Consider the following 72089-nt stretch of genomic DNA (forward strand, 5'->3'; position numbering starts at 1 on the left):
TAGATCATTTATGCTTTGAAAATGAACATTAATGCAAGGTTATGCCTAAAAGTTAAATTGTACATCTCTATTTAAATACAGGCCCACTCCATTAAATTCAAAAAGGCAATAAATCAGAGAAGCAGTGATACATAATAAGCGGAGACTTGGAAACATATATGAAGTTCACTATTCATTTTCTGTGCCTGTCCATGTTGTCAGCATTGCTGAGTAACTTGCGCCATTTCATCTCTTCTTATCTTGAATTCCCAACAGCTTCTTTTCTGCCATTTTGATACACGGAATTCCGGTGCCATGGGCAGAGAAGAAAACTGAAAATCATAGGAGACCAGAAGACATGATGTGAACTTCCCACAATGATGATAATCAGGTCCAATTATATTACTGTAACTAGTGCACTCCAATGTTGGGAGGATAATTGCAAATCCCTCACTCGATTCAGGGAGTAATGTATTATTTAAGTACAAGGGGAGTAAAAGTGAATCACACAAAACGAAGCAGTCACTAGATCCTGAGTCCTTTTATTCTCCTTATATTATTTTCCATTTCCTGCAATATTTACTCAATTTATTTCACCATTTTGAACACAGTAAAAGTGTCTTTTTAGATCTGAATGGCTGTCCATTAAGCATCCTCTGACAGACACTCCATGACAAATTCAGAAGGCTGTGCTCTGTTGAAACCTGCCCCATTCACCACATCAGACTCCGGCTGTATGTGTCTCAAGTGTCTTATGCTTCAACACCCACAGTCTGCTGAATTCATGAAATGCAATAAAACAAAGCCATCAGACAAGGCCTGCTGATGTTCACCCCAGCATTCCTCAGATTTTAGTGATATAGTTTGCCTTTATTGGATGGGAGAGAGTGGATATTATCAAAGCTCAGGCAGATGTAAAGTAGAGGAAAAAAACAAAAACAAATCAAAGGCAAGAATCAAAAGTTCTCCTGTAATTTGGATGCAATTTTGAGTGCATTTCACAACACCAAACATTGTACTAAACATACAAAACACTATCTATACAAGACCTAAAAGCCTCCTCAATTGAATGTGTACCGTGCTTTTGTATGTGCACAATTTCTCTTTAGGAAAGATCTTATTGGTGCTCCAAAGGCTCAGAATATCAAACAGACCTTCCTCTGGTGGTAAAGAGACTATGCAGTGATACCTTTCTTGAAGAAAAGGAGATGAAAGGCTCTGCCGCTGGTGGATTGCGCTCCTGTATTTACCTCTGAACCAAGAAGAGATCCTCTGAGTTCAAAACATCATAATTATTGATGATTGTGTATAATCAGCCATTTCTTGTTGCCTGACATCTTTTCCTAGTGGACTCACTTACAGCTTGCTTTCTCATGTGTAATGGAAGTAATCTGAAACTCAATATACATTTGAATGAAAACCTCAAACCAAAAAGCACTGTTTTAAGCATAAGTAAATTATATTGTGGTAATGCTACATACAAAACAACAATTTTTGAGAGGACTGATGAACCATGGATAAACATGGGGATCTCTTTTAAACATTATATATATATAGTGAGAACATCATGAATCCATCTTCCAAACCATGTTTTGTCTTGACTTTCTCAAGCAATGACGCATCACCATGGAAACGCTGCCCACCCCTCTCACAATATAGTTCCCACGTCCCTGCCTCATACCCATATCTGTACTTTGTTGTTTCTGATGAGATAAATTCTTCAATGAGCAAGTGAACAAAACGATATGGTCATTGCATTCATAATATGAACAGAATCTTGTGTAGTTGGTTATAATTTGCAGCGCTGAAAAAACGCGTCTGTCTCTGGCTTCCTTACCAAAATTTAGTATACTTGTTTTTATTGCACAATGCACATTTCTTAATATTATGCCTGAAACGTGTTTTAATATCAATATTAAAAGGGATTGTATGATCTCTGTGTATAATATCATTCGTTAAATGCAAGACATTTAATGTGTACCTGAAGAATGCTCGCAATAGTTCCACTTTAACACAATCCAATATACTTCAGTATCTCTAGTTTCAAATACATTTGAGTACTTTTGTTTTCACTAGGGTTAACATGTGTATACATAGAAATAAATAAGACGAATTTGCATTTCATGCTGACTTTATTAATAAGTTTGAAATAATTACACTCCTTTTTCAAAACACCTGACTCAAAAGCACATGAATTCCCACCAAATGCCTTGACTTGAGACCACACTGAAAGTTGGGTAATTTCAACTAAGAATGTATCTGTATTATTTTCAGTAACCTTTACTTTAACCTTTGGTTTGGTAATTTGGTCATGGGTAAATTGGTCATTGAATGCATTAGACATTTCTTATCAATGGTTTCTGTAAGAATGAGAGTTTAAACGGCTGATAAAAAACATCACATTAATCCACAAGTAACTCGCATGACTCCAGTTAATTCAAAAGAAGTATACTAATAAGACACTTGAATAAACTTCTTTTCTGTAAGGGTTAATGCGAACTGCATGTTCTAATCACACCGGCATGATTGTATGAAATATAAAAGATATTATTCTGCTTTTTTTTTTTTTTTGGTCTTTTGGAAGCTGCATTCAAAATTCACTTGGTTCAAAAATCTGAGGGGACACATGCCCAATTGATTTTAACCGAAATCGCTGTGGTTAGCAATAAATGTTTCTATAGGACAGCCATAGAGTATAGAAAAGATCTTACATAAAAACTTAAGCAAAAGAATGTGCTAAAAATGGCAAAGAAAATATTCCTGCCAAAAAAAACAAACAAACAAAAAATACAGCTCAATTCATTCAGTTTCTTTGGAGAGTTGTTTAAAAAGGGACAGAGGGTTGACCCGAGAATAGACTAAACTTTTGATTCATCCGGTGTCTTTTTTCTCATTAATAAAATGTCATGGAAAATAGAGCTTTCCATTTGACATGCAATTTTGTTCATCTTTCAAAGACCCTGTCAGTTCTTAGATTGGGAGTAAAGAAATGGCATCGGCTAGCCTCAGAGCGATAATTGCAGTGAGCACAGTGGGTAGACAGATGTTATTTTCTTCCAGAAAACAACAGCACAGTGACGTAAAAAATACCTACCATTTAGTGAGCTTAGGTTGAATTCTTTTCAAAACAGCCAGGACTGCAACTCCCCTCAATTTAGCATTATGAGCACGCTGTTTCAGATCTCTTGGAGCAAAGATGGGAACTGGTGACATTGATCTGAAACTAACTTTTACTGTGGGTTCCCTATGATTAAGACTCCAGTTCCAAAGCAGAGCATCAGATAAGATACTAATTATTCTAGCTGAGCTTTCATTAACAGTTTCAATTATAAAAGACATGGAAATAATGTTTTGAAAACTTACCAGCCAAATTGATTTTTTTTTTTTTTTTTTTTTTTTATGTATACTATGTGAAATATGTATTACTTCAATTCTTAAATGAAAAGATCGATTTTGATGTTGAACATTGACAGAAATGAACTACATGTGTTGACTGCCTTAACATCGACCCAGATTGTGTCGATGCTGTAGGGGACGGAGTGTTGGAGTGAAATGAAAACATGTCTTTACCTCCATCTGCAGCTATGACAGAGAACTCGAGTAGAACTAAGCAATTGATGCAACCTCACACTCTGATGTAAATGATAAATGTTGAGACTCTACAGTCACGCTTGCCAAGCAACTCACAAGCAGGAAAATGCTACAGCCACCTATGGAGATACAGTTCCCAAATGATAAATGCTTAGGGAACAATACAAGCTCAGCATTGCACCTTGACTTTTTTCTTTTCCTTTTTTTTTTGGTTTTGTTTTTGTTTATGAAGGCCAGTAGCCAGTTGTTTTTCCTGATGCTTCCTTTTTGAGGTAGAAAAATCACAAAACTAAATAAAAAGTTATACTGCTGTAAAGTTATACACCAAACTTATTTAAAATCCAACAAATGGAGGCAGATAATAGTGCAAGCTGGAGGAAATAAAGAAATAAAATAATTTTTGATAACATGGTGTAGCCACTGGATGCCAGTATGACCATACAGCCTAAATACTGTATCCCCTATTGCTGAGAACAGTGTTTTCAGATTTTTTTTATTTTTATTTTAGTTGGATATGTTGTGGCTGATTTGTAAATCTTGTATGTCCTTTTGTTATTTTATTTTTATTTTTAATTTATTTATATTATGACGGCAAATTCTGACTGTGAACAGAACAAGTGTGAAAATTTTTATAACAATTTTGTAATTTCGTACAAGTTTTTTTTGTTTCCACATGGCAATTGCCACAAGTCAATACGTTCCATTACATTCTAATGAAGTAAATATAAATATTATTATTATTAATAATAATAATAATAATAATAATAATCAGTCATATTTCCTTTTTGTCACATGAATCTCTGGGTTCCCTTTCAGTCGGTCACTCTCGACATCACAAATTAGAATATCGCTTCGAGACTAATTTACTTCGAGTGTAATCTAAATAAGCCAATGCAAATTGGCATGCAATCATTGCATCCAGCTGTTGCTGATCACAGCATGAGTATAAAAGGCAGCAGGTGCAATGAATGCCAGTTTTTAGCTTTGGAGCTTTGGTTACCATATTTAACCAAGACGTTCTTCCAGATGCTGGCTTTACAAGTGCGATAATCCAGGAACCACTTAAATGTAAGCATACCATAACCCCTTTTTTCTTTAGTTCTTCCAGGAACCTCCAGAGCACTGAGGTTTCAGTGTACTGAAAGGGTAAATCCAGAACCTCAGAACTGGAAACAAAGTGCTTCAAGGATCCCATGAGTTAATGCACAAACTGCAAAGACTATAATGGTTCCAAACCCTATTATGAGAAAGAAAAGCTTTGGGGCACTTAAAAAAAATTAAGTTCCTAAGGTATTCAAAAGGATATCTGCAGCATCTTTAGTTTATACGATCACAGAAAATAGTAAATAAGACATGCAAAGCATCCTCAACTCTGACTTTTAACCTTGCGCTGAACCATAAGAAGGTTTTGATTACCAGATCTTAAGATTCTGATTGAGCTTGTAAGGATTCAGAAATTCAGATAGGTAATGTGAACTGGGAGCCAATGAAGAGCTTGCAAAAATGGCAGGATCATATTTGAGAACTTCCATAAAGCTGGCTGCAGCATTTTGAACCAGTTGTAACTGGTCAACCTGGAACTTGGAGATGCCATAATACAGAGAATTACAGTTAATCAAGAGGTTATGAAAGCATGTTTGTTTACCCATCTCGAGAGATTTTACAGCAAGGAATTAATTTTTAGGATGTAAAAAAAAGTAATCACAATAATAACTTTTATTATAAAATAAAAAAAACTAGAAGCAATCATCTGCATAAAAGTTGAAAAATACCATTCCTTCTCAGAATCAATCCTTAAGGAAACATGTAGGAAAAAAAAAAAAGTTTTTTGTGGAATCTGCTTTCGGTCTTTAATTCCTGTCTGTGCTGCAGTGCTGTCTCGCAAATTAAACAGAGCCCAGTGTATTCAATTTATTATAACATTATAGTGAAAAAGTGTTGGGAAACCTGTTAGCGTTAAGAATCTATTTCTACCTGAAATGCCTTAATGCTTTCTTGATATAATCTAACATAGTGTAGAATGGTTGATTCAGTCGATGAATAGACTGATATTAATTTATAATTTTTGTCTTTTATATTCTGACAACATGAGCATTTCCCAGCTTAATGAACAAAACATTTGAGCAAGCACTCTAGTGTAACCTCTCATACTTGTTTTACATCATTGTTAAGAATACTGTATATAAGGATTAAGCCAAGCCATGTGGAAATGAAATCTTAAATTGATTTTCAGCATGTCAGACATATTAACACTGGTTAATTACTACCAGATTAAAGTGGGTAAACAACGGATCAATATGTCTGAGATGAAATGTTCCCATACTTTCCCCATTTAAATTATGTAGTAATTTACAAAAATGTATATTGATCACTAATTTGTTTCATGTTCACATTCTTATTTTTTGTAGTGAAGAAATTTAAGCTCATTTCTGCATCATTCTCATCAAGTCTTCTTCTAAACCATAAAAGCCCTGCAAAGATCGTTTTCCATCTTGGATGTTCTTTATGATAGGAGCACGGAGTAAAATACAAAGAGGAAAAGGAAAAAACATATATATATATATATATATTTTTTTTTATGTCACTATATACATGTAAATAACTGGTTAGATTTTGAGATTCACTCTGTGCTGCAATTAAAGCATCAGGCCACATTGATCAGTCTTATGTTGAAATGGAAATTTCCTCACAAACACACTGAGGCTTAAAGGGTGCCATTTACCATCCATATACTGTGGACCAGACAGCTTGTTTTTGCTTGCCAAAATGCATGACTTCTATTTGCAGTGAAAAAAAATAATAATAAAAATGGTAAATTACCTGTCTGTGGTGGAGTGCTGTCTCACAAATTAAACCGAGCCAAATGTACTCAAGTATTTATAACATTATAGTGAAAAACTGTTGTGAAACCTTTTAGCATTAATGATCTATTAAATAGGCAGATAGATCTAGGAATCATCTGCATAAAAGTTTAAAGATACCATGCCTTCTCAGGATCAATCCTAATGGAAGCATGTAGAGGGAGAAAAAGCAAAGGTGCTAGAATAGAGCCCTGGGGAAGTCCAGATTCAAGCAGCAGTATCCCTCTGTTAAATAAGATTTAAATCAATTAAGCAGTTTATGTTCTAAAATCGATGCTCAAAAATCTTATTAAATGTACATTAAAAAACAATTGTTCTCCTCCTGACATTTTTATGTCATGCCAATTTCGTTTTACATACGGTCAATAAGCAAATTGTTGTGCTTGCTTCGGAAAAGTTAGTTTTTTGTGGTCAGGTAAGGCCAGTCAAGACCCCATGAGTAAGGTCTAAGTAGCAGTTTCTGTTGCTTTATTGATACCATCCTAATTGGAACCGAATTCCTCTGTGTGTTGTGAATTACACAAAGTCCTTTTTGACTTTTCTGAGCCTAAAATGTTTAAGACACCAATGGATTGGTTTATTATTTATAAGAAGAATGGATGAGAATAATGCAGAAATTATAATGATGCTTAAATTTCTTCACTACAAAATATATGAATGTGAACATGAAACAATTATTGGTGATCAATACATTTTTGTAAATTACCACACAAGTAAAATGGAGAAAGTATGGGAACATTTTTCATCTCAGACATATTGATCCGTTGTCTGCCTACTTTAATCTGGTAGCAATTAACCAGTGTTAATATGTCTGACATGCTGAAAATCAATTTAAGATTTCATTTCCACATGGCTTGGCTTAATCCTTATATATAGTATTTTTAACAATGATGTAAAACAAGTATGAGAGGTTACACTAGAGTGCTTGCTCAAATGTTTTGTTCATTAAGCTGGGAAATGTTCATGTTGTGAGAATATTCAAGACAAAAATATAAATTAATACGACTGAATCAACCATTCTACACTATGTTAGATTTATATCAAGAAAGCATTAAGGCATTTCAGGTAGAAATAGATTCTTAACGCTAACAGGTTTCCCAACACTTTTTCACTATAATGTTATAATTGATTGAATACATTGGGCTCCGTTTAATTTGTGAGACAGCACTGCAGCACAGACAGGAATTAAAGACCGAAAGCAGATTCCACAAAAATCAACTGGCTTAATCAAATCATATCACAAGGGACCTGTAAGATGCAAAACAGATCTTTTGTAGGGCTTTCTGGTGCAAAATAGTTTGCTGTATGTCTTGTAAATGTAGCATTTTAGTGGATGCCATGAGTAAGAGAGGACTGATTTGCCAAAGGTTTCTTATTCTCTTCCTTAAACTATTGCGCATGAGGTTTATAGTTTGCTATAAATTCACCCTGTGGTCATGTCTGGATGGTATTTGTTGTCATGGTTACCAGTAAAAAGCATGTTACTGACCTACAGCCATTTAAAACTGAATTGAGACACCGATATCGCCCATGGTTTTCCTGTATTTTTTCTATACATTGGGATTTTTATTGATTTTTGGGAGCCTAATTGTATTGCAATGTCATGACCATTGTGAACCAGATTAGTATAGGATACAATTTTTTTTCTTTTTTTGTCCCTGTAACCATGACAACAGTTGTGAGATTCCTTCTTTCCAAGCATATTACATGCAATGACCGCATACTTCTGATTCTTCTTAATGATGATGCAATTCAATGGAAATGACAGAGGTCCAGAATAATGGCAACCGTGAACCTGAGTGAGAATAATAGAACTTTGAAGGTTCTGAAACAATTTCTGAATTGTAAAACATGGTTCCTGATTTCTGAAAATAAAATTCTGAGAGGAATTGTTGTTACAATTGTCACAAGATTTTAAATTTGTACAGTATGTCTTGCTTTGGTTTTTCAATTCACTAGTGATTTTTTTTTTTTTTTACTGTGTTCACTAGTGAATTTTTTTATTTATTATTATTTTAGCTGAGATGATGCTACTATACACTACAGCCATTAGTTCTGAGAACTAATATACAGTATTGTTCAAAATAATAGCAGTACAATGTGACTAACCAGAATAATCAAGGTTTTTAGTATATTTTTTATTGCTACGTGGCAAACAAGTTACCAGTAGGTTCAGTAGATTGTCAGAAAACAAACAAGACCCAGCATTCATGATATGCACGCTCTTAAGGCTGTGCAATTGGGCAATTAGTTGAAAGGGGTGTGTTCAAAAAAATAGCAGTGTCTACCTTTGACTGTACAAACTCAAAACTATTTTGTACAAAAAAATCACTAAACTAATATTTAGTTGTATGACCACAGTTTTTTAAAACTGCTTGACATCTGGGTGGCATGGAGTCAACCAACTTGTGGCACCTCTCAGCTGTTATTCCACTCCATGATTCTTTAACAACATTCCACAATTCATTCACATTTCTTGGTTTTGCTTCAGAAACAGCATTTTTGATATCACCCCACAAGTTCTCAATTGGATTAAGGTCTGGAGATTGGGCTGGCCACTCCATAACATTAATTTTGTTGGTTTGGAACCAAGACTTTGCCCGTTTACTAGTGTGTTTTGGGTCATTGTCTTGTTGAAACAACCATTTCAAGGGCATGTCCTCTTCAGCATAGGGCAACATGACCTCTTCAAGTATTTTAACATATGCAAACTGATCCATGATCCCTGGTATGCGATAAATAGGCCCAACACCATAGTAGGAGAAACATGCCCATATCATGATGCTTGCACCTCCATGCTTCACTGTCTTCACTGTGTACTGTGGCTTGAATTCAGAGTTTGGGGGTCGTCTCACAAACTGCCTGTGGCCCTTGGACCCAAAAAGAACAATTTTACTCTCATCAGTCCACAAAATGTTCCTCCATTTCTCTTTAGGCCAGTTGATGTGTTCTTTGGCAAATTGTAACCTCTTCTGCACATGCCTTTTTTTTAACAGAGGGACTTTGCGGGGGATTCTTGAAAATAGATTAGCTTCACACAGACGTCTTCTAACTGTCACAGTACTTACAGGTAACTCCAGACTGTCTTTGATCATCCTGGAGGTGATCATTGGCTGAGCCTTTGCCATTCTGGTTATTCTTCTATCCATTTTGATGGTTGTATTCCGTTTTCTTCCACGTCTCTCTGGTTTTGCTCTCCATTTTAAGGCATTGGAGATCATTTTAGCTGAACAGCCTATCATTTTTTGCACCTCTTTATAGGTTTTCCCCTCTCTAATCAACTTTTTAATCAAAGTACGCTGTTCTTCTGAACAATGTCTTGAACGACCCATTATCCTCAGCTTTGAAATGCATGTTCAACAAGTGTTGGCTTCATCCTTAAATAGGGGCCACCTGATTCACACCTGTTTCTTCACAAAATTGATGACCTCAGTGATTGAATGCCACACTGCTATTTTTTTTGAACACACCCCTTTCAACTAATTCAACTAATTGCCCAATTGCACAGCCTTAAGAGCGTGCATATCATGAATGCTGGGTCTCATTTGTTTTCTGAGAATCTACTGAACCTACTGGTAACTTGTTTGCCACGTAGCAATAAAAAAATATACGAAAAACCTTGATTATTCTGGTTAGTCACATTGTACTGCTATTATTTTGAACAATACTGTACATTTTCACAAAGTCTTCTGCCTTAGTTTTTATGGCAGCCCATATGGAAAGAACCTATATGTGGATGTGCGCATATATGAAACCTAAATGCAGTGTATATGCACATATATGCACATTTATGATAATAGACATACAACAATTTAGTAAAACAGTATAAACCTATACACAACTAACCTTCTGACAGATTTTGACTATAAATATACTATATACAAATGTTGACCTATACATAAGCTAAAAAATAAAAAATATACGAATGTTTCACATGATACTGTACTTATACACAACTAACCTACTCACAGATTTTGACTTTAAATATATTATATATAAATGTTTACCTATACATAAGCTAAAAAATACAAACTATACAAATGTTACACATAAACACTGTACCTCTACACACAACTAACCTGATGACATAATTTGAATATGATTCTAGATAGGGTCTTCCTTATAGTAATTGGAAGGTATGGGCAGTTTTTTTATGCAGATATGTCATTCTGCACTTCAAACTGTGAATAAAAGTGGTTGAGTGCATCTGTGAAGGATATGTTGTCATCACAGGTCTGTGGCGGGGGCTTGAGTCAGTGATGGTCTGAATGGCTTGCCACAGGCTCTGTGTTTCTCTGCTGTCTGTGTCTGTGAAGTGAATTTAGATTTTTTGAGCATATGACCATTTTTCATTTTGATGCCACAGGACAGACTGGCTTTTGCTGTTTTGAGGGCTGCTTTATCTCCTGATCTGAATGCTTAATCTCTGGTCTTTAGCAGCCCACAAAACTTCTGCTGTCATCCACAGCTTTTGGTTTACATGTGTGGTGATGGTCTTGGTGACTGTCACATCATCAATGCACTTTTTGAAATAAGCACTCACAGTTTCAGTGTACTCCTGCAGGTCTGCCCCAACAAAAGTAGTCAAAACCTCAGCAGACTTATTTCCAAAAAAAAAAAAAGTTTTTTGATGGTGTGAGTGGTGCTTGCTATTGCATTCTAGGTCATTGCTATGTGGTAGACCACCTTCGGTTTGTTGCACAAATAATGTGAGACTCCTTCCACAGCATTATTTAGTATTGTGGATAAAAGTTTAGTGTAAAAATGAATAAGCAGTGTATATATATATATATATATATATATATATATATATATATATATATATATCTCTATCCTATGCACTTTGTTTGCAGCAAATTGTGTTCATTATGACATTTTCTGTAACACTATACTGAGAATTCCCTATAAGATTAGTGAGCTGCATGCCAGTTTGCCTGAGCTACTATTATGGTTTGTTTGCATTCTTCAAGCATATGGTTCTTTAGGCTTCAAACAGACATGGCCTCTGGGACAGAATCTAGGTTGCTCAAGACCCGTATCATTGACATGTTAATCTGACAGCATGCATTCTCCTTGAAATCACCAGTTGAGTTCTTAATAATTCAGTTATACCCATTCATATTGTTATCTTCTTGAGTCCGTTTCAGTCAAATATAACCTTTGCAACAAAAAAAAAATATATTTGTACATGTCCCATCATTCATTCCTTCAGTTCATTATGTTCAGCTAATTCATGAAAAGAATCTCTTTTATGAAAAGGAAACAACTTCATTAAGTCTCAGTTTGGTGTGTAAAGGAAGTACATTAAACATTTGACAGAACTGCTCTAAATTTAACAGAATGATTATAATGAGCCCTCTTTTTTAGGTAATGAGTGTGAGGTTAATATAAATCAAAACGAAGCATTATTTGTAGTAAATGTAATTTATTTTTGGTGAGAATTTTTTAAAGAGAAAATAGAGCATGTGAAATAGTCTTTCAATTTGGCAAAATAAAACAAGCAAAAAACATTATGAATAAAGGGAAATTAATGGCTGTTTTTAAAGCAAGCATTGACCTCAAATACAGACTCTGTTTTGCTAAATCTGTAAGAAATACAATAAATATTATAATTAGCTATTAATGAGCTTGTGTACTAAAGCGCTTGCAACATGAAGCTTACATACAGATATTACAGTTCTGTCATTACAGTTCAGCCTTTGTGGAATATAAATATATATATATATAAATTTTTTTTTTTTTTTTTTTTTTTTTTTACTGTTTAAGCTGTATAGAAAACAGGATTACGTGCAACAAAATACCAGCATCCTCAGAGTGTGGACGGCCTAATTCTCTTTGCACTTATTAAATTGTCCACTTCAGTAACAGCCTCCTTATGACTAAATTCCCAACTAGATTTGTCTTGTTTATAGACAAACTCCCCAAACCATTTAAATGTCATATCATGAAAATAGAATATATATATTTTTCCCTGTATATATTAAGTGCTATAATTGGGTCCCTGGTACTCATGTTTTCTACCAACATGAAAAAAAACAACCCAGTAATTTTTTTTCTGCAAATAATTTTTTTTTTTTATGCAAGAAATGTTAATTCACACATTCATGTCCTCAAGGTTAGATTATTATAATGCATTATCGGTTTGTTACTCTGCAAACTTGATAAATTCCAGCTGGTTCAAAATGCAGCAGCAAGAGTTCTTACAAGAACCAGGAATTATGACCATTTTAGCCTGGTTCTGTCTACACTGCACTGGCTCTCTGTTAAACATTGTTTACATTGTTAAATCTTGCTAATAAGCCCTGAATGGTTTAACAGCTCAGTATTTGCTCTTATTGCATTATAGTCCTCCACATCAATTTTGTTCTCAAATCTCTGGCCATTCATTATACCAACTCCGGGTGGCAGATCCTTTCCCTATTTAGCTCCCAAACTCTGGAACAATCTGCCTAAGGCTGGCCGCACACTAGATGATTTTAAGCCCAATTTGGACCCCCAGATGATCAGGGGGTGTGGCCCGATTCATGACTTGTCGCTAACAATTTTTTTGTTCAAAAGATCCTATTGTGTGGTGCCATTACAATTATTTAACTGCTCCCAACTGAGACGGAGCGTCACCGAACTCAAATAATAAATCGTAAAAGACTCTTGATCGGGCTGCCTCTGATGTGATACATTTGATATCCAATGAGAGGGAGCAAGCCTCACCTGGATGTTGCGTGCTTCTATAGCTGAAACCTGGCAGCCACAAACATACCATGAAAGCACAGAACATCACCCATATTCTTTTCTATACTTAGTTTTTCACTGTGAAACAGAATGCATGCGAGGATGTTAGCTGACAACATTGATTGCCCTCTATTTGTTTTTCTTGTCTAGTCATGTTTGATCTCTTGAGTGTCCGTGAGATCACGTGTCACTGTGAAACCGTTCCAACAATCATCAAGTATGTGGTCCGGTCGAATTGCCTAGTGTGTGCGTTCAGAGGATTATAAAGCTAAAAATTGGATGAACTGTCTTCATGGCTGTGGTCTCCCATGGCTTATTTGGTTAAACTGGTAAAGATTTACAAATTTCTAGTGGGCAGTCATCATTGTTCGGGAGGCAGACATTAAAAACCCATCTCTTTAACCTGGCATACACATAATACACTAACATATTTCTATTCAAATCCGTTAAAGGATTTTTCGGCAGTATTAATTATGTCGGCTGGAACCGGGAACATGCATCATTAGATGAATGGCATCTATGCTAATATTAGTCTTTTTTTTTTTTTTATTCCGAGGTCACCGTAGCCACCAGATCCAGTCTGTATCCAGATCAGATGGTCACTGCAGCCACCCAGACTAAGCCATATCCAATCCCAAATAGCCTTTGGGACAAGACCAAAGGAACCAGATGAGTCCTCTGCACAATCTGACTTTGTTGCAACCTAGAATGAAATGGCTCGTCTCGTCTGGGCAGAGGAGAACGGCACAATATTTTGACACGCTATTTCCCTTTTTAATACTGTAAAGCTGCTTTAACACAATCTGCATTGTAAAAAGCGCTATATAAATAACAGTGACTTGACTGTTTTTTTAAGTTGTGTATTTTTAACACAAACTTGTGTATTTGACAGTTTAAGCACAATAATACAAGATAACTAAGAGAACTTAGTTTAGGACTCACATGCTGTGTGACAGCCGCTTTTTGTGTGCGTGCTTCGATTGTGTATGCTCAGAAAGCATACTCTGTTACCAACGTAACCTTGATTCCCTAAGATAGGGACCGAGTACTGGTATGTGGAAAATTCCTTTTCTCTGAGGACTGAAGCCTTTTCAATCATGCAGTGTAGTCTATGGCGACAAAGCCTACCACAGCCCACTAGAATGGGTGGAGCCATTTGGCTATATAAGTGGGCATTACATCATATGATCTTAGGTAAATTTGACCGAATCAATGACACTGAGTCGTGCAACATCATGGCAAGGCAAGCAATGCAGTACTTGTTTCCATATCTCAGGTATGCAAAGCAATGTAATTAACCAAGTACTGTGTTGCTAGATGCTATGGGGAACCAACACAACCCTACCATGCCATGAAAGAAGAAAGACTGACATAAACTGGCTTTAGACACATGGAAGAAACCTTGGTTCTTGAATTAGGGCCCAGTGTTGGGAGCTCCTTGTCACTGTATAATGCTAGCGACACTTGTGTCCCTCATGGCATATCTACTGCCTGAAGATGCTGGCCTTGCTTCAAGCACTACATTACTTTCTCCCACACCTAAGAGATCACCATGTGTTGGTGCGCACCGACAACACAGCATTGGTGTCTTACATCAACCACCAAGGGGGTCTGCCCTCACACCATTCATGCAAACTAGCATACCATATCCTTGTGTGGTCCCAGGCTGAACTCCTCTCGCTGAGAGCAGTCCACATTCCTGGGCATCTCAATATGTGAGCAGACATCCTGTCGAGGCAGGGACCGAGACCCAGGGAATGGCATCTTCACACCGAGGTGGTGAAGCAGTGTTGGAGAGTTTTGGCCAGGCTCTGGTGGATCTGTTTGCGACTTGAGAGACATCGCACTGTCCTCTCAGGTTCTCTCTCTGACTCGTCCAGCTCTACTGGGCAGGAAGCCATGGTACAGACGATGATTATTTTGTAGACATCTGTTGAAGATGAAAGAACATGAAACAACTGGGTGAGTGTGAGGGAATTAAAATAAATTGGTAAGTAAGTCAGGGCTGTTTTAAGGAAAATTTAAAATATAATGAGAAGTGCCCTTTTTTCACTTGAGCCTCTGCCCCTCTGTACAGATTTACATCAGCAAACAAAACATTAAAATATAAATTATGTACATACAGTACACATACATTTACATTTAGTCATTTGTAGATGCTTTTATCCAAAGTACACTTTTGATCAAAATGAAGTCACAATCATAAGGACATCCTAACAATTAAGTCTCGCAGCCAGTCAACAAAGGGAAGAAGGTATATTTTGTTTCCATAACATAAGAATAGGCCGTCTAGCTAATAATTGTAAAAATGGGCATAACAGGTCTCTCAAGTGTTTAATATAATTTATCGTTAAAATGGAAAGGTTTTGTCAGTTACAGTCAATGTGAAGTATTGTTCTCAAAGTTTCCAAGACTCTGGAACACTGGCCTTGTACTTGATCTTTTCACAGATTGTAAACAACCTGTCAGAATACAGAAAAACAGATCATTCAATACAAGTTTGTCCTTGTAGTGTATACTGAATAATTCAGTGTGAGGCCACATCTTACACCGGTAACTAGTTTACTGGCAATCCTCTATAGATCACCCAAGTTCGGTGTTTTTATTTTTTTTCGTGTAACCTACACCACTGAATCAGAGGACTAAAGTTGCTTGTTTGCTTTTAAACATGGAGCAGCAGCTTCCTGTGAAATAATTGCTTTTCAGAAAAGAAAAACTCTGGCGGACTGTAATTTATCATTGATGGAAGAAGGAGTGGCTCATACACAGTTTCCCATGCTTGAATTCATGATTAGCTTTATATAATTTGTCTTCAGAGACATATTTCTACTTTTGGTCATTTATTTTGAGTTTATAAGAATTGTTACTTTTAGGAAGAAATATTTCCCTGGGGGAAGACTGTCTTCTGCAGAAAATGAATAGTAATATAACAAAATATATATATATATATGTATGTATATGTTTGAACTGTTATGAAACTGCCCATTCAGTGGAAGTCAAAGGTCTAAAACAACACACTGGCCTTAAATGTATACATATAAAAAAAATCTTCTTTTAAAATACGACAGACAAACAGAATATCTAAAACTATCCCTTTAAGTCTAAGATATTTTTGCAATATTAGTTTGATTATATATTATTGTGTTATATAATAAAAAAACATAATAAAAAACATGTATATGGGTGAAACCTTACATTTTTAATGTTATTTGTGATTAGCTTTTAACCTTGTTCTTCAATTAAGAGACAATCCATAAATGTATTTTAAATTTAAATGTAGAGCAATGTTATAATCTAGTATCTAGTGTAATAACTTTATCAGATGTGTGGGATGATAGAAGAGAACTTGACCTCCTCCTCTGCTGCTCTTTACAATATGCAAGCTCCTTTGATAAACCGCGATCATTAATTTACTTTGAATCATATAATGAACATTTATTCAAACAGTTGCTTGTATTTATAGTATGTTTGATGCATAAGCCTTTATGTTACTGAGATACATGTAAAATAAAAGCAAATGCTTGCAATGTTGCCAAGAGATAATGGTTTTATTTAAAGGAATAGTTCACTCAGAAATGAATCATCAGGTTCCCACCTTGTTGTTCTAAAACTGTATCTGAACACACACACTTATTCATAAAATGTGTCTTGTTGAATTACATCTGCATGAATAAATGTTTCTGCATGCTTGTAAATATGTTTAATTCTGCTACTTTCTATTTATATCTTTCTTTTTGTTTGAAAAAGTTTAAGGTCTGGTTTAGGGTTACTTTGTAAAAACATTTTGTAAATTAAGATTATTACAGTTCATTTTACAAGAAAATTCTATTTTAAATGTCATGTTTCATACAGTGTTGCCTGCAGGTTTTTCTTCAATTCTAATCCTTTATTAATAGATTTTCTGTTGTTGTTCAGTGTTGCCAGACGTACAATAATTATCATATTTGTACGATAATTTTTACCTCTGTACGATGTACGATCAATAATGAAAAAAATCATGTAATGTACGATAATTTCAGAATTTTATGAAAATTTAAACGATGGCAGTTGTAGTCGTATGGATTCTATACCTTCTTTAAAGGTGTGCACCTGAGGGTGTGTTAAGAATGCAGGAGAGTGCCCTGCTTTAAAGCCAATGAGCACTAGTTGCAGTCCATGACAGCAAGAACCCCAACATCTGGCAACACGCAGGATTCCAATGACAGCGCCTCAGATGTGGAGTTTACTGCACCACACAGAAAAAGCTAAATTCCTTCTTAACTTAACACGACAAAGCAAGTGTTAAAAATCATTATAATATGTTTTAATATGCTCTGCGACGCAGACAGTCACTGAAAATAATTGGATAGTATTTTGTCTCACTGCTTCCATCCAACAATACGCCTTGTTATCTATTGTGGTAATTTGCAGGTGGTGTCAAGATGTTGTTGGTTTAGAATAGATAAATAACTCTTTTGACTCGTGTACGATAATTTTCTTCCAAATACAATAATTTTGAACTTCTGGTACGATACTTGCACATTTCCAATCTGGCAACACTGTTGTTGTGTAAGGAAAAAACATCAATGAGACTTTTTTGAGTATTGTTAGCACTACACATAAATTGAAATGAAAATAGGGACTAGGGTCTATCAAGCTCCAAAAACAGAAGGAAAAGAAACACAAAAGTGTCAGAAAGGCAGTTTATCTCAAACCATATGATTCAGTAGCTTTGGGTGGAAAACTGACCAAAAAGTGACTTATTTGAGAATCTTGCCTGACAGCCGTGGTCAAATTCACTTTCACTGTATGGAAAAGACTGTGTATACTGCTATAAATAACCCTTTTATGAGATAAAGAGGATAATTAAGGTTTAAGAAGACACCAAAGAGAGTAAATTACGACAGAATTTTCATTTTTGGGGGAACTGTTTTTTTGACTTGTGCCTTTTTTCTTCTGTGTTGATTGCCAACAAGAACTTGTGCTAAATCGACTGATTTAGTCCCCTAAGTGAAGCTATAGGCTTTAGATGAGATGGTAGAAAAGAGGAATCAGATGTCTCTAAAACTGAACTTTAACTATGCTCATGGTCAGCCAACATAATATTCCTCATCCTCCAATTTAAAGCCTTCAGAGAAAGACAATGTTTTGCTACTCCTGTTTTTTTACTATTTTGTGCATAAAAGTTGAATTTGATTTGTTATGCACTAAATTATTGTGTCTTTTAATTCCACAACCAATTACCCTGACCAGGTTTTAATGTTCACATGAGAGATGAGTGGAGCAGCCTGCAGAGGAAATGTTTGATTGATTTCTCGGCCACTCTCTCCTGCAGCTATTCAGCAGAACAAACAGACCAAGGCCAAGGCCAAGATTTCAGAGCGCTGGTTTCTTTGTTGTCTAAATGACCACATCCAGAAGCTTAACAGGCTTTGAGACTCTGAAACCAAGTGGGACAAAAGTAAGAGATAAGCCCCAAACATGCTGCATTTGGGAAAGCAAATTTCAAAGATAAAATATAGAGCATGCTTCAGGCTTCATGTGCTCAAAACAAATTCAGAAGAAAAACTACAACCAGTTCTAAATGAATGAAATATGAGTGTTGTTTGATTTCAGTCATTCTGGTTTGCATATATATATATATATTTTTTTTTTTACAAGGGTCTATAACAAAAATAAGTATTTAAGGTTTATAACAAAAATAAGTGTTTTACCATATTTCAAGTAAACTGACTTACTGTAATGTCATGTGGTCAAAGAAAACGTCAAAGGAAAAGTAATAACATGTTTTATTACGAAATATTTTTTTTTAAATCACACCACATGACATGCCACCATCCCCGTGGCATTTTGGAGAATGGAAGGATGGATGTCTCACTAGACGTGACAGCTAACCTTGATACGTTTTAAAAGGGTCAAATTTTGTTGATCCTCTCTTTCATTCCTTTCTTGCATGTTTCTGCATGTTGTTTTCACCAAATGATTGATTTGGATGAGAAAAAGCAGAGGAATGAAAGAAGCTGCTTTTTGTACGCAGTGGAATCAAAGATTGTGTCAAAAAAAAAACAAAAAAAAAACATTTTTGTCCACATCTTATTAAAAATACCATGCTTTAATAAGACTTTTGTCTCATTTCTGATTTTAGAACAGTTGTATCACCTTGACATTTTTTACATTAAGAATTTGAATTCAGAATAAAAAATATGCTCATAACAGAAGAGGTGCATTTTTCATATATTAACAGAAGAAATGAATACATCCGGACAAAAAAAGAGCATCACATCAATGATGCTCAACACACAGAGTCAAATGAAGAATAGACTTATATTCAAGCCCTTTCATATTGATTTATTACCCTGAGCACATGATATTTTTATTACATCATTCTGAAACTCACAAGCCTTGGACTCTGACAAATGACAATGATCACCAGAAACAAACATAACAATATAAGTACACTCATTTTGATCTATTCACTTTCCTCAGCTTTAAAACTTAAAGTCTGTACGACTGATGTCTGTTTCAACAGCACCGACATGTTTTACTATCATCTAGCACAGTGGTTCTCAAACCTGTCCTTGAGCACCACTTGCCCTGTACATTTTGTGGCACTCGATGAGAGTTGCGAGCACATCTACATCACTAACACATCACATTAAAATAGTTAATATGATGAGTCATTTTGCAAGTTCCCCAGCGCTGACCTGAATAAATCAACCCGCTCTTCAACTGTCACAACTCTTTGTGAGTTTTCATCTCGCCACTTGGAACATCATACTCATGCACGTCACCAGATTTTCACCAGTACTATGCATTCATCAAGGACTAAAAGCCCAGCAGGTTGAATCGCTGCCAGAATTGTCCTATTTCCAGCAACGTCAGAGGCACTGCTGGAGCCAGGCCTGGGGCCAGGCAATGCTTGATTACATTACCAAAAGCAGATCTCTGCTTCCTCATTGGATACACGAGAAGAAAAGACAGACGAAAGTTCAGTGTGAATAGATCCGTGATGAATCACATGGCAGTTTGAGCAAACAAATTTAGCTTTTCATTGTAACACTCTATACTTTCAAGACATACAAAATCTGGAGGCTTGTGGCAGGTATCTTGCACCTATAAAGAATGAATAGCATCATATTTTTCCATTTAAGAAAAGGAAACGGTCACAGAATCAGTGAGTTTGAGGAGGTGAGCCATTGACTCCAACCCAAAAAGCATAAAAGACATTCCAGTATTTTTACATTTTGCACCAATAAGGGACCTTTAAAGCTGTGTCTGGTGCAGTGGTGTAAAACTGAAAAAAATATTTGCATTTGAGTTACACTGATTTATTAACATACACCCAAGCATGATGGTACAATATAAACAGCACTCTGAAGGACAGACCATTTTTAATCCATATCCAGTCAGATTAACGAGAAAAGGTTAACCCTGAACACTGATTGCTTTATTCTTTGTTGCAAAGTGTTTCTGAAATCGAAATAAGTCAGTCACAATCACATATGAAACAACTGTACTCACTATTAGCATGTAGCCGACACTAATATAACAAGATTAACAATGTTTACAGCATTGCTTTTGTCAATACATCATTTGAAATACAGAAATGAACAATTCCACAGGAAGTACTCTGCTTTATGTTCGGTAGACAGACAGATTTAAAATGAAATGTTTCTTCAAGAAATGTGTCCTTGGCGAACCCTGCATTAACAAGTGACACATCTGGAGATTCCATAAAGTCAGAGTCACCTTGTAATCACAGGCTTTTTTTCAACACATTCTCTTAGCTAATTTTCAATCTCACTTTACAGCGGTGTCACTGGTGCTGCTGCCTTAATCATGTTGAGAATGCATTGTTTTATGTAGTGTATGCTGTCAAGAAGAGGGTAGGATGAATATACTCATCTCCCATCTGCTATGATAATCACTCTGCCTGCTGATAGATTTAATCTACAGTCAACAACAGACGCTAGAATTACTTCGAGGACAAATCCTCTGCATGTTGGTATTTTTGAACATCTTCAAAGGTTCAAATAAGAAATCCAGCAAACTCCTGTCACACAATTTGAATCAAAATAGTCTGGTAAATGGAAATAGTTTGCTCTATTTGAGGAAAAGAAAAGACTTTGTTGACATTCACAGTGAAAGTAGGACATTCATTCATTCAAGGTGAGTCTAAAAAAAACATTAACTGAAGTAAACACTGGCACATGTTGGTTTTTATGGTTTATGGGGACTCTCCATACTGTAGGTGTAATGTTTTTTTGTTCTGTACAAACCATATTTTCTATCGTTATACCCATACCCAAACCCTACACCTAAAACTTAACCCTCAAAGGAAACGTACAAATTTGTGTCCTCATAAACCACATAAACATGCACACGTGTGCACGCAGACACACACACACACACACACATATATATATATATACAGCATACACTACCAGTAAAAAAATGCTCTTCTGCTTACCAAGCCTGCAATATTTTTACTATATAAAAGTTTTCTTTTTTAACAAATTTTTGAAATCTCATTAATTCCTGTGATTTCAAAGCTGAATTTTTTCCATCATAACTCCAGTCACATGATCCTTCAGAAAACATTCTAATATTCTGATTTGCTGATCAAAAACATTTATTATTATTGTCATTACCAGGCTCGGTGAGCAGAAGAGAATTCTCATAAGTAAAGCAACAAGAGAGGGTAAAAAAAGGCAATGGATGGTTTTGGCTTAAACAAACAGGAAAAGCATGCTTCTAGAACACATAAGCTTTAGGCATGTGAATCACAGTGCTACATCCAGACTTATGTGCTTCAAATATTCTTGTTGCCCATAAAACTGTCAGTCAGGGGCAGAAAGGCAAGTGTGACTTACTATGATTATTATTTTCTTATTCCAGCGTTTTGAGGGATCATATCACAGAAGAGGTATGAAGGTTTCATTTTAGTATTAATTTGCAAGTATGTGCCTAAAATCCCGCATTGTAATCCAGAAACAATGAATCATTCTTGCAGTTCTGATACTTTCATAAACACATAAAAATAAATAAAAAAATAAAATGATTTACTGCAAAACCCCAGATGTTTACATCACTATAAAGCATTTTACAACAGTGTAACAGGTTTTTGTTTCTTTGTTTGTTTTTATGAATTTGATTGTAAAGTTAACAAGACTACAGTTGATAAACTGCCAGATGTGCCCAATCTTACTGACAACACCAGTAAGTACATTCATGTTAGCAGCAAATAACTATTCAAAATAAATAAAATCTGCTGTATAACGTTACATAACTGTATAATGTTCACAATGTCATTTTAAGACTGTAAATAAACAATAAGTCTGTCATCAGCTTGCTTTCATTCTACAGTATTCTTCTCTACTAAGCCCCTTAAAGAGAAGCTCCTTCCACGCTGCATTCAGACACTTTCTCTAGATCTTCCATCACTAAGTCTTGCTCGTTGACGTGGTTCATCCTCCTCGAGCTGTTGTTCTCCAGGCTGTTAAGAGAGATGGGCTCTGTGGAGGGTTGCAGGTTGACCGGTTGCACAGAATTGCCCTGCACCCTGTGAGAATAGGTCCGATGCTGACCTCTGACAGGACACAGGCCGAACTTAAACACGGCCTGAAATCCACGGCGGAAGTTCTCATTGAAGAACCCGTAGATTATCGGGTTGACGCTGCTGTTGAAAAAGGCTAACCAGTGGGCAAAAGGGTAAATGTAGATGTTAATAAGCTTGTACTGATGTTCAGTGAGTTTAACATAGTCTGTTAGCATCATCAGCGTCCACAGAGGCAACCAGGACAAGATGAAGAGCAAGGCCACGATGAGGAGCATTTTGATCACTCTTTGTTTTTTCTTTGACACGGAGTGACGGTTATCGTGGCCTGGTTTGGCGCCTGCTGGCATGGCCGTTTTGAACAGAGTGATGCCGATCCTTGCGTACATGATCACTATGAGGGACAGAGGAGCCAGGTAAATGTTGGCAAACAGGACGGTGGTGTAGATCTTCCTCATCTCCTGGTTAGGCCAGTTTTCCCTGCACCAGTAGAAAGGGCTTGTTCGGTTGCCATCTCCCAGGAAAACACGGACACTTTGTTCTTTAGTCACCTGAAGCATGACACCAGACGGGCACATGATCGACACTGCCAAAACCCAGATTATCAAAATGATAAGCGTGGCTGTTGATATTGTCAGTTTTTGCTTGAAGGGATACACGATGCATCGGAATCTGCAAAAAACAACCGGCAACACGTTACACATTTAGTAGCTCTTTGGAGAACCAGCTGTGTCAGATAGGAAACAAATAACACGAGGCGCCTCTGTAGTGATTTTGAAGTGTTTTTAAACACTTCACCTTGGCAGCCAGATGTGGCAGTGCGTCCGACACCAGGCCCTCACTCGATGAATCCGTGAGAACTAGTAGAGGGCTGGGTTCCATATGTAGGGACCCAAGTGGATCCCATTTGTAACCCTGGACCACAAAACCAGTCATAAAAGTAAAATAAATAAATAAAAAAAATTTGACCAATACAATGTTTTTTTCTGGCTGTTACTAAAAATATACCCCAGCAAATTCAGACTTGTTTTGTGGTCCAGGGTCAAATTTGTTTAGTCTCAGAACCTGTGTTTCCCCGGCAGACTTTTGCCATTTCCAGGAGGGTTACAATTAGCTCCCACTTTCCATATGTACCTAAAAGGATGTTCATACTGTATGTGTATTTCCTTCAGAAGCCTCCTCCGCAACATTCCTGTCCCAAGTGGAACAGGTATATTTTCCCAGTTTAATTGAGTCTTACTGAGTGGCTAGTGCCATAGCAGCAGTTGCGTAAGGTAGATTTATAATAGTGAGTGGATATAGGCGGGTAATGAGCCTTTGGATGTTCTACATGCAAGCATCAATGTCTTAAACTTGGAGCAAGCTGCAATGAAATGAGTTAAATGACAAGGGCCTGGACAAGAATTTGTGCAGCATGGTGGTCTTTCTGATGTTGTGCAATGCAAACCACAAGATCGAGCAGTTTTTGTGATGTGGTCTTTGAAAGTCAGGTGGGCATCAAAGATTAAACCAAGATTTCTGACTGAACTTGATGGGGTAATTATCTACATACTATGCTGCAGTGAAGAAATCATACAGAAAGGGGATATACAGATAGATTAGAGGGAAACTGAGAGTGAATAACATGAGCTCAACCCAAAAATTTTAATTTACAAAAAATGTACACTCACAGCATCCAAGATGAACAGTTGATGATTTTATTTCTACATTGGAACATATTTGGAGAAATTTAGCATTATCTCACCATTGGATCCTCTGAAGTGAATGGGTGCCGTCAGAAGACACTCTGCAGAGGATCTATTGGTAACCAAGTGATGTAATGCATAATTTCTCCAAATATATTTCAATGAAGAACAAACTCATGTAACATCTTGTATGACCTGAAGGTGCATCATTTTTTTAAAGCAACTCTTAATTTTTGCGTGAACTATTCCTTTAATATACCCAAAGAAAACGTAAATGAAATTGTCAGTAAACACATTAAATAAATACCAGATATAACCCCCGATACACCAGAGGCCCCCCTTGCTCTCAAAGATGATTTATTTTTAGTTTATTTATTTATATTTGTTTTTGAATTTGGTCAGCTGCTTTAAAAACATGAATGATAACTTATTTTAATGCAGTGCGCTGTCGCCCTTTCTACGTAAAAATCTTTAAAATCATGTAATGTGAATGTTGTACAGTCTTGCTTGATACTAAAAAACTAACTGAAAGTGTACTGAGCTGTGGAAGAGACACTGTTTCTCAAGCACTTTCCACAAGCACAATTCGAGTAGGAGTGAAACAAGGACAAATGTGTTTCATTCATTCATGAACTGAGGGACATGATGATATTACCATGACATTACCTGTCAACCGCAATGGCAACCAAGGTGAAAACAGAGGCTGACACTGAAATGCCCTGGACCATTCCGCTCATTTTGCAGACCATGCTTCCAAATGGCCAACCTGGGGAGAAGATAGAGATCACATTATGATGGATGATTCTGCCTAAATTATACATTTACATTTAGTCATTTAGCAGACGCTTTTATCCAAAGTGACTTACAAATGAGAAAAAATGGAAGCAATCAAAATCAACAAAAGAGCAATGATATACAAGTGCTATAACAAGTCTCAGTTACCTTAACACAGTACAAGTAGCAAGGGCTTTTTAAATAATATAATAAATAAAAAGAAAACAGATACAATAGAAAAAGAATAGAGCAAGCTAGCGTTAGAGGTCAATTATTAAATTATACATTAAATTATACAGACTAATTCACATTAATTAGATTGCATTATTGTTTGTTAAAAGGGTGTCCCATTATATTTTCATTTTCATGATGTTGTTCATCATGTTGAGTGTCATTTGACCTGCATCTTACACTGAGTCACCCAAGCAGCTGATGTAACAGATTTAATGTCCAGTGGATATTATTTTGCATATTGAAAGCGTATAAAGGACCACATTTGAAAAAATACAGATATTATGAATCTACTGACTAGGATTTTAAACAACATTTGCCTGGAAACTATAGTTAATGATACTGAATGTCAGTTTAGTTTATATGGCCAGTTTTGTCTTTAAACCTAAATCAAATATTAGCTGATGTATAAATAATGCACTGCTGTGAGCCAGAACAGAAAGAAATCTTCAGATTTGCCTTAGTATATAGCATGTGGGTCAGTTGTCATCACACTTACCATCTGGTGGGATTTCATGTATTTTGTCTATGATTGGAGGAGGTGAATTGGCTTAGGAAAGGTTTACCAATATTTCACTGTGGGGGTGGGGAGTGTCTGTATAGGGGACCAGACTTATTTGCATGGTGTTTTATAGTGACTCTTAGGGGTCAATGAAGACACACGTTAGATCCATGTGTGTTAGATTTGAGAATTTGAGGCCTTAAGTCCCTTGTGAAGAAAAAAAAAAGTATACTTTATCATACATTATAATTTATGCCACATTAAAAATAATACTTATCAGGGAAATTTAAGTGCACACTGAATGTAATGATTTAGGACACTTAATTGATTGTTATTCCTAAATTAAATGAAAATGTTTTATATTTAAAATGTATATACAATGCAATCAGTTAAACTTTAGAATGTTAAAGTAGGACTTGAGTACAATTTTGTAATTTCATGTTTATTGTCTTTGAAATATGGTTGGCTTGTAGTGAAAATGTATTAATGTACCACTTAAAAATGCATAAAAAATCATATGTTCATTTTAATTTTAAAAGCTTTACTGGCTAAATTACAATAACAACAATACAATACTATAGAATACATATAATAACAATATAATAACATTATAATATAACAAATATTGCGCTTGTTGACATTGTACTAGTCAGGGATGTGAAGTAAACCTGTTCATGATATAAAATAGTATTTTGTGATTTGTATTTGATAGGTTTGATGAAAATGTATATATATTTTGTATTAAAATACTTAACTGTTTTGTATTTTTGTTGTTTTAAAATACTGTAAAATACTTTGTAAGAAGTCTACAGGATGACATCATAAAATGTGGCCTATGATTGGTGCCTACTCAGTAGTTTGCCCACTTGTTACTAAACTATTTAAGTATAGTGCTTTAAGTTTTCTATAAGCTAAACACATTTCTCCTGTCTGCTTTTTCTTCATATCAGGAAGAGGTTCACAGAGACCAAGACAGCAATTGCATTTTGTTTGTTTTCTTTATTTTACAAAATGAACAGTGTTTTACAGTTAAAGGTATAGGTTTACCTATAAAGGTTTAAAGGTACACAAATAAAAATAGATCATTTTGAATGATGTCTTGCTCTTATCTGACAGATATCACATCTTTCTGTGCTGATATAAAGAATCTAAGTGTTTTACAGTATTTAAAAAACCCCCAAGGATCCCTTAGGAATCTGATGAAGAAAATACACACTTGTGCTTCCTCTGGGCTGGCTAGATGACTAATAAGAATATTTTACTGACCTTATTTGAATATTGTTTACTGACCCTATTTAATGAGCATTTTTTCAAAGACATACAAAAAAGGACAAAACGCTGTTTTCACACATTAACAGCTGGTTTAATCAAGTAGTTTCATTCATTTCTAATAAAGTCATAAAAATAACATTGGTCTTAATTACCAAGTGTAATGCTATCTACATGTTGGTCGGAATAAATAAGCATCTAATAAGAATGCAGTACGTTGGATAGAGAGAAACACTCTCATGTCATCCCACTAGGGCTTACTCACATAAATAGTCACAATCAAAAATAAAATTGCATTCATTATCTAAATAATTCAATGGGAATGTGAGAAGTGCATGAAATGTTCCTTACACTGAATTGCTACCAGGCTAAACTTGATAAGTAAATGAGAACAAATATGGGATAAAATAAAAAAACATCTACCAAGTAAAAAAGGTAAATTGCCATCATTACACATTTAAAACATTATTTTAACATAAAATCAAACAATGAGACACACGCGGTAAACAGCATCTCACACAGAGAAAGAGAAACACAGGCATTATTTCTAAATAGCACACATAAAATAATCATATTTACACCATGTCTCCAAAAAACAGTGAGTTTTGTAAAAAAAAAAAAAAAAAAATACTGGCAAACGGATTTTAAGGTGTGATGATTTCTTTTTCTTTCTTACATCCTAGTAAACATTTCTCAACTTCCTTACAATATTTTAAAACAACATCCAGATGGATAAAATTAAGACATCTCAAAGGAAAAACTGCATTATTATGAGAGATTTCCCACCTGCACAAATGACAAGATGTTGATATTGTGCTATGCATTGTATTTCCAGCCAGTCTCCATGAACTACAAACAGTTCATTATCAAAATGCTGGATCCAAAATGGCATTTTCTATAACAATGTGTGTGACATATACATATTTGTAGTTCCTGACAACACTATTGACTGTGAGTGAATAGACAGCAGCTATGTTGTTACACATATGATCAATTGGCTGACTTTTGGGGTCCAATTATTTTCACTAAATTCATACATACTCAGTTCATGCATACTGCACACAAAAGTCATATTAAATTAAATATAGTGGCAGTAAATGACAGAAATGTTCTAACTTGGTACTATTCATTAACTTTTAATTAACTTGTTATGGTTCCATTCAATGCTCACCAGAGAAATTAGTAATTTGAAGGGACAAACAAATATCTTGTTAATAGCAACAATCTCATAAACAAGATGCCATGCTATTTTGTTTTAGATTCCAAGTCAGAAAAGCAAAATCGGAGCCATTTCTTTCTTTAGGCTATTTCAGGACAGCTCATAAACACGTCTGAAAGATATACATGCCAGTGGAATTCAAGCAGTCTGTTTGGAATAAACAGACTCTGTTGAGACCCCAGTTTATCTGTATATGTTTTGTTTATATCACCATGCATGATTTGCATCAGACTTGTGGCATTAAATGTGAGTCAAATGTAAGACTGTTTTTCAGAAAATTGGTGACTCAGTATCACTTTATTGGTGCCCTCAAAAGCATTTTTTATAGTCTAGCAGCACTCATAAATGTTCATTTGTATAAAAAAATATGAACCGGCTTGTCATACTCAGCTTTTCGTACTGATTCTATCTTAAAACCGTCATTCTTAAGGTGAACAGCATCCTCTACTGACAATACAGCATGAACTCAGTGTTAACTTAAAACCTTTAGGCTAGTCGAATCAATAACTTCTCTGGTTATGACATCCAAGAGATCCACGTCAATATCAGTTGAAGATTCAAGCATGCAAAACACTGAAACAACCAAACTTTAGCTATACAAGTAACGTTAAAGAAGATTGCACATATGGTAACTGGCATTGCACTGACCTGTAATAATGTTGTCAAGAAGAGTTGTGGGCATGCAGAAAATCCCAACAAGAAGGTCACTGATGGCGAGGTTGAGGATGAAAAGGTTGGTGACAGTGCGCATGTTTTTGCTCCGTAACACAATGAAACACACCACTCCATTTCCAACCATGCAGACCAGGAATATGAGCAGGTAGGACACTATGAAGACTGCTGCTACAGGTGGCTGATGCAGGTAATATCCAACGTATGTAATGTTCTTCTGAGGTAAGAAGAATTCATTGGAGCCACTGACAAAAGTCGAGTTTCCATCATCCTCAAGGGTAATATTCAGGTCCAGTGTTTCGTTCATTTTAGATCTGAGGATATTAGAATAGGTTTGAGAGATAGGCTTTATTTCCATTTTTCTCCTCATTCAATATCAAATCTTTGTCTTTCCCTAAATATCTTTCCTTGTTTTTGCTTTTAACCTCCCTGACACGCAGCTGCTACTGTAACAAATCTGTTAATCTAAAGTACTCCTCTCTCCGGCTTCCAGATAACTGCATATTCTAAGCAAATGATTAAAGCAAATGATAAATGACACCCTACCATCAGCCTACCTAAAGTAGTTTGCAGTTACCTGTACAGTATATCTACACTCTGCAGTCACATTTGCCTCTGTAATCATCAAGAACGCAGACAAACTAAATACACTTGGGATGACTTTGAATTTGATTTAATGTAATTTGAATCCTTATTATTATTGGCTTCTACCAAGGTGCTCTGAGTTAATTTGTGATACACAATTAACTGAGTCGTCTAATTGTGACCGAGTCGTCTAATTGTGAGATACAGCCCACTTGCTGCTCACTGTTCAAGTCTTACAGTATATAATAATAACAGTTAATATATCATATAATACAAATACAGTTAAATATACCTTTAAAAGGCTAAAAAAAAATAAAAAATAAATGCTGTTTTATCAAAAATGCATTACTCATATTAGGCTACATCTACCAGATAATTAATGTGAAAATATCTATGTCAAAGTTAAGAAAGTTAATTGCACAACAGCGGCTAGAGTGACCGTAGTCTATATTTATAATATGCGTATCTCCTTTGATATTATGTTGCCTACTTTATCTCAGTCATGTATACAATAAAATTGCTTATTGTGCCATTAACTATCAACAAATAAAAACACAGAGTAGCTCTTGAATCCAAACATACAATATTACAATAATCCAGACTTTCTTACCTTTCAGACCGACCCAGTTTCCGTACAGTACTACCTGTTCTCAGGTAATAAAAAAACGAACACCTCCTTGTTCGCTCGTTCCTCCACGAAGAGACATAAGTAGTCTTTGTAGATCTTTTAAACGTGTAACAACGTGTAACTGAATTAATGTTTACAAATAAATTTCATTTTCTTCTTAAAGCGAACTCCGGCATATTGCGCGTCATAATTTTTCAACAAGTTTCCCATGCGAAGCGAAGCTGCCGGTGTTCCCTACACACTCTTCGGAGCACTGTCAGTGAACAATGTGCAGGCACGAGAGAGGGACAGAGAACTGAGAACTGGAGAGACTGGCGGAGTGATCATGCGCTTTTAAGCGTCACGGCGCGCGTGGGTATGGACACAGCGTTCAGTTGTGCTCTGGGCACAAAAAGAGTCTCCAAAAAAAGGTAAACAGTTAAGCACAAAGTATTTGTCATCATCATCATCATTATTATTATTATTATTATTATTATTATTATTATTATTATTATTATTATTATTATTTTGCACTGTGACCTTTTTTTTTAAGCTGAGTTTATTCCTATATTTAATCAGGGCGCAATATTAATAACAATCGCTTATAATTAAATGTACAACTCAAGCTTATATAGGTTCTTTATGGTGATGTTATCAACATTCTAGACTTAGATAAGCGTCCGTTAGTGCCTCCTTCAGCAATGAACAGGGCATTCATTCCTCCAAGTTTCCTCGATTTTTTTAACCTTCTTGGCCTCATCGGTCTTTTTTGACCAAAAAAAAAAAAAAAAGGTAGGCTACATTTCGAAATTGTAAAAATCATGGCTTAATTGGAATGAGATGACTTTTGTCACATTAGCTATGTGAACACAATGATTTGGATGTTAAAAAGTCAACGACAAAAAAAGGAAATCTCAGAGAAATCTCAGAGAATCTTTTGGTGATACAAACTACAAATCAGCCACTGTGCAGAACAAAAGTGCCGAGTAATTAGATGACAAATATCAAGAGTGGAAAATACACACACACACACGCACTCATGTTTTTTTTTTTTTTTTATGCCAGCAGATGGCACAATTCTCACTTAAAAAAAAATTATTTTAAAAGTTTTCACTCTTTATTAACATGAAATATTGCATTTATTGAAAAATGATAAAAAAAAACAAAATAATAAATAAAACTTTATTAATTGTAATGGGAAAAAATATATTAAAATTGTATAAATAATGCATAGTAATATAAAATCTCCTTATCCCATTATAAAATCAAAATTCTAAATAATAATAAAAAAAATTATTAAACACAAATTTATTACACTGTTTTTTTTTTTCTGAGAGGAAAACAAAAAGTTAAATTTCAAGGCTATGGTCACTCTTGACCATGAAGGAGCTAAGTTTGACTTCTGACCAAAGAGGCCCTGAAGGTTAAAGGGATAATTCACCAAACAAATGTAAATTCTGTCATCATTAATCTACCCTTATGTTTTCCCAAATCAGTTTGCGTTTTTTTTTCTACCATGGAGCACAAAAGAAAATGTTTAGTACAAATGAGTATAGTCTCCAGTCACTTTCACTGGATATTTTTCTATACAATGAAAGTGAATGGTGACTGACATTATTGTGCCTTTGTGTTCCAGGCAAGAAAAAAAAAAAAAAAAAAAAAAAAAATATATATATATATATATATATATATATATATATATATATATATATATATATATATATATATATATATATATATTTGGAATATGAAAAGAGTTTTAAATTCTAAGTGAACTGAGGGAAAATGGAAACAACTGTAAAATAATATTTGCCATAATAAATATTTCACTCTTAATGTAGGGATAGAATGTGAGCTACAACTATAAATAATGATACCAAAATGATGCTAGATCATTTACAGTAAGTGAGGAACTGATTTGGATAGCTATGACTGGTAAGAGTCTGAGAGATGAGAGTAAATGAGCTGAAATTGGCTCATCGAGTAATATGATACATGAAAATATAAATTATGATGTATTCAGGGCTTCATGTAAAGTTCATACAGTATAGTTTCATAAAGATTCTGCTTGATTTTACAGTATGTGTTCTGTAGCACTGTTAAAATAGTGGCTCATTACTGTAGTGATGGCTTTAGGTGGAATGTAGTAGTGATGAGTGTTAGTGGCATGGTGAGTCTTTTAAAAGATCATGCATGCAGCAATAACTATACTGTATTAGGGGAGCAAGGAGATTTTTAGATCCATTTTCTTCTGTGGCAAAAGGGTGTGAGTGGAAGTAAATTACTGAAGTAGAATTAAATGCAGGACCATTTTGTGGTGAAATGGGAGGGCTAAGCATAGTTTAGATTCTGTAGAGAATCTGACCAGCTAATCTTTTCTGATGCAGTGGTGTGTATGGTCATGCATCTCAAAGAGGGTAGAATAACACAGTTTAACAGAGTGTAAAAGAAGCTGCATTGGAAGATTTAAAAATCTTACATATAACTCTGACAGACTTCATGTTTGGGGAAAATAATACAAAATAGCAAGCATTTACATGTTTTTTCCAATACATTTTTAACGTGTGTATGCGGCTACCTCTAAGATTGGTTGATAGGTTTTTAACAGTGTTATAAAATGATGCAAACATTGCAGCTATGAACAATGTACACATGAAAAATATACTTGAGGCACCCCTGGGGCTCTTTAGATGCCATACAGAGAACCTCTAGGCGCTCTTTCAAAAAGGCCATTCTCTGAGGATCTAAAGATGTAAGGGTTCTTCCCGTAGCCCCATCATAAAGCCAAGGTTTGAATAACAAATACATACTGAAGTTCTCTGAGTGCACAGAAAGAGACCTTCAAAGTATGTCTAGAGGTTCCCCAGAGGATTCTATACACATTGCCTCACGTATCTTCTCATTTTTTTCATTGTTCAGTGAGAATGTCTCCCAATAGCATTTTTTGTAAAATCCTTTTGCTATGTCCAATAGGAGATACATCAAAACATGACTGAAAACATAAATTATTCATTTCATAGTACCCTATGATTAGACTGACAGGAATTAAATTGGGAATTAGTGAGCTTGTAAGTCACTTTCAGGCAGGTGATGAAAGCTTAATTAAACATATGCTTTAGTAACAGTGTTTTTTTTAATTCATGGACATCTTCTTATGATACTAGTTCATCAAATGTATCCTGCATTCATTAAACCTTCTATAATAAATAATAAAAATGTATAATTGTCAGATTATCATCAGACTTGTCTACCAATTTGTTTTGTTTTTTACATGATTTTGGCAAGCAATGTTGAATTTCTGGAAATGTCATTATGAGTAACCCTGTGTGTGACAAAACAGATTAATTGGCTTATTATATTTTAAAATGTTTTAAAGGCCACATCCACAGGACTTGGCATTTATACCCTCTAGGAAAAGACATAACTAATTTATTGAACCTTAAATTAAATTTAATCATGAAGGGCTAATCGACACTACTAACTGAACATTGTCAGTCATCCACCAAATTAAGATGTTAAAGGGTAAGTTCACCCAAAAATGAAAATTAGGCCATAAATTATTCACCCTCAAGGCATCCTAAATTTACAAGTGCATCTCAATAAATTGGAATGTTGTGGGGAAAAAATCTTTTATTTCAGTATTTCAACTCAAATTGTGAAACTTGTGTATTAAATAAATGCATACAGACTGATGTACATAGTTTAAGTTTTTGGTTCTTTTAATTGTGATGATTTTGGCTCACATTTAACAAAAACCCAACAATTCAATATCTCAACAAATTAGAATAAACATATATATATATATATATATATATATATATATATATATATATATATATATATATATATATATATATATATATACAGGTCCTTCTCAAAAGAATTAGCATATTGTGAAAAAGTTCATTATTTTCCATAATGTAATGATAAGAATTAAACTTTCATATATTTTAGATTCATTGCACACCAACTGAAATATTTCAGGTCTTTTATTGTTTTAATACTGATGATTTTGGCATATAGCTCATGAAAACCCAAAATTCCTATCACAAAAAAATTAGCATATTTCATCCGACCAATAAAAGAAAAGTGTTTTTAATACAAAAAAAAGTCAACCTTGGTAACACCCTGGTAACGAGTTCCCTGGTAACGAGCTCATCTGCATTTTTTGGTCTCTTGTTTTTCATTTTCCTCTTGCCAATACCCCATAGATTCTCTTTGGATGGGGTTTGAGTTGATTAGCTGATTGGCATGTCACCGTATTCTAATTTGTTGAGATGGTTTTTGGGGTTTTTGTTAAATGTGAGCCAAAATCATCACAATTAAAAGAAAAAAAGACTTAAACTACTTAAGTTTTTGTGCACTGAATTTATTTAATACACGGGTTTCACAATTTGAATCTTTGAAACAAATGCACATTTCCTTCGACATTCTAATTTACTGAGATGCACCTGTATATTAATTTCTTTTTTTTTAAAACGAATCCACTCTGTGAGTTATATTTAAAATTGTCTTAGATCTTTCAAGCTGTTTAATGGCAGTCAACGGGTGTTGCAGTGCTTCAGTCCAAAAGAAGTGAAATAAAAAGCACCCATCCATTAATAAAAAGTGTCTCACATGGCTCCCAGGGGGTGAACAAAGGCTTCCAGTAGCGAATAGATGTGATTTTATAAGAAAAATATCCATATTCAAAACATAATAATCACTTTAATTTAACTTGCATCAACAGTTGTATATGGAAGCAGCTCCGGGATGATGCCTCCCATGGTCCCCCATTGTCGGGACCGGGAGCCCCAGCTATGCTCTGTTTTTGGGTCTCCCATTATGAGGAGCTGGTCGTTGAGGCCATTGAGTCCGGGTTCTACAGCCAGTACTTCACAGTTACGAAAAAGGATGGGGGGTTGCGTCTGATTATAGATCTGCCTCAGTTGAATCGCTCATGGACGGCTCCTTGGGAGCAGTCGTGTTTGGCCACTCAGCCAGCGGTCTGTGAAGCGGCCGCCATCTCACATAGCACATCAACTGCCTGGAGATGCCGAAGTGTTTCTATCTTTGGAAATACGTCACCAAAACGTCACTCCACCTTGAAGGTCTACTTGGCGTCCATTGCGGCCTACCACACCCATCTTGATGGTCAGTCAACCCCTAGTTACACGTTTCCTCCCCGGTGCACTGAGGCTGAGGCCTCTGCTAAGATTTTGTGTTCCTCTGTGGGACTTGGCTGTGGTGTTAGATCCTCTCTGTAAACCTCCTTTTGAGACTATTGAGGAGATATCTGATAATCATCTTTCTTCTGGCAATTTCTTCTCTCAAGAGAGTTGGTGATTTGGTGGACGGCGACGGCTCCTCCGCTTTCAGACAGCCAGCAGGAGTCCCCCATTCCCTACTCCTCACCATTCCAGTGGATGGAAACAGGCTCCGGCCCCCTGGCAAACAGTGCCGACTCCTCTGCTCCCTCACGGATGGCAGCCGCCCCTCCACATTGCAGGCGGCCAGCAGCGAGTTCGTCCATCCCCGGCAACTCACTCCAGCCCATCGTCTCTAGCGTCCATGGCGGCAGATAGCTTCGCCATGCTCGGTGGCACTGCGGATTCACCCCAGCGGCAAAAGATCTCCGGTAGGGCGTCCCTCCTTCCTCCCGGGTTTCGGCACCAGTGTAACAATATACAAACTCCATAATCACATGAAGAAGGAGGCAGGAACCAGCAGACATTCAAATAAAACTTTAATAATAAAATAAACCCAAAACAATGCAACAGCACCTCACGGACGACTGCCGCACACAAACAAAACCAAAACACAAAATAAAGCCCAGGCCGGGTCCTCTCTCAACGTTCACTTTTATCAGATCAATCATCAGGGAGGCACCAGGTCATTGCGTTGCCTCCAGGAGTCTAGGACACTTATGTTTTGGGCCCATCTAAGACTCGCCTCAATCAGGGCAATCTACATACCAGGAGTAGTGATCTCCTCTGTGGGACAGGGCCTTCCGCAAGGGAATGGCGCCTGCCTCCAGAGGTGGTAGGTCTGATATGGGACCGGTTTGGCACAGCTCATACCACTCTGTTTTCATCAGCCGAGACAGCTCATTGCAAAACGTGGTCGAGCGCATTTACACTAGAGCTTACAGTACGTCAAATACAGATGTGTTGCACATCCATTCATAATAGACATAATTTAGTCGCCCAGGTGAAGATTTAGTCGCAAATGAGAGTGATTTACTCACAATGTATAGGGTTTTTCATTTCCCAGAAACTTTCTGGTCACTACGTCACCCCACCCATGATGTCTCACCCATCCATTGGACTGATTACACACATGATTCAGAGTTCCTAGGATTCAGTTACATTTCAGCTTAAATATGAAACATTTTCTATATAGTCTACTTTATTAGGCACATATCAAACCTAAATATACAGGTATATATAAAATATGACCAAAAAGTATGACACAACTAACTTATTTTCTGCACCACTATAAAAGAGACCTGAGTGATGTCATTTCAGGTCAGTTATGTCACATATGAGTGAAGTCTAAATTATTATGGGCATAGAATGGTTACTGTCAGGGGCGTAGATTATGCGGGGTACGCGGGGCACATGTCCCCCCACTTTTAATATCATGGAAATTCGTCCCCCGCACTTTTTCCTTCAAATTAATATATTTAGATATTTAGATATTTAGATCGATCCGCCCACCCCTAATATGAAAACAGTTGTTTTGACAGAAGAACTGAAACTTATGGAAACACGAAGACAGTAATATACGATTACTGTATATTATAATATATGGTTTTTCAAGTCATCTCCAGCAGATGATAAATACATTGCTAATTGACTTAGATTCATTACAGTATGCAAACTATTCTGCCTTATTATGTGATAAATAAGTGTTTGTAGTATATTTAAAAAATTATTATTTCTTATTGTCAAGCAGTTATAGATTTCTAAGCAAACTAAAAGCTAGAAATTAGAGAAGAATTAAAGTTGCCTATAATATCCACTACCAGTCAAGTCTCTTCTGTTCACCAAGCCTGCATTTATTTGATCCAAAGTGCAACAAAACAGTAAAGATAAATATTTTTACTAGACTATTTAAAATAACTGTTTTCTATTTGAATATATTTCAAAATGTTATTTATTGAGATTTTAAAGCTTGCTAAATAAAAGTATTCATATCTATAATTTCTCTTCCAAAAATATATATTTTTAAATGATATACTGTATAATGTTGCAAAAGCTTTTTATTTCACATAAATGCTGATCTTTGGATCCTCCTATTCATCAAAGAATACTGAAAAAAATGTACTCATGTTTTAAATATTGATAATCAGAAAATCAGCATATTAGAATGATTTGATTTAAGGATGTGACACTAGACTGGAGTAATGATGCTTAACATTCACCTTTGACCACAGGAATAAATTACATTTTAAAATATTTTCAAATAAAAAATAGTTATTTTAAATAGTAAAACTTGTTAAACTTTTGCTGTACTTTGGATCAAATAAATGCAGGCTTGGTGAACAGAATAGACTTCTTTAAAAACATCAAAAATCTTACTGTTCAAAAACTGTTGACTGGTAGACTATAGATTACAGAAATGTTCTATTGTAATGTTTTATATTATATTGTAAAGTGTTTGTATACATATATATATATACATTTCTGTCCCCCTCACTTCAGAAAAGATGGCTACGCCCCTGGTTACTGTGACAGGGTTGAGTTCAGACTGAGAGACATAAATTTAAAGTCTGTTTTTTTAAATATCTAGCATTTTTTAAGAAAAATATTTTTCACAAGAAAGTAACACAAATAAATGCTTACATTATTGGCAAAAATCACAGGCCCTATGCACATTTTGTTAACTTAATAATAAATGCACACAGTGAAGTACCTCAGGGACATGACAAAAATGTTTGTTTAAAGAAAAGATATGAGACTTATTTTACGCTAATTAAAATTATAATGGGTATACCAAAGTATTGTGAAAAGCTTCTAACAATTCATTTTGGTGAATCACCACTTTAGAAACTCTGGGGGATGAAAATATTACAGAATCCTAGAAATGACCCATATGTTTGTGTTTATTAGTTTTCATTAGCATATTGTTTGTTTGACAAGGAAGGAACAGGCATAACATTATTTTCCAGATGTTTAGGCCTGAGTGAACAAATATGCATTAGCAAAGGAATATGCATTGCAAATTTAAAAAGCTTAATCCTGATGGTCGTAATTTGTTGTGTTATTTGTATTCGCAAATATTCTTCTGCAGTTAATGTCACATTTATTTAAAATTTTTACATTTTTCAAATTATATATTTTTTTTTGTTATTTCAAGGCCAGGCCAAACAAATTAGACTCCAACTGAATAATCATTTATTCAACAGACAAGGCTTCTGAGTGTATCCTGCACACAAAATTGTCTCTCATGTTCTTGTTGAGCAACTGTACTTCACAAGAAGAACAGACCTCTCTTTCCTTGACAGCGTGACAACTACTGGATTGCATTGATGTACAGATCTACAGTGCAATTATACACTTGGCAAAGTACAGAGCTGGAAAGTATTTAGTTGTGGTTTTCCTCTTATGTTTGTCCTAAGTACGTGGTAGGCAGATATGTCAAGCCAGTGAAATTTTTTTTGTGACTCACTATTTATTTACACCTAATTGATTTCTCTCCTGTCTATTCACATATGTTGCACCAAAAAGGTAAATGGCTGGAATTAAGGAAAACCAATTAATAATAATATCTTGAAAACAGTGTCTGATGGATTTTTTTGCCACCATTTTTATTAATGTAATATGTTTACTTATTTACTTTAATGTGCCATTGTTTTGCTTGGCCAGATACTAGAGTTTGCAGAATATTTTTGTAATGCGGTTCAATAAGTTCAGCATTTTCAGTTAACCATATGCTTCATCCCTTTCAAAAAGTCATTTTTTTGGCATGTAGATAAAGGAAAACATTGTGTGTATCCTAAACTCTTGACTCACATCTGTAGATTAGATACCTGAAAACTACTAAATAGATTCTTATAACCATAGATACATTTAATTGCAGCAGTGAAGCATATTAAAGGTCAACTGTTAGACCTGCAATTTCTGTATTTAACAATACAATCCATCATGGCAAATATCATTTTGCTTTAATTATAACACCGCTAAAGCTATTTTATTTAAAGACAGCTAAAGTTTAATTAATTTAATAAGAATGGCAAAAATATGCTTTGTGTGTTTATATCCAAAATATATGGAATATATAGCATTGATTGTCTGATTCCTCTGCAGCCGACTGTGTGTACTGTTCCTATGTATACACAGGCTGAGATGTGTGGTATTTTTTATTTTTATTTTTTTTTTATTCATGGTGCCCTGAACAAATGATCAGGGCAGCATATGCCTTTATAATGACAATAAAATAAATATAAATGAGGATAAAGAATATAAACTACTGATTTAGATAGAAAAATGTTATATAATTAAAAAGAGGCAACGCTGTTTCATCTCTGTCAGACGGAAATGAGATATCTCCTAAAATCTCCTAGACTCCAGGAGATATGAAAATGTAAATGAGAATGGAAAGGCGTATAAACAGCCAGATGATCTCACATGAGGGTTGGTCACAGTACTATGCCAAGGTGTCAAGCTGCCATCTGGCCTTGATCACAGCAACCTCAGTAAGATTTAACATTTGCTTCTCTTTGAAGATGATGTTACAGACAAGATAATATCATGCTCTGTGCAGCTACACGAAGAGTAAAAGAATATGTCTGAGATGGATTTTGATAATTTGTCATTTTAGCTTAAATGTCCCACTTTACTTGCATTAATATCAGCATGCTTCACGTCTACATTTTTTGGCTTAAACAAGGATTACTTCTTGCCAAAATATTACGCTCTACTTCACCCAGAATTCTTCTTTATAACTTTATACAAAGACACAGACTTTCACCCCATCAGACCTCTATCCAGTCTAAGGCATCTCTTGTCAGAGAGAAAATCTAATGATGAAAGAAAGCTTAAAATGTGAGCATGATTTTCATACAGTTCATGTCACTTAATGTGAGTGTCGGCCTGGGCAGGTCTCACTGGGAGCTCACTGAATTGTTTACAATGCTTTTATATAATTTTCTCCCCATTACACCTGATAAGCAGTGGTAGGTGCAGACAGGACATTAGGTTGGCTAAAAGATTTGATTATATCTGACACAGCGTGTCTGTTTTTGCATAGTGCTCCATGAGTCTGAAACATTAAGAGAATTAGTCTTTATTTTCCCATTGAAATCTAGAACCCCAAACTTCTGGGTATTGCTGTGTACGTTGTTTGTGAATTTTGACAGTTTTACATTGTATTAAAGATCATAATTGCTCTAACGTATTTATAAAATTATTGAGAACAAGATTAAATGACCTAAAAATAAATTAATAAAGTACAACAAGCCATTAGCTCCCAATCTACCCGACAGCGTGATCTGTGTTGCTCAAGGCCCAGGGGTTTATTTAGCTATAATGATGAGTTTACCAAATAAGTGACTGGTTGCTTTATGTTGGTGAAATATTTAGTGGCCATTATACAAAAATATTGATTAAGACTAACAATCCAAATTGAGTATTCAATACAGTAAATCAGCTAAAATCACTCTGTTTCTTTGACAGTTCCAACTGTAACTGTAACTGTAAGACCATCTGTAATTAATTTATGGCGTATACAGTGCATTTTTAAACAGGTTATATGATGCGATTTAAATATGGCAGCGGCTATTTGCATTAAGTGTAAATAGCAATGGAGGCTATTTACACTAAGTGCAAATAACAGCATTTTTTAGTGATAGCCTATGCTATTTACATTAAGTGCAATAGCTAAAAATTCTAAAATCTCAAATCCAAAGAAATATTCTTTATAAAAGTTAAGACTTGTACATGCCCACCTAAAATGTCTTGTTTAAACATGACTATGTCACTGTGTGGGAAAATTTGCATAACACCACCCAAATAAAGAAGGCATAAGTTTTTTTCATGCTGCAGTATTGTTGTCGCTGCCGCCATGTTGTGGAGATGCTGTGTGGTTCGTGGTGAAAGCGAAACTACTTCGTTTGGCCTTCCAAAAGAGGATCCGCTTCATCATGCCTAGAGCTATTGAGGGTCGCTGAGGAAATACATCAACTTCACACTGTGGATTGCCGGATCACCTTTCACTGTGGACAAAGTGGAGTCCAGCCCAGAGTCCTCGCAAGCCCAACAGCCGTTCCTCACTCAAGCCCACATTGTGCGGCACATTTTATGGAGGACTGTTTCCTGAACCTGCAGAATTGCTTTTTGTTGTTTCTCCGATCACAAATGCAGACATGGTTTTATCTTTATGCAGCGAGACATGCAACACGTAAAAACATAGTACAAGTCATTATAATCAGTAATTAGGTCCCCACTGAATGCAACAAATGCCTAGTTTGTAATGTGTTTTATTGGTTTTGTCTCGTCTCATCGATTTCTATGAATCTTTCCTATTTGCAAATATAGCTCTCTTACATCTAGTTTTCTTAGGCATGTAGCATAACCAAAAATTTTACAAATAATAAATAAATGTGAGTAAAAGAAAATAAATGACCTTTTTTGTACTGGGGCAGAAAATGCAAGACAACTTATACAGTCAGTTTGTGCTTGTGGAAATACCTCACCAAAGAGATGAATCTAAAGAATAAAAATGTGATTTTTGTAATAAAATTACTGACATTGAAATCAATGAGCCTGTCTTAAGCATTAAAAATTGACAAATAAATTAGTGGTTGACCGATATATCGGCTAGAACTGTTTTGTTTTGGTTTTACATCGGTCAGTACTTTTTCTGTCAGGCCGATTTGTTTGAGGATCGCCATGATTTTACCAAGTAAGAAATGTTCCTTTTGTTACTGTTCAAAAATATAGACTTAACCCAATCCCTACCCCTAAAACCAACCCTACCCATAAATTATTCCTAAAATCAGAGGGACTGCTCCCTGGGGGCTGGGTATATAGCTGCCCACTGCTCCAGGTGTGTGTTCTCAATGCTGTGTGTGTGCACTTGGATGGGTTAAATGCAGAGCACAAATTCCATGTATGGGTTACAATGCTTAGCAAATGTAAGGCCTTTCACTTTCACTTTAAGATAACTGTAAGCTGTCATTGTGGAAAAAGAGGTGCATCTATCATGGCATCTCACCACGATGTTGCTCACTAGGTGCAGAGAACCAAAGCAACAGGGGCATTCCTGTATTTGTGCATTCGTGCATTTACTGTGTTCAGAACCACTGAATCATTTGCTCATTTACTATTCACAATAGTGAATGCCATATACTGTAAGGCCATTAGCGGCATCACAGACAAAATTCCACAGTATGACGTGAATGCAGTCACAGAGGACTGTTCAGAATAATGTGACACTTTGCAATCAGGGGCAGACTGGCCATCTGGAGCACCGGGACCTTTCCCGGTGGGCCGCTGACCAATGTGGGCCGGCCCACCCGGTACACAAACATATATTTTTTAAATGACAGAAATCATAATATTACATCTCTTTTCTACGCTAATGGTTGAGTGAGATGATTGCGCGGCCGCGGCTGACAAGAAGTGTGTTTTAAATTAAGATTAAATTAAATATATGCATTTAGCAGACACTTTTATCCAAAGTGAATTACAGTGCATTCAGGCCATCAATTTTTACCTATCATGTATTCCCAGGAAATCGAACCCCCCACATAGCGCTTGTTAGGCAATGCTCTACCACTTGAGCTACAGGAACACTACAGTGTTTTGTGAGTGCTTTGCCCTCCCTCCCTGTTTAGTTTGAAACACGCCCCCTTTTTACGTCGTCTAATTTACAGAGAGAGAGAGAGAGATTCAGATTCAGGTACAGCAAATTTCTCTGAGCAGCAGGCCACTGTAAACTTTCACATAAAACATAACCGACTGTGTTTACAAGAATACTTGCAAGAATAATTTTGGGTGTATGTGTTTATTCAGAAGTTATGAATCATCTGTTCACGAATCGGATCATGAACTTGTATTACCAAGCCAAAGATTACTGGCTGCTGTGGGACAGAAAGTCCAGGGCCACTTTTTGGTCCCAGTCCGCCCCTGATTGCAATGTATCAAAAATAATCAGTAAATCAAACTCTTCCTCTTTTTTATTTTTTCTTTCTTTCTTTCTTTCTTCTTTCCTTCCTTCCTTGCTGACTGAGCATAATTATTCGCCAAAACAAAATAGTTTCTAATTACTAACCATGTGACCTTGACTTTATGAACTCTGTCAACAGTTATGTGAACTGTAAAGGTTAGTTGTGTACAGTCAGTGAATTGTACTGAGATCTGAAGCGCTCTGAAAGATGGATGAGAAGAACTGAGCTGTCTTTTTAGCACACAGATACTTAAAAATCAATGTGTTTTATGTGTATTGTGAACCAGTAAACCTCTAAAACTCCATAGGCCTATTAAAGTCTGGAAAATGGTGGTGTGGTAATGACCGATGATTCAAAAGTAGGACAGACTCTCAGCCAAAGCAGATTTAATTGATTACTTTGACTGAAACATATTTCATTTTATTTTGAGAATGTGAAAGGTGTGTGACAGAAGAAATTAACTAATAATGTAGCTCTGCCTTTTGGATTATTGGACCATAAGAGGTCTGGAATGGGAATTGTTGATCAATACTTTTGATTCAACCCTTTCCATAGGGCTGCCTATAATCTGTAGCCATAGTTACAAAGAAATGGATCTTCAACAGTTAGCAGCACGTAGGTATTTGGGGTCATTTGAGTAAAATTGAAATGGTCTGCCAAAAGGATCATTCTGTTTGAGAAAGATGGATAGGGAATTTAAAAATATATTGTGGAAGTATGGAGAATCATGAAGATGAAACATCTGCAGAAGATGCTAAATACAATTATCCAATTAGCTCTTAAAATAAAGATGTGTTTTGTCAATGGAAAGAAACTTTCTTTTTTTGAAAACTGAAAATCATGAATTATGCTCTTGTATGTACGATTGCAAATTTTTGTGCCTTTAGAATTGAACATGCTGATAATTTCTTAGCATGTGTAATGCTTCCATCAAGCCTTGGGCTGCAAAATTATCAGTTAAAAACACTGTAAAGATTATCCTGTTTAGTGTTTGTGTTATTTTTAAACCAATCCTATTTCGGTGTGTTAATGTTTTATCCCAACAGCTGAAGGAAGATATATCCCCTCTTTTACACTGATAAATTGCATGGACCAGAGTGTGCCCAATGCATGTGTATATTCTCCTCATGCATGAAATCTCAGTCACACAGACTAAATTGCTAAATTACACATAATGGCACAAAAATCAAAAAGACTTTAAAACCTGCCTTAATTGGGTTATAGAAAATATAAATATACATTATATATTACTGGGAATTTGTTAGATATAGCATTCATTGTTTTGGCTGTTGTGTCTTAAAATATGAATTTGGGGTTTGTTTAAGCTCCTCCTCTACAGAATCATCCTTGTGACTGTGGACTGTTTAATTGCCCTTTCAGGTGATTTGAAAGGTTAATGTATTTATTTATTTATTTTTTACTAATATTCAAGGTTTGTTTGCTCTTTTTAGGTTCCAGTTGCTGGAATTAAAAAGCTGATCAGAATCGATATAATTAACTTGCTGTGTATCTTTCTTATGCAAGAAATTAGTTCAAGAGGGCAGTGTTAAAATAGCAGTCAGTCAGATGATTCACTGCAACATTAACATCCACTACAGGTCGGAGGCTATAGCTTTGTGTATATACTGATCCACTACAGGTTTTCCTTCATTTAATATGTCGAAGTGTTTCATTCAGGAGATATTTTGAAGGGTTATGCAATACAAGTTAAACTTACATTTTCTTCAATTTGGCATTGTGGTGTTAAATTAAACATCGCCATAAATTGCTAACCCATAGGCCTATAATACCTCGAGTCCCCTTGTTTGCATTTCCCTAAAACTTTGAAGTGCGCTTTCATTTGGAACATATTTGGATATCAAAGTATCTTTTGGTAACTGCTAACCTTTCCAGTGAGAAGACTGAAAAGCTTTCTTGAATATCAAAGTGAAAGCCTTTTAGCCCATAATGCCAGGCTCAAATCTGAAGTCAGATCTAACCTATTTTTAGATCAACTTTAATACTCTGCTGTGAGGTTCTGAGTATAACCTTTTAAATGTTCACAAAAGCTGTTCTTGTAGGTCATTGTAAGTTTGAGTCACTGCTGTCCAAAAATTTTAGTTTTAGTGACCAGCTGTCAAGCTGTGTCATGGGCCTAAAGTCTTGTTTAAACATTTTACTGGTTAATATTTCCACACTTTTGTGTCTGGTGAACTTGAAATACAGAGGCCGTTCCTAATTTGAACTAATCTTGAAATCCCATTATAATCTGGGTTTAAAATATGAGGGACACAGCTCTCATTTTAATTTCTGCTTTAATAGTCCCAGTTTTGTTGGCTGACATAGGTAGAAAAAACAGACATCATTAAATTTCACAGTATTTCACATGTAGACGTATTTCTAATGTGGTAAAAAGAAAGATTCAGCCAGACTCGATATTTTTTCTTTAATATAGATACATACACTGAGGGTTTGTGTTAAAAATGTTAAACTAAGTTTAACAGAATAACAGTTGCAATTATGTATCTGTGGTGAAACACATGCCAGAAGGTCAGTTGTGTGGCTTGCAGAAGCTTGCAGAAAAATGCTGCAAAGATGATGCCAGCCCTGACTGATAAAGTCAAGGGATGTTACTCAGATGGTTCATCACAACATGATATGATATTGATACAATATGTGCCGATGCATTAAAATTAACTGTGGGTTATAATCATTTTGTTAACTCTGGGTTAAGATCACGTATCAATTGAATGTTTGTCATGTTTAAAAAGAGTTAGCACCACTTTTAATAAAAAACCTGCTGTAGCGACAAAGGGACCGATGAATAATTTGATTGTAATCACCTCCTTAAGCTGGTAGATGCTGTAACTACACTAGTTATTGTGGCCAAAAAGCATTTTTCACCAATGAAAAAAAACAATCGTGTATTTTGACAAAATATCATCGTTGGTGTTTGTACACCAACGATTGCACATCTAAGGACCCCTCTGTCAAGCTCCTGAAGTTTGCAGATGACACCACACTCATCGGCCTCATTCAGGACGGTGACGAGTCTGCTTACAGACAGGAGGTAAAAGAGCTGGCTGTCTGGTGCACTCTCAACAACCTGGAGCTTAACACCCTCAAAACAGTGGAGATGATCGTGGACTTCAGGAGAAACCCCCCTGCACTCCCCCCACTCACCATCATGAACAGCACTGTGACTGCAGTGGAGTCATTCAGGTTCCTGGGAACCACTATCTCTCAGGACCTGAAGTGGGACATTCACATTGACTCCATTGTGAAAAAGGCCCAGCAGAGGTTGTACTTTCTCCGCCAGCTGAGGAAGTTTAACCTGCCACAGGAGCTGCTGAAACAGTTCTACTCCACCATCATCGAATCCATCCTCTGCACTTCAGTAACTGTCTGGTTCAGCTCAGCTTCTAAATCTGACCTCAGAAGACTACAGAGAGTAGTCCGGACTGCTGAGCGAATCATCGGTTCAACTCTCCCATCTATTCAAGAACTGTACTTATCCAGAGTGAGAAAAAGGGCTGTCAAAATCACTCTGGACCCCTCACATCCAGCACACTCCCTCTTTGAACTGTTGCTATCTGGTCGATGCTACAGAGCACTGAGCACTAGAACGACCAGACATAGGACCAGTTTCTTCCCTCAGGCAATCCATCTTCTGAACAGCTGATAATAATGGCGAACACACTACACTTTATATTTATATGCACACACACTTTATTTATCTAACACACATACTTAGTATACACTTAATTTTGCACACAATATATATGTACATACATAACTTCACTCTGTAATATACCTGCCTACAATTGTCATTTGTATATTGTCATTCACTGTCTACATATTTGTATTTTTATTCTTTTATTATGTGTTTTATGTTCTGTCGCTGTCACTCTGTTGTACTGCGGAGCTTCTGTCACGAAAACAAATTCCTCGTATGTGTAAACATACCTGGCAATAAAGCTGATTCTGATTCTGATTCTGATTCTGATTCTGATTCTGAATATGTCTTTTTTATGCATTATATTTCATTACATTATAGAAGATGATATTTGCACGGTCAAAAAAACTTTCATGCCACTGTGTTTAGTTCAAGTATCTAGAAAGAAAAGTAACAGGAAACATGTTAATTGGGGTTATTTGAAAACAAAGTGGATGACGTGCACAGATATATGTGCACTTAATAAAGCAGCTGTCGAGCTTTATTACCAAATACATTTTATTGACTTCATGAATATGCAAAAGCATGTTAACCAAAGGGTGGACAAGTGTGACATTGTGAAACCTGAATACCCATTATTAACTGGATTTATTGCTAACCCAAGTGTGAAATGAAACAAGATAACCCATGATTTAAAATCACCCTATATTTAAATGTTAAAGTGTGCTAGGCTTAAGTTAAACGCATCTATGTGTTTGTGTTTATTAATATCAAAAGGGTTGAGTTGATGATAGCTACCCCCCATTAAGATACCAAAATCTACCATAGCTAAATGAAGGATATGCTAAGTTTATACACTATCAATTACATCCAGGCTGTGCTTTCAGAGGCATGAACAATAAGCAGAACTAGAGCAGAATCACATGCTAGATGTAGCACAACACCCTACCTGAAATAGACTCATGCTCACATTCTAATTACTGTGGAAGTTCTGGAGGTAATTAATGTAGTTACGGTATATCCCTAACTCACACAGCCCATCTTTTCAGAAGTATTTCACCCTTGATGGTCTTTACATTGGCAGGTTGTGCTTTTTATTATGCCTGACTGTATAACCCTCATCTTGCTAAATTTCTCAGGCTCAGTCTTCATTGTCAGCAGCTAAGCTCATTTCATAACATTTTCATGGGTTCCTGTTGTCAAGCTTCTTTTCATTCAATTTAAGCACATCAGTGGTGTGTTAGCCAGACCTTTGCAGTGGCTGTCAATTCATATAAGACTGATATGACCATCGATGGGAGAGGGGCAGTTTGACCATTATTTGGGGTTTGTGATTAATCAATTCTGGTCTCACTAAGGAGAAAAATAAGGAGAAAAAAAATCTAGCTTTTATAAAAATATGTTTGAATGTAAGCAGTGTCACAGTTGTTGGACATACCCACCACTTTTTTGTCAGGTTTGATATTGATTAGCCCAGAGACCCGACACATTGATTAATAGCATGTTGTGGCAAAAAAAAAAAAACTGCTCTTGCGACCAACTCAGATAGTTTGACTAGTGGGAAGAATGAGTCTGGTGCGCTGAATTGCCCCCTCAGTGATCTAGCACCCCCTCAGCACCTGTGCATCTAAAATGTTCAGTGTTGGGGGTTCTCCAGTACCAGGATTGGCAACCACTAATCTGTGGTTATACTGTTGCTTAGATGCAGGCTTTATTTTCAAAGAAAGCCTCTTACGTCAAAAATACAAATAAAACTCTCCTTTAATTTGTGCGTGGAGATAATAACATGTATCCTGAATAGAGGCAACTCCAGCTCAACTCCGGAAAGTTCCCGTTGTCAGTTCCAGGTCCAATCCTTGGCACACTTGTGACACTTCAATGCAAATTAATTACAGTGCATGTTAGTTGTTGTGGGCGCACGGCACTTGCTGCTTCATTCATTGTATTGCCTTTCCCTGGAGATAGCTTACATTCTTGTCATTAAAAATTATTACTTGAGCAGAATGTCCTCATTTACCTCATTTTGCTGATTGCTCACATTGCATTTGTAATTATAAATAAAAGGACTGTTTTAACATGCTTCAGATACTGCAGACTTAAGTTCATAGCACATATGATAGCCATTATGATGCATTTGATTGTTTTAATGCCATTAAAGGCTTATTGAAGCAACACTGTAAATGCAAATAGTATTCCTTACTATAAAAACACTATTATGTTTACTTGATTTTAACCAAAATGTTGACTTTACTACAAATCGTCCCCTTGGAATTATAAGGTTCTATCTGACATTTTTATCAAAATTGAGTTATTCACATATTCTTATTCTGTGACAACTTATTTACATTATGTGATGTTTTTTTTTTTAGTTCTATACATTTTGATATTTTTTGTTGAAAAAACAAAAAGGTTCTATCTACAGAAGGCTATGGAACACAAAAATTTTGAAGCTCAATATCTCAAAACTGCTCAGAACACAGATAGAACCTTATAATTCCAAGGGGACGAAATGTTTTATTGTTGCTGAAATATTAAAACATTTAGCTCCCATAACTAATGTAATATAAGTAAAATTACTCAAAATGTATAAAGTGCTGTTACGCATGCGTACTGGACCAAAATTTCCCCTCCCCCACACACAGCACAGGAGCACATGGATTTAGGATTTGAGATGAACTACTTCGACAAGTTTAAGGTAAAATATTAACTTTTAAACCTAATTTTCTGATTTTTTTTTTTTTTTTTTGCTAATCTTAATAATAGTTACATCTGCGCATTTTTAGTGGTATTCTGTTTCATGGAATTTATTAGCCGATGTTAAGAACTTGCACAAACATGTTTAGACCACTGCTCATTATCTGAAGCAATTTCTACTCAAATTAGTTATTATCTGCTTTATATATGTAAAACCAGCTGCCTGGCTGCCTTACTATTAATTCATTAATTTGTATGATGGGCAGGAGTATACCAGTAATTGAGTAACGTTAATTTGAACTGATGATTTGTCATGATTAAGCGAACGTGAATGTTTACAGAATTCGAAATTCAGTAACAGTTCTACAAAACGTGTCAAGTTGGGGCATTGTTTTTAATGCTGGTAAAATTATAGAATGATTTTTCATGGCGCTCAGCATATAACGTTATGCGTCACTTTTAAACGAGGCAGCTCAGAGATAATGCTGCATTAACATTAGAGTGATGAACTCTAGTCAAGTCGGTTGCTATGAATGCGTGCTTATTATTATAATTATGGCAATATGCAGGCAGCACAAAAAGATGACCATTGTGAGGTGTTTTTCAATTAAAGAGTAACTAAACCCTAAACCAACGTTTGTTTTAGTTAATGATCTGTAAGAATGGGTCTTTATTCAAAAACTATGACTTTATTCGGCATTGTCTTCTCTTCTAGCTCTCTTGTGAGACCGTTTAAAACACTGCAGTTTAGTAATATCCGGTTTGCGAACGAATCACTCGATGTAACCTAATCTTCTTGAACCAATTCACCAAATCGAACTGAATCGTTTGAAATGGTTCTCCAATAAGCATTGATCCACAATTGACTTGAGCTGTTAACTTTTTTTAATGTGGCTGACACTCCCTCTGAGTTAAAATAAACCAATATCCAAAAATAATTCATTTACTCAAACGGTACACTGACTGAACTGATGTGAAGAGAGAACTGAAGATGAACACGTAGCCGATACAGATAGTGAACGAAAGTGTCACTGAGACGAACCCCGTGATTCCCTCTGCTGGCCAGCGGAGGGCACCCTATGAAGTTATTTTTGATTCAAAACAACTGAACACCTGTGGCAGTGCGATTTGTAGTTGTAGAGAAAAGCCACACATGTGTATCAGTAAATTTGAAGCCACAGAGAGAAATGTTTTAAGAGTTGCAAACCTGTAGACTTTTTTTCTCTCCTACAAACACAACACAACAGTTACACCTTCTCAAATTCTTCATTGCAGGTGCACAAATCCTATTCTACAAATCACACATTTAGAAACTCGTACGCTCGCATTTTTGATACAATTGCTGCAGTGAATGTGGTGCAAAACGCATGTACACACCCGCATCAAGAAATGTGAAGTCATGGAGAAATGTTGAACATCCGCAAATCAGTACGTGAATTCATCAAATGAGAGTTGCACACTTGTAGAATATTTTCTCAAAAATGTCTTGTATATTTTTCTAACACAAACACAAAGTACATAACTACAGCTGCTTGAATCTGCTGCGATGAATCTCAAACACTGTTTTTCGCTTTCAAGTGACAAGTTTTGCGCTCTCCCTTTTGCACCGAGATATTTGGTTCAAAAGTGATTTGTGCATCTGTAGAGGTAGTGGGCGGGACTATTTAGAGATTACAGAATTTCAGCCAATCAGAAGAGCTACTGAGCCGGTAGATATACGCCCCAAGCAGTTTTACGCCCCTGTTGTTCCTCATGCGTCCAGTAGGGGGAGGCTGCAGACCTATGACCTACTGTAAAATGTATTATTTATATTTATTTATAAACTTTTTTATATACAGGAGACTGACTGATATATTAAGTTGTGAATTTATATTAAGTTATATTTAGATATTAACCATATTCAGGCCATTAGACATACAGTACTGTGTAATCGTATGGATCCTAAATGAAATATTTGCTGTACAATTCACAATTGCTCGTCATACAGCAACAAAACATGTCCTACATAGCATTTTATGAAGAAAAACACAATTTAACCCTTTTCTAAAGTTCCAAGAGTCATTTAAAAGAAAGAGACAATATTGTTCACAATAAAAAAATATCTATTTCTTAACACCATGACTTGGTTATTTCTTAACAGCATGACTCCTGTAGATGACTCTCCTATGGCTTGCCACTCTTCTTTAATTCTTTATCCTGCAGTCAAATTGATACCACTCACTGATAAAAATAAATAAAAAAGCAATAAAATAAAAATAAAATAACAAAATCAAAAGTGCCTTTTCTATATTAATCACAAAACTATTATTTTATAGCAATGATCTAACATTATGGATAAACTATTTGACATTAAAAACAATGTGAATATGACACCATGCAGAGCACAACTAACACAAAAGACCATACCTCTGGAAAAGGGACATCCATAATGAATCTGATCTGGTCACTGTGGGTGTGTGTAGGTGTGCCGTCCAGAATTGAAGTCATCTGAGTGTAGATAACATCAATTCGCTCCTGATCTTCAATGAACAATATTGATGGAACACTTGGAAAAAGTGTCAAGCCACTTTGATTTTTTTTTTTTTTTTGTCCATTGATGATGGACTGTGGTTAGTTAAGTTTGAGTCAGAGTACTTTTGCCCCTCGAAATAAATTGACCCATCTTTTGAATTGATATCGCTAATTGATATTTAATTGATCAATCTTTTATAAATAATAAATGTTGCATCATTACACAATACAATCAACAACAATTACTTTAGCAGATTATTTAACATACCTCATACGTATCGCTTCAAGAAGGTCTGCTGCTATCATACATATAGATATGGTCTGCTGTTCTTATATATGACTGGGCTCATATACTAATATACAGCCTCCCACTACTGGACGCATGAGGAACAACAGGGGCGTAAAACTGCTTGGGGCATATATCTACCTGCTCAGTAGCTCTTCTGATTGGCTGAAATTCTGTAATCTCTAAATAGTCCCGCCCACTACCTCTACAGATGCACAAATCACTTTTGAACCAAATATCTCGGTGCAAAAGGGAGAGCGCGAAACTTGTCGCTTGAAAGCGAAAAACAGTGTTTGAGATTCATCGCAGCAGATTCAAGCAGCTGTAGTTATGTACTTTGTGTTTGTGTTAGAAAAATATACAAGACATTTTTGAGAAAATATTCTACAAGTGTGCAACTCTCATTTGATGAATTCACGTACTGATTTGCGGATGTTCAACATTTCTCCATGACTTCACATTTCTTGATGCGGGTGTGTACATGCGTTTTGCACCACATTCACTGCAGCAATTGTTTCAAAAATGCGAGCGTACGAGTTTCTAAATGTGTGATTTGTAGAATAGGATTTGTGCACCTGCAATGAAGAATTTGAGAAGGTGTAACTGTTGTTGTGTTTGTAGGAGAGAAAAAAAGTCTACAGGTTTGCAACTCTTAAAACATTTCTCTCTGTGGCTTCAAATTTACTGATACACATGTGTGGCTTTTCTCTACAACTACAAATCGCACTGCCACAGGTGTTCAGTTGTTTTGAATCAAAAATAACTTCATAGCACCCTCACCTGAATACTGACACACACACGCATCCATTCATTCACTTACACTGACGACACTACATTTCCCGCAAGCCCCATCCTTGGACTCTGATCACCTGCACAGTCGAATGTGTATTTAAGCTGGACTTCTACCACAGTTCAAACGCAAAGTCTTGATTTGCTGTGTCTGTCATTTCTGAGCGTTATTACCCATGTTTGATTTCCTGTTACCGATTCTGCCTGTTATCTCTACGTACCTCTGCTGCCTGCCTACCGACCCCTTGCTTGTTACTGGATTACTGATTCTCTGTTCTGCCCACGCTGTTGATATTGCTGGTTCTGACCATTGCCTGTACGACTACGAGCCTTTATAATAAAGCCTGCATTATGGATCCTATGTCGAGTTCTGGTTCATTACAGAAAGATTGACTCGTTAACAAGTCAAGAACCGGAAGCATCGGTTTTCGGATCACCAGTAGTGATGGGAAGTTTGGTTCTTTTCTGCGAATCGAATCTTTCAGACCGTTCGATTCAATAAACCGGTTGAAGAAAACAGTTCACCGGTTCTCTTGGGCTCTACGTAATGACATAATTTGCGATGATTGCCCTTGATTCAAGCTTTTGGTTTACCCGCGATCATAACATTAGCACAGAATCAATTCAGTTAAAAAAAAAAACTGTTCGGTTCAGACGCGTTGTGTGTCATTTTGCTTCACGCTGAATCACACATGTGCAGTATCATCAACTCCTCGGTTCTAGAAACGGACGCGTCTGACAGAAACAGTTCTTGACTCGAGTTTTTTTGTTCGTCATCTGGCTCGGCTCGGTGTTCATCTTCAGTTCTCTTCACAGCAGTTCAGACTACTTTGATGTTTTTCTTACCTTTCTGGACATGGACAGTATACCGTATACACAGTTTCAATGGAGGGACTGAGAGCTCTCGGACTAAATCTAAAATATCTTAAACTGTGTTCCGAAGATGAATGGTGGTCTCACGGGTTTGGAACGTCATGAGGGTGAGTCATTAATGACATAATTATGATTTTTGGGTGAACTAACCCCTTAAGGCTTTAGCATAACCCTTCACCCCACCTTCTCAAGCAGAGTATAAGCAACCTTGAATCTAATTTAAATATAAGTTAGCACGTAAACTTATTATGTTTCCATTTAACTCACTGGTCACCTGCTTTGCATGAGTCCCACAAAAAAAAAAAAAAAAAAAAAGATACACTGGTCTATGCATCTGATTATTTTTTGTTCATTAACTTTTGACTTTTTTTCTTTCTTTTTTCGAATACCAGTTGATGAGCTAGTTGATATGATCTACCGCATAAACCATGGAATATATTCATGAATTGTTTCAATACCATGTCTTCATACTGAGTGTCCGTGTACTTTTAAGTCATTCAATGCATTACAAGTGCATTTATCAAAAATCCATACCCAGCATAGAATTGCAGAGTCAAGTAGCTCTGGTAATGTTGTAGTTCGTCACAAGTGCCTGCTTGTGACTTAACTGAGCCATGTTGCTAGTCAGATTATTTTTCCATTTGCATAATGGAAAAATAAAATAAAATCCTTTGAAAGGACACTGAACATAACAAGAATGTTCAGTGTCCTTTCAAAGACTGCTCATTTGAGACTAATGTGTACTCCACTTTTAATGCTCATAAAAGTTAGGCACACCAACACCACTGCTACGAAGATTTTAAACTGGGGGTTGTGTTAAGATAAGTGTTTACATTGATGGTGTTTACAATTAAGTACTGCCCAGACATGGTGGTTTCAATTGGATCTTGTTCAGGTTTACCAGAATTCATGCAGATTGAGAAAAACTTGATGATCAACACTGACATAATGTTCGCTGCAAACCTCAGATTGCATGGTACATTGAGCTCTTATGAATTGTGCAGCTTACATTCGCTGCAAGTTGTTCTGCCTTCTGAACTAAATGACCCCTTCTCTGCTTATAATGTCAGAGGCCAGTTCTTTGTCACATTCAAGTATTATATCTGCTGCTAATGTAACCCATCAATAGGATTTAACACCCAAGAAAAAAAGAAAAAAAAATCTACCGGGTCTGAGCTCACCAAATACAAATAAATCACAACTTATATTAATATTTGGAGTCTCGGGTTCGGGGTCTCACACGTTGCATTAACGCAACAAACAAAAAAAATGTTTTAATAATCTTAAATGTGTGTCTGCACTTGTGTGTGTGTGTATATATATATATATATATATATATATATATATATATATATATATATATATATATATATATATATATATATATATATATATATATATATATACCAGTAAATAAAATAAAATATGGAAGAGAATCAATTAATGAATAATAATAAAATGAATGAATGAAACAATAAGTTCACTGAACCGTAACTGTATTCAATGTAATCTTTTCTTTCACTTTCAATTCAAATCACACATCACCTGAGAATACTTTTGCCCCTTTACAATTCACCATTTGAGAACAAAATATATCATTCATCAATGACAATCAAAGAAAACAAAATAATATAAATAAAATAAAATAGAAGAAATAAACAAACAATCAATCAGTTCGTGTGAATGAATTTGACTCAGTTCAGTTTATGTGAATGAATTTGACTCAGTTCAGTTTGTTTGAATGAATTTGACTCCTACGATTCTTTGCAGAAATAAACGATGAACAAATCTTTCTTTCTTTTTTTTTTCCTCGTGAAGGCAGAGTCCCCGATGACGCAATTCCTCCACAGTGAAATCCAGCGCGGTTCTTTCGCACTGCGGGAATCCAACACGGTCACTGAGCGTTGAATCAATCCACACTGATGCAATAAAACAGTTCAGACATCCATTTAGGAAAATATTGACAACGATGGTTTAGATTAAGAATAGCCACACATGTGGCTCACATCTCTCTCTTCAATGAACTGGCGCATATGCAACGTCAGCACCCATCGACGAAATGCATTTTTTTTTTTCAACTCAAAACACTATTCCCATTACACAAATGTGCAAAACACTATTCCCATTACACAAATGTGCAAACAAGTTTTATCAAGTATACTTCTACAGTATAAACATTTCACATGTGTTCTATGGTACACTTTATACTTGATAACGAACAGCATTAACCATCCACATTTTCTTATATGAACAAACACAAACTTAAACATTATTTATCAAAATATGAAACAATTGTGTCTTACCTGATGCAATAAAACAGTTCAGACATCCATTAAGGAAAATATTGACAACGATGGTTTAGATTAAGAATAGCCACACATGTGGCTCACATCTCTCTCTTCAATGAACTGGCACATATGCGACCTCAGCACCCATCGACGCAATACATTTATTTTCATCAACCAGTGAAAACAAAATAATAAATAAAATAAAATAATAAAAAAAATATGTCTGAACATTTCATGCATTAGGCAAGAAAAATTTAGAATCAAAACAAACAAAACAAAATCATACGTGAAAAATACATCGGAACACAACCTCAATTAATTGGGTGGGTTACACTAAATTACATTATTTTGTATTATTATTATTATTTATTTATTTTACTTCTGCTTTTTTTCTTTTCATTTTAGAATTTCACTTGGCAATGTCAATGATACTTCGTGTTATTGTGCACAACAGTGACATCCGAAAAGTAATAATTCCTGAAAAACCAGCTGATGTTGATGCCTCGAAAAAAGTGCTGCAAGAGAATCTTCAGCTCACATACACATTCTGTGTCCAATATGAAGACCCTGATTTTAACCATGCATTGTGTCATTGACATTAATGACTTGCCAGACAGGACAACACTGAATATAATACCTCTAGACACATCTCCCTCCTCAAGTCAAGTCAGCTTGAATGGCCAGATGATTTTGAAATCGTTCTCTGTTAATGTTGAGTACCGTCTCCATCAGGGAAACCTTGCTTTTCTTAAAGATGGTACAACTCTTAATGTCGAAAGAGACATAAAACATGACTGGAAGCACCTGCTGGGGCCATGTACAGCTTTAAGGCATATCCAAGAGATGAAGATTTTGCCCAAGTTGCTGCAGCTCTAATCAAATTACATCCCTGTTTGACTGAACAGGGCTCCCCAACAGGATCAGCTGACTGGAAAAACTGAAATTTAAAATGACCAACTACGGATATAAATTGTGTAAATCTGGCTGTAGTGATGTTGCATTGGGGGAAAGAGGTGTGCAATGATGGCAACAAAGTCAGGCATTAAAAAACCCAGTTTATTTAAATTAAATTACTAACCAAACCTTCCTAATGGGGAAGATGAGGAAAGTCAACAATGCACAAGAATAGAACTTGTACAAGAAATGAAAAAGTTCCCCCAAACGTGAGCCTGATTGGCAAGAAGATGGACAGTTCATTTGCTTTAAGACGGAAAGAAACCATCCACTCTGAACCTCCTGTCTGTGAGATCTTGAAAAAGTGGCCAGCACTTTTCAGAGAAAGCCAGGTTGGTATCCTTTTCCTCTTTAAAACCATGTGTTTTTTTTTATGAATTGAATGTTGGAATGTTAATAGTCAATGCATGTTTGTGATTAGATTTTTACAGAATATAATCGTATATCAGGAAGGAATCGGAGTTCTATGCAGCTTTGGACACACACTCTGCACGCTTGTTTGAAATTTTCCGGAAAAGAGGAGGAAATCAGGGATGAATACTTGATGAAATCTTGCCTCAAGCTGATTCAAAGGTATTCTCGTATAATGCTATCTTTTGAGTTATGATTTGCATAGGATTGTTACCCTCAGCCTATAACATATCAACCTGTCTCTACTTTTTCATAGCCATCTGATGTAACACGTTCGCACCGCAGTACTTCATGGACTTCCAGTCCTCCTGGGGGATGACCCAGAGGAATCTTTCAAAACATGCTTTGTAAGTAATGTAATTGGTCTTTCTGCTTTTTTAAATAGCCATTTTGTTTTATTCCATGAGAGTATAGCTCATGTTTGGAAAAATATAAAAAATCCTATGTATACGTTTTGTAGTTTTTCATTAAATACTATATTTGTCTCTTGTGAAACAAATATGATGTATGAAATTTGAGTCCCTTGAAGGTTCACCCAAAAATGAAAATTCTGTCATAATTTACTCACCCTCAGGTTGTTACAAATCTATATAAATGTTTTAGTTCTGTTGAAAACAAAGGAAGATATTTTGAAGAAAGTTTCTAACCCATTTTTTAGGCCAACATTGACTTCCATAATATTTTTTTTTTCATACTATGGAAGTCAATTGTGGCAGCCTGATTACAAACATTCTTGAAAATATATCATTCCTCTTTTTTTAACCAGTATAAAGAAATTGATACAGATTTGTAACAACCTGAGAGTGTGTATAAAAGGACAGAAGTTACATTTTTGGGTTAACTATCTCTTTAAATTGATTAATTGCATTATATAAACAATCTGATCACAGATTGGTTTTGGCTTTATCAGTATCGCACACTTTGAATGGATAAGATACAGTCATGTAAATGGTGCTTGTGATTTTGATCTCCATAACAAAAAGGAGATAATGCTAAATGGCAGATCAAGCAGTGTAAGTTAATTGTAAAATAAGAAAAAAATTCTAAATGTAGATTATTATTTAAGTTCAATCAGGACCACTTCCATCAAGTATATTTAATGACAATTATAATTGCATACAGTTAGTGTTGGCGGTATGGTTATGTTCTGGGCAACACTCCACACGCCTATCCATGCAGCCATGCTTGGACAGAGCGGGGAAAGCAGCAAGACAAACCCCCCTGGGGTACAGAACAGAACCATAAGCATACATAATTTCAATTCTCAATTACATGAGTTGTAAACAAAATGTCATGGAGACTGCTTCCAATGAAGACACTGTAAAGAAAGAACAAATTAGATCAGATTAAAGGTTCAGTTGGTGGAGTTGGGGTTGGAGGAGGGAGTTCATTGCAAGCAGCAATGCGATGGAGAGACACTGAATAATGGGAATTTAAATAGACTGCAGGAGATAGGTGTCAAGACTGGATTGGTACACATCAGGAACAGCTGACTGTCAGCTGATGCAAGCGTGACTCACGTGACCTGACTGAACTAACGCGATGCTCGATTTTTATGTTAATAATTAAGAACAATGTAAAAGTTTAATAAAGTAGTCCATGGAACTTGTATGTAATAGTCCAAGTCTTCTGAAAGCATGCAGTTGGCTCTGGTGAACTAAAAACTAAATTTAATGAATATTTCACCCAAAAATGATAAATCACCCTTTGCACACTGATGTCTTTTGAAACAATATTTTTAGTTTTATAACCTCTTATGCTATAAATCTTGTCATCTCTCTTTGGTGATCATAATTTAAAGCTTGATTACATTTCATTGTGTACATTTCATTGTGCATATTTCGCTCTGGTCATCAATATGAATCATTCACAATGAAGGTTAAAAACATTTTTACATTTTGCTCAACAGCAAATATTGTTGGAATGAAGAAATTCACACTTTTCTTATTTTTTCTACTTAGGATGTGGATGTAGACACAGACTTCAGTTGATGTTGGCCTGCTCACCGTTTTAACATGAAGCAATGCCTCCCAAACGTCCAAATGCCCCTCAACATGGATGCAATAAGGGCAATCATTCTGGATTGAACAATTGTCATGGATGATGTCCCAAATTTGCCACATGCTGTATGTCTTCTCTTTGATTTGATATAAGCTCTAAATTTAGACTACCCAAAGACAACGAGGAACACATTTGATTTTATTCAGCGGGTATTTCTGTCAAGAATCTCAAAAACCCAAGCTCCAAACCCTTAAAAATCCGCTTTTAAGCTAAACTTGTGTCTCCTAACATTCTGCCTTGAATGCCTATGCTGCAGAGTTGTAGGCATAATTGCCATATTCATTTGCACTAATTTCAAATATGTTGTTACTGTCGTTTTGTTTTGAAAACCTTTCCAAAGTCACATGCTGTGTCAAGGTAGAAAAACTTGCGGGTTTCTCCCAATAAGTTAATATTCAGCCTATTATGATTAATCCGGGAATAAGAATCTGAAAAGACGGAAGCTTCAAATACATATTTTAAAGGGTGTGAATAAATCCAACCACTTCTATAGATTTATGTTTGACTTTCCATAATCCGTGACAGACAGAGGAGCATCTTGGCGGCGGGGATTTCAAACTTTATCGATTCTCAAACTGACACAGGCAGAGACTGGATTTTTTTGAACAGGTAGGGCACAAGTGATTTCAAAACATTTCAGCCATTGTACTGTATATATATCAGGGATATATTATTCACCTGATGTAAGATGCTTTTGGTTTTGAGTCAAGCGCTTCATTGTAGTACTACAGTGATACCTCTTCAGGGAACAGTGCGAGCAGGTCAAACTACAATGTAGAATATGAATAACTATAGCTGGGACTATTATGTACATACTATTATAATGAGAAGACCATCATACTAAATTACTATGAATTTTTAGAATTTAGCCGCCATGTTTCTGCTCATTTGTTTCGTGAAGAACGCGTCCACAAAAGGAGTTTGCATTCAGAGCCGCGCAGACACGTTCAATTGCATTCGGGCACTTCTTGCAGATAGCCTATAAGTCCTAATATTAACATTATTTTGTATAAATAACTAAGCACATTCTACATGAAACTATGAGTTTAATCCCATTGATTAAAAACTTGCTATCAAATGCGTTACTCTACTGGTTATTTTTAGCGAACGCAGCTCAAAACAGAAATGCAGAACATTAATAACTATTTTCATATAGGCTAACTTTATAAGGAGAGCACTATTGTAAAAATTGTGAATTGTTAGGGTTTCGCTGACATAGTGTTAACTATCTTTTAATCAAAACAGAAAAACATGATTTACCCCATTTGTATCTGCGAAGCATTTGTTATACATTTTCCCTGTGTGCTAACATCAGTAATTCTGGCTGTCGAATGTCTGACTTGACTCAATGTATTTTGCCCCGCCCCCAAACGTAAACAGTCGAATATCAGCAATTTTCGAAAATTCAGATTCGGCTATGAAAATCCTTAGTCGGGGACACCCCTTAAAAGCATATTTTTATTTATTTTATTCATTTATTGTTTATTGTGATCTCCGTAGCATAAAATGGCAGATTAAAGTCATGTTGAGAATAATAGTATAGATGTTTGCACAATATAATTTAACACTAACTGGAATTTCTCCTGTAATCTTACTATTAAATTTTAAATAAGATTAGTAGATATTCTAGAGTATGTTAACTAGAATTGACATTAAACTTACTTGATATTTATTACTTAATTTCTTTGTAGCAGAAATGAGTCAAATCAGACAAATCAAAGAGTCTATCAGAGCTGTGTGCATTGAAACATGAGCTGAATTCCTCAGGAACTCATAAATCAGTTCTAGGGCCACAGGAACCAAACAAGATAACCAACCAACCAACTTGTTCACACAACAGCTTTCAACATTAACACCAATAGAACAATTATTGACAATTTTAATTCGAAGAAGAGATTGTCAAATTTATTCTTCGTGATTGGAATGCAACGCTGGACATCACATGTAAACCCAGGAGATCAAGTTAAATACTTGCATTGACTTCCCCCCCCAGCCAGTGAAACCAGACTGAAATTCCTAAGGGGGAAGGGCTTTAAACCTTTGTCTTCACAGAAAAGTCCTTTGCCAGAGAATGGCAAAGAAACCCTTTTTATACATTATATATGGACCAGAATGAACTCAAAAAAGACTATGAATGAATCATTCCATTGCTTAACTCCATATTCATTTACGTGTAACCCACACATTTGACTATCATGTATAATCACTTATTGTGTATGTCTTTTGATAACTATAGGATACCTAGTCATGTCTAGTATTCAAATAATCGCATTTTCTTGCTTGATATTGTCCTGACAATCATTTATTTGTAAAATATATCATAATCATGTTATAGGAATCATGTCCAAAATTAGACCCTGTGAGGCAAGAACCACATGCTTGGTAAGATAAACAAATGATTTATGATACCCACCCCAAGAACATATCTGATTGGTCAAGGCAACATTTGAGGGGTGGCCAACAGGAAGTTTTAAATACTTTGGACACGATGTAATTTGGCTTTTAGTCTGCCTGCTGCTATTAGCCATGTTGGCTTTTAGTCGGCTTTTTAGTTCTAGTCTTGCTCGTGCTATCAGTCATGCCTGCTTTTAGCTTGTAGCTTTGCTACCTAGCTTTAGCTTGTAGCATCTAGCCATGTGGTTAGTCATCATGGTTCTTTGAGCGCGGTTCCAGCGTGCCTGCCTGCTGCTACTTATGCCACAATGAGAAGGAACACAACCTAGTCTCGTCAAACTTTATTTCTTTTCTTTTCCGTTTGAGAGTTTCGTGTTCTGAGTTAAGTTTTGTAACGTCGAGTCTCCAACGCCTGACCTCGGATGCCCGTTCAACTTCGACCAGCGCACACGACTCTGCACTGTCAGCCAACGCCCAACAACCACGGGCTTCCCAAGACGTCACTTCACTACTGAACTTCCAGCCAATCAGCGACACCGGGATACCCCTTTCAACGGGAGTCCTTTTCACAGGAAACTAAGGCAACGTATCCCCAGATATTTGTTGTGCTGGTGTATCTAATATAATTTTAGTCACATTGAGGAACTCAATGCAAAGGCTAATTACGTGATTGATGGTTGTTCATGTCTATGCAATTTAACGTATTGCTGTTAACTTGGGATTCCATATTTCCATTCTCTTAAACTCATCTTTCCCTAACTTTCGATCTTCCTGCAACTTGTGTGAATGTGTGTGTGCGTGCGTTTATGTGTTAGATTAGTTTACATGTCTTAGATGTATCTAATAAAGCCTTATTCATATTGAAAAGAGAAGTATCTTGTGTTTTGTGCTTACAAGTTAATGTCTTAAACTGCCGATCTTGTTACTGTGCTAATTGATAGTGTTTTCACTATAGTTTGGATATTAGTATCCAGCGCAGATTTGATGTTAAACGGCTCGTTCACTGAATCGCAGGCGCGTCTCCGTGAACAGCCGTGAAACAGTGATTCTGTTCAAATTCCCTTTAAAATCTTAAATGATTCCCTTTGAGCTAAATTGACCTGTTTCCCTTACATTTATTATGGTGGAGAATGATTGCGGGCAGTTTAACCTAAATTGTGAGCATAAACCAAGTTATTTAATCTTTGATTTTGCTAAAGGAATGAAAGATGAGAAGCTTGCGAGACGTGTGTGTGTGACGCGTGACGTAAGCAGCGCGCGCCCTCCCGCTTGAATGAAAGGAGCTAGAGGAGACTTTAACTCGAGTCCGTCTCCCCGTTGTTAACAGCAGTAAGTGAACTTAAAAGTAAACATCTGAGATCGTACAATAAGGTAGAAATTGAGCGTGTTCCTCATTTGTGTAATGCCTTGTTTTATAGCTGATTTGATTTCACTGCGTGTTCCAGTGTCTCAAACGCTATCTCAGTCACTGTTTGCTGAACGGAGCTAAACTGTTAGTGTTTCAAAAGGGATATAAATTGGTGAATAAAGAATAGTTTTGAGCGCGTTCCTCAATCTATTTATCAAAGCCCCCGTATTCATATTTCATATAGTTTGATTGCCAGTGCGTGTTCCACTGCCGAATCAAATTTGATATTCGACTCCCCTAAGTTAACGTTAAACATTAGAGAATAATGTTTGCCCGTTTGTGTCTGTTCACAGAGTGAATGCAATCTCGCGTAACACGGCGTGTGTCCGAGAGTAATTTGAATGGGAGTGTTTTAAAAGCTTGATCAAGTAAATTTTAACTGTGTACCAACAGCGAAGGAAAACTTTTATGTTTGTGTCCAGAAAAACTGGCACGGAGATTCAAATTGCTGAGAGTGATATAACTGTGTCCCCTTTACTACAGCAGGAAGCTGCTATTTGAATTAAGATAAATTTTACTCCATACGAACTGAGAGTTTAAGTGCCACATCGCAAAACCAACTGAAAGGCGGTGTTGTTATTTGTACAGTGTTGAAATGAGCCGACATTTCATGTAACATGCTTAACTGTATTTGCAACAATGCAACGATTCATGTGCTGATCCACTAGAATGTGTTTTGGTTGCCATAGTGACGAACGTGACCCGGAAGCCTTAACGTACTTCCGGAGCAACTCTGAACTGTGCACGCGCAGCGCACAGACTCCACGGTGTCGCTAAGCTAACGAAACCATTGCATTTACATTGAAGTCTATACTAAAGCCACTAGCCTCAAAGGTTAGCCGTTAGCATTACCATCCAGTGGTAAGATAGTGTGTGTTTGGGCAACGCTGACGTGATTTAACCATTTTAAACATCTTAACTAACACTTGTTAGTCTCTTTCTTTTTATCGCTCTGTTTTCTCACTAGACCACTTATTTTCATTTTACTAGAAAGGGAAATACTGACTCACAATTATTAATTGTCAAATTGAAATTTAATTGAAACATTAAATTTATTTGGAAGCATTTAAAATTTCCCTTTCAGATCATTTCATATGATCTTTTATTTCTAGTATTCTCTTTTGGGTCTAATTATTTTAGGAATGAATAAGCCTTGAACTTTGGAAGTTAAAGTAAACTTATTCTTCCTAATTTATTTATTACCCATCTGAATATATGCTATTCAGACCTTTAATTATTTGAATGCGTTTTACACCTCTTCCTATTTTGGTTATACACTTAACCACTATTGTTTTACTTATTGATTTCCTCTTTTTAATTTCATTTTTGCATATTTTGCCCATTTATTAATTGTTTTAATTTTCCTATTTCTTACCATTTCTTTTGTGTATCCTAGCCTGGGAACGACAAACCTGAGCCCTAAAAGGAGACATTGTTATCCCTCACTACGAGTTCAAATAAATTAGAAAGACAACTCTCTTTCACTTAAAGTTTATTTTGTTTGATTAGTTGTGCAGCAACTAACACAACGCTCTCCTTGTAGTTGAGATAACCGCTACTGAGACTTACCATCTCCGTCCTCTCTCTCCTTTACTTTTCTCTTCTCTTTTTACATTTGTAGGACATGTAAGAACCATCAATCAGTTCTAAGTGAAGTAAATACACAATCGTGCCAAAGACGACGAATCATTCTTATGAATTTGATTGTAATCATCCTCTCATTTGTTCTTCCTAACCTCCCTACATTTGGAAACGCAATCCAAGTTTTAGCATCTCATCCAACGTTGAGATCAATTTAATAGAGATACATGTTGAGCAACTGTCGCCCTCGCTGACTCCCTGGTGAGCGGTCCAACTGAAAGGTGTACGGTGTCAATCCTGTCAGACTAAGAAAAGAGATATCAGAATTATTATTGTATTCTTTTGTCCAAAGCAAGAAATATAATAATATTGTTTACGTTTTTGATAACATTTAATTGGAAAAAATAATTTTCCCCATTTGAAAAACAGAAATTTTGCTTGTCATTTGAATTTGTTTTTCACCTCTGTCTCTTTTTTTCCTCTTCCTCATTAGAGTGACAAAGTCTTCGCATCTCTAGTCTACTTAGACACCCTGAGACCAACACAGTCATCACCACATTTCACTAGTGGTTCACAATCACTGATACAACACTTAGTTGTCCCACCACACATAGGCTTTTACTCCACACAGATCTGTGTCAGTCTCTCTTCTCCCCAGCGTGCCAACATGCCGCAGACTGCAGACCCCATTGCCCATGGGGAAGATGTGAACATTTGGCTGAGAGGCATGACAGACAGCCTCACTCCAAAGACATTTGAACTGTTATTATTTTTAATAATAATCCTAATCCTGAGAAGATTCCTGACACAAGATTCAAGCCAGAACAACAACCACGAGGAGCTAGTCAAGATCACGAGCTCACTAAGCTATGCCTTCACAACCCAGCTGAAACTGAGCGACAAGCACATCACCCACCTTCAAGAGGAGCTGACAGGTGCTCAACGTCGCATAGACAAGCTGGAAGTGAAAGTTCAAGATCAACTCAAAGCACCCAGCGAGAGGGAGCAGGATACAACAGAACAAGTTAAGAAGCTCCAAGCAGCCCTGGCAGCAGCTCAGCTCGACCAGCAACATGCAACGGCTGCTCAGAAAGACCTGGTAAACAGACTCCAGTATGCCGAACAGCTACTAGAGAAAGCCAAGATAGACATCAGAAACAAGAATTCTGAAATTAGTGCTTTGAAAGACCACCTTGAAAGGTACAGAACTGAAACGGACAATCTGACCCAACAACTAGACGATACCAACGATGAACTCTACATGGTCAGAAAAGAACTCCAGAATGCTTACAAGCACAAACTAGAGCCAAGAAAAGAGAAACATCTCTTAGCCTCATCACTGCTGAGCAGAGCAGAGTCCCACGTCCAAGAACTGGCATACGACGAAAGGAGCGAAGGGCCACAACCCAAAACCTCACCTGCCTTCGCCACACAACCCTTTCCTGCCAACGAAAGAAAACCTCCCGTCCAAGGCCTTGAAGCTGCACGCGGGATGACCATCAAAGACCTCAACAAGCTGTCTAAAAACATCAGCAGGTTCAACCCGAACTCCACAGAGAGCCCCGACATCCAAGCTTATCTGCGAGATATCGAATTTCACCTGGAAGTGAGACCTCATGTGACTGACAGAGACTGGTTATACCTCCTTAGAGCCACGTCCAGTTCCGAGGTACGAAACTTTCTAGATCGACAGCCCAGTCAAACCAAGTCAAACTACCAGCGACTTCGTGAGGTCCTGATTAAAGAGTTTACAGACCCAGAGTCTGAACATGGACTGTTAACTGCCTTGGAAACCAAACAAGGTCGTCAAGAGACTCCACAAGCTTACTACAACCGACTCCGACAATCCTACTTTGGTGCACACAACAACTCTGACCTTGAAGAGGATGTGAACTTCAAAACCCTCTTCCTAAAGAATCTGCACCCTGGAGTCAGTCACCATCTAGGTGTCATGGCCTGTCCGAACTCCATGACCATCCAACAGTTGCGTGACCTAACACAGAAGGCCTATAACAAGCAGAAGTTGGCCTCAAAGAAAGGTAACAAAACCTCCACACTCTTGAACTCTGTCAACAAAGACTCAAGCCTTGCACTGGACGACACCCAGTGGCATCACAACACCAGAGTCTTCCATCAAGAGCACAAAGAACGTGACGCCCATATCCACGACCGCTTTCAGCCCAACTGCTGGAAAAATCCATGGGACCAGCCACGCTTCTCAAGAAACCAAAAGGATAACATCTGGAAACCTAACCAGAGATCCAAAGGTAATCACCTGACTCATCCAAGAGCAACTCGTGTGGGTAAGCGACAACAAAACCCACCTCAGCACCACTCAGACATGCACAGTGCTGAGTATGCACAAGAACATAACCGCTTACCATTAGAAGACACGGAACAAGTCATGAAACAACTAAGAGAGTTCCTTCAAGACAATTTACATGCATATGACCACAAAGTTGAGTCATGCTCGCTGTGACCAGCGACAGAACGGAAGGCCGGTGATCACCTGGTGCACCACATCAGAGATGACAAGCACCTGTTCAACAACAACCCAGAATGAACAAGTCTTTCACGGCCAACTGTTGATGAAAAATCTGAGGTACTAAAGGACATCACCTCAGTCACTAACAAACTGTCAAATGAACTCCAACTCCAAGTTCCAAATTCCCTGTCTGTGCAACAGCAACCACCAGAGCACAGAAGGTCAGAAAGTCTGCTACAGCCAGAAGGCATCACAAGAAGAATGCAACATAGGAGACAAGTTTTGCAACTCAGCTTCACACAGCCATGCCAAACTGCCTCCGACTGTCTGCTAAAGAACTTCCTGCCTTGCTGGACTGACCCCTCATTAGACCATGGACACGCCCTCATCCAAGCCAAGGATGCTGAGAGCCAGTCTTAAGTGACATGCTAGAAAAAGGGGGAGACAACACAGACTTGAACAGATCTGACCACACATGCACTACACCAGTAATACACAACATTACCTACACCCAGAGGTAAACACATCTACTGATAACACAGTCAACAAACATATTCTTCCCACAGGTAGAATATCCAACTTTTAGCGTAACAAAGTTACACATACCCACCATGAAGAAACGTGCAGCCATCCTCACAATAGGTAGAACACCTGACACTAAGTTAAGGTTCACGACACACTAGCTGCACCTGACATCCTAGCTCAATAGTAGTTGTAACACATGCTAGGAAAACCCACAGCAGCCTTGTTTTGTTTTGTTCTTCTTTTACCTATCCTTCTCCTTCCCCTCTTTCCTGAGTAGGTGAAATGCCTAGACACCCTGCGAGGGTCGAAGGTCTGATATTAGGATTGACTCGCAACACCTAATATCCGCCAGCCACTCTAAACTGAATGGAAGCCAGAGAGCTCCATGCATGATAGGTCAATCCATTGAATTGAAAATGAAATTACTAGAAAACTAATGGTAAACATGTAAAGTAAGACAACCTAGAAGAACCAAACAAAGTTAACCACAAATTTGATTGATGAATCAAAATAAAAACAATTTCCAAGACGATCTAAACTATCCTCAATGTGCTAAACTACATTGACTGATTGAACTTAACCACGTGTACCTAAATAACCTGATGCCTGCACCAGTACAGTAACTGTCATGGAGGTGTTGTCTTGCTGTTTGCTGTGTTTGTCTGCTTCTTCTGCCTTTGTTTCTCCAGCGATCGACGATGTCTTCACCTAAACACCTCGCCGATCGAAAGGGGGATATATGTAGCAGAAATGAGTCAAATCAGACAAATCAAAGAGTCTATCAGAGCTGTGTGCATTGAAACATGAGCTGAATTCCTCAGGAACTCATAAATCAGTTCTAGGGCCACAGGAACCAAACAAGATAACCAACCAACCAACTTGTTCACACAACAGCTTTCAACATTAACACCAATAGAACAATTATTGACAATTTTAATTCGAAGAAGAGATTGTCAAATTTATTCTTCGTGATTGGAATGCAACGCTGGACATCACATGTAAACCCAGGAGATCAAGTTAAATACTTGCATTGACTTCCCCCCCCAGCCAGTGAAACCAGACTGAAATTCCTAAGGGGGAAGGGCTTTAAACCTTTGTCTTCACAGAAAAGTCCTTTGCCAGAGAATGGCAAAGAAACCCTTTTTATACATTATATATGGACCAGAATGAACTCAAAAAAGACTATGAATGAATCATTCCATTGCTTAACTCCATATTCATTTACGTGTAACCCACACATTTGACTATCATGTATAATCACTTATTGTGTATGTCTTTTGATAACTATAGGATACCTAGTCATGTCTAGTATTCAAATAATCGCATTTTCTTGCTTGATATTGTCCTGACAATCATTTATTTGTAAAATATATCATAATCATGTTATAGGAATCATGTCCAAAATTAGACCCTGTGAGGCAAGAACCACATGCTTGGTAAGATAAACAAATGATTTATGATACCCACCCCAAGAACATATCTGATTGGTCAAGGCAACATTTGAGGGGTGGCCAACAGGAAGTTTTAAATACTTTGGACACGATGTAATTTGGCTTTTAGTCTGCCTGCTGCTATTAGCCATGTTGGCTTTTAGTCGGCTTTTTAGTTCTAGTCTTGCTCGTGCTATCAGTCATGCCTGCTTTTAGCTTGTAGCTTTGCTACCTAGCTTTAGCTTGTAGCATCTAGCCATGTGGTTAGTCATCATGGTTCTTTGAGCGCGGTTCCAGCGTGCCTGCCTGCTGCTACTTATGCCACAATGAGAAGGAACACAACCTAGTCTCGTCAAACTTTATTTCTTTTCTTTTCCGTTTGAGAGTTTCGTGTTCTGAGTTAAGTTTTGTAACGTCGAGTCTCCAACGCCTGACCTCGGATGCCCGTTCAACTTCGACCAGCGCACACGACTCTGCACTGTCAGCCAACGCCCAACAACCACGGGCTTCCCAAGACGTCACTTCACTACTGAACTTCCAGCCAATCAGCGACACCGGGATACCCCTTTCAACGGGAGTCCTTTTCACAGGAAACTAAGGCAACGTATCCCCAGATATTTGTTGTGCTGGTGTATCTAATATAATTTTAGTCACATTGAGGAACTCAATGCAAAGGCTAATTACGTGATTGATGGTTGTTCATGTCTATGCAATTTAACGTATTGCTGTTAACTTGGGATTCCATATTTCCATTCTCTTAAACTCATCTTTCCCTAACTTTCGATCTTCCTGCAACTTGTGTGAATGTGTGTGTGCGTGCGTTTATGTGTTAGATTAGTTTACATGTCTTAGATGTATCTAATAAAGCCTTATTCATATTGAAAAGAGAAGTATCTTGTGTTTTGTGCTTACAAGTTAATGTCTTAAACTGCCGATCTTGTTACTGTGCTAATTGATAGTGTTTTCACTATAGTTTGGATATTAGTATCCAGCGCAGATTTGATGTTAAACGGCTCGTTCACTGAATCGCAGGCGCGTCTCCGTGAACAGCCGTGAAACAGTGATTCTGTTCAAATTCCCTTTAAAATCTTAAATGATTCCCTTTGAGCTAAATTGACCTGTTTCCCTTACATCTTTATTCTTTATTTTTAATAGATTATTAACTTCATTTCAGTTTATGTTAGAATTTACAGTGTATACTAAACTAGAACTACATTAAAAGATAAAATCACATCTCCAACCATGATAAATGGATTTATAATAAAACATGTTTCATTAGACATCACACATACTAGACAAAATTGTTAATATTTTCAGTACTGTGGTTTTGTTTTGCCTTTGCGTTATGTTGCTTGCTTTTTATTTGCATAGCAATCTCTTTCCAAGGCTACAGAGATATCTGAGAAGTCATGTGGAAAGGACTCTCCATTCCCTAATCATCCAAGCATCGAGCAGTGCTGCAAATTTCAAGGTCAAGAGAGTAAACTTTGTCTGGCCTCACTACGGTACTCTGCAGATGAGCTGCCTTCCCTACTGGAGCCAAGAGAACTGCTCTGAGTTCACCATGCTGTCAGGTGAGATTTGTCCCATTAGGTTAGTCATAATCAAAGGCAACAATGCTTCCGGCTTATTAGTGGAAATAAAAACAGAAGAAACCAATGTAGCATTCTTGCTCACCCACTGGTCACTTTCTTCTCTCATTTTCTTTAGCATAAATAAACTGCAACTAACAAGTCTTCAGAAATCCTCTTTTTGAAAGGCTTTATCTAGCCTTTTTGAAATAAACTAATCATTCCCCCTAACTAGTTTCAACTTCACATTGCATTTTTTTTCTTGATTTGCAGCTGTAAAAAAGTATATTAGAAAATAGTAAAAATGCAATATGCCTATACATCACAGTGGTAGAAAAGCATCTCTCACAACTTAGATCTGCAAATTAAGCAGTCTCTTCTGAATGCATTCAATAGAATGATGTATCCCAATGTTTTTTTTTACTTTTCTCCTGTATAGCATATTTTCCATGTCAGTCTAATGAATTATGATTACAACACTTTGTTAGTGTCGTACCTTAAAAAGACTGCTACTGATTTTAAAGACAGGACAATGCATCAAGAAAACAAAGATTTCATATTATTTATCCACACTGCACCAACAGTCAGCCTTTAGATAAGTGAGAGTTATAAGTTTCTACAGTGAAGTTTCCATACAGTTGTACCACTAAATATCCTACAGGAATTCCCAGTCCCGATTCCTCAAGAGCAGTTCCTAAAGCTGCAAATTCTCTGGTGCTTTAGTTTATTATATGTTTGTAAGTTGTAATAGCCTACTTTCAAACATTTTGATGATATCAAG

At 36.5% G+C, this 72089-nt stretch overlaps 2 protein-coding genes across 3 annotated transcripts in view; one reads left to right on the forward strand and one right to left on the reverse strand.

Moving 5' to 3' along the window:
• Positions 1-22280: 22280 nt before the first annotated feature.
• On the reverse strand, positions 22281-30544 carry npffr2a (neuropeptide FF receptor 2a). Of its 2 annotated transcripts, XM_026211368.1 has the most exons (4): positions 30243-30544; positions 29024-29361; positions 25047-25146; positions 22281-23367 (listed from the first exon to the last, which is right to left on the reverse strand). In XM_026211368.1, the coding sequence occupies exons 2-4, from the start codon at positions 29352-29354 to the stop codon at positions 22527-22529; spliced, it is 1272 nt and encodes a 423-aa protein (XP_026067153.1). In that variant the 5' UTR covers positions 29355-29361; positions 30243-30544; the 3' UTR covers positions 22281-22526. The 2 variants fall into 2 exon arrangements, with proteins under 2 accessions (XP_026067153.1, XP_026067152.1); XM_026211367.1 differs by lacking the exon at positions 30243-30544 and having other exon boundaries at positions 29024-29449.
• A 28298-nt stretch (positions 30545-58842) lies between these two features.
• The window catches only part of LOC113049952 (vitamin D-binding protein), a 26467-nt gene continuing 13220 nt past the window's right edge, over positions 58843-72089 (forward strand). The window contains 2 exon segments of the mRNA XM_074559835.1: positions 58843-58866; positions 71124-71311. Coding sequence (XP_074415936.1) covers positions 58843-58866; positions 71124-71311 — 212 coding nt within the window.

This window comes from Carassius auratus, chromosome 30 (assembly GCF_003368295.1).
Source record: "Carassius auratus strain Wakin chromosome 30, ASM336829v1, whole genome shotgun sequence".
NCBI classification, from domain to species: domain Eukaryota; kingdom Metazoa; phylum Chordata; class Actinopteri; order Cypriniformes; family Cyprinidae; genus Carassius; species Carassius auratus.

Bases quoted from the DNA above. Each gene is read 5' to 3' on its own strand.
- npffr2a (XM_026211367.1), bottom strand. From the start codon at position 29,417: ATGAGGAGAAAAATGGAAATAAAGCCTATCTCTCAAACCTATTCTAAT. The intron at 25,147-29,023 runs GTCAGTGCAATG...TCTTCTCCCCAG, and splicing joins TCTTGACAACATTATTACAG to GTTGGCCATTTGGAAGCATG. The intron at 23,368-25,046 runs GTAATGTCATGG...TGTTTTTTGCAG, and splicing joins GTTGCCATTGCGGTTGACAG to ATTCCGATGCATCGTGTATC.